General features: G+C 43.0%; 1 protein-coding gene across 1 annotated transcript; it reads right to left on the reverse strand.

The window, feature by feature from the left end:
• Window positions 1-2,977: 2,977 nt before the first annotated feature.
• LOC529992 (phosphatidylinositol-binding clathrin assembly protein) lies at window positions 2,978-50,174 on the reverse strand. The gene is made up of 15 exons (XM_059883857.1): window positions 49,953-50,174; window positions 38,393-38,535; window positions 36,729-36,804; window positions 35,534-35,636; window positions 35,277-35,370; window positions 35,053-35,164; window positions 34,093-34,199; window positions 33,172-33,213; window positions 24,260-24,339; window positions 23,413-23,489; window positions 18,399-18,482; window positions 18,264-18,294; window positions 12,235-12,361; window positions 4,627-4,734; window positions 2,978-3,443 (listed from the first exon to the last, which is right to left on the reverse strand). Exons 1-15 carry the CDS (start codon window positions 50,029-50,031, stop codon window positions 3,363-3,365), a joined length of 1,344 nt encoding a protein of 447 aa, XP_059739840.1. The 5' UTR covers window positions 50,032-50,174; the 3' UTR covers window positions 2,978-3,362.
• Between the last annotated feature and the right edge of the window lie 453 nt (window positions 50,175-50,627).

The raw sequence follows: 50,627 nt of genomic DNA on the forward strand, positions 1-50,627 counted from the left end.
ATTCCGGGGGTTTTGTGGGTGGGGCGGCGGGCTGGAGGATGCTGACAATCACGGAAGAAGCCGGAACGGACTACCAGCCTGGAACAGGCCTCTCCAGAACCTTCGAAGCTACCCGATCCCTTCTCGAACTCAAGCAGACACGAGACCTAGACGCCACCACGGGACTTGGGCCTCGGTGACATTCTGGGCCCACGATCCTCGCGAGCTTTTTGGCCCCTGAAGGGTGCTTGTTTTGAGCCTGCTTCCGAGGGGACCTAGTGGCTTGATTCCAATAAATACCCCGCCCGTTGCATCACAATTTACTGAAAGCCACCTTTGGTCAGACTCTCACCACCAGCTCAAACGTTTTCCAAACTTCACGCTGTACATATTAATACAAAATCCTAAGAACTTTCCCGATGTTTCTAGACCCAAGGAATCCCCAAGCTCATCCACCACTACACCCGTTTTCTGACATCGAAGCACCGTGTTGGTTCCTGCCTCGGGCTTCCCTGGTGGCTAAGTGGGTAAAGAATCCACCTGCCAATGCAGGAGATGCAGGAGACATAGGTTCGATCCCTGGGTCAGGAAGATCCCCTGGAGAAGGAAAGGGCAACCCACTCCAGTATGCTTGCCTGGGAAATCCCATGGACAGAGGAGCCTGGTGGGCTACAGCCCATGGGGTCACAGAGTCAGACGTGACTTAGTGACCAAACCACAACCAAGAAACACGGACGTCTCTATCTTGCCTGCACGGGGTAGGAAAGGAGCACAGGTGAAGACACTATCTGAGTTATTTAAAAATTAAAATGACAATGGGTACCAACAAGGCTGTTGTAAAGATTAAATGAGATTATGTATATAGACTACCTGGGTTTTCGTGCTGGTTCAGATCGTCAAGAGTCTGCCTGCAATGCATAGATTGGATCCCTCCGTCAGGAACATCCCCTGGAGAAGGAAATGGCAACCCCCTCCAGCATTCTTGGCTGGAAAATCCCATGGACGGAGGAGCCCAGCGGGCTACGGGCTACAGTCCATGGGGTTGCAAAGAGGCAGGCACGACTGAGCAACTAACACTTTCACTTTTCGCGCAAAATACCTAATAAGTAGTTGGCATACAGTAGGACTACAGTAGTGAGGGAACTTGGCCTGGATGAAGAAGTGGAAAGAGGGAGGCAATTGTTGTTGTTGTTCAGCCGCTAAGTGGGCAGGGCTTTGAGCTGGACTGAGTGGTGAAGGACAGAGTTTGCTGGAAAGTTTGGAGGATGGGAAAGAGGGCGCTACTAGAGGTGGGGTAAGGGCTAGAGGACTGGGAAGAAGGGAGGGGTTGGAGGGGTGGGGGGATGGCTGGTATCCCAGGAATGGAGAAAGTGGGCAGGGCAGTAAGACTCAACTGTGAAGGGGCTGAGGACTCGAGACAGTGGCAAGGCTTGAGGCCTTGGAACACGGGTGGTGGTGGATGAGAGTGAGAGCCTTTATATAGTAGTGACAAAACTTAGAAAATGAAATTAAAGAATACCATTATGGTAGAATTAAAAAACATAAAATACTTGGTAGTAGTCTTTATTTATGTACTGAAAAGTGCTAGTAACTGTTCAAAACCTCAAATCAGAAGACAGAAGTTAAAGAATGCCTGAGAGCTCCAGCATGTTCATGATTGGGAGGGACAGATATAGTTAGGATGTCTATATGTCTGTTTTCTCCAAATTGAACTAGAGAGTCAATGTAGTCCTAAGCAGCATGTTCTCTGAGGCCTTTTCTTTTTCATAGAAATTGATCAGTTGACTGGAATGTTTTATGTAATTCAAAGAACACCTGAATACCTGAACCAATCTTGAAAAATATGCATAAACCTAGAAGACTAATACTGCCTGATTTTGAGACCTACAGGAAACTGTGATAATCAAGACAGGGTGTTATTGGACTAAGGACAGATCTTTGGATCAATGGAACAAAACAAAAGGTAACACAAACCCATAAATATGTCGTCAGTTGGCTTTTGAGAAATGTTCCAAGACAATGCAAGGTGAAACGAATTTGTTTTCCCCAAATGTTTCAAGAACAACTGGATAATTATATAGAAAAAAGTTAACCTCTACCCCTGTCACCAAGCTCAAAAATGTAGTTTAGATGGATCATAGATCTAAACATAAAAGCTAAAAATTCCCTTGCTGTCCAGTGATTAGGACTCTCCACTTCCACTGCAGGGAGCACAGGTTCGATCCCTGGTTGGGAAACTAGGATACTGCAAACCATGTGGTGCAACCAAAGGAGAGGGGGAAACTCAAAGGAAAACATTAAAATGGGAAAAACAGTTGGATGCTTCACACAGTAAAAGAGATGGTGGAATGGCCAGTAAGTATATGAAACGTTGCTTAGTCATCGGGGAAGGGTAAATTAAACCACTGTGAAATATTACTTACAAACCCACCAGCATGGCCAAAATTTAAAATACTAACAGCAGTCATTTTTGGCCAGAATTCAAAGCAATAGAATTCTCATAGACTGCTGGTGGGATAAAGTGGTACAGTAATTTTGAACAACTTTTGGCAGTTTTAATTTAATTTTTTGGCCATGCAGGGTCTTCATTGTGGTGTGCAGGCTTCTCTAGTTGTGGCATGTGGGCATCTGTAGTTATGGTGAATGGGATTAGTTGCCTTGTGTCTTGTGGGATTTGAGCTCCCTGACCAGGGATTGAACCCACGTCCCCTGTTATTGGCAGGCAGATTCTTAACCACTGGACCACCAGGGAAGTCCTGGCAGTTTTAATTTTAGATAAACACCTACCTGATGACCCTGTCATTCTACTCCTAGGTATTTACCCAAGAGATAGATCCACATTTGTCCACAAAAAGATTCAAACAAGAATGATTTTGTATGTATGTATCAATTTAAAATTTAGTTTAAAATAATGAGTACGAAGCACTACATTTTCCAATAACAACTGAGTTTATCATCAGTATAACTACACTAAATAAACTTCTAAAACATGTACTTCAAGAAGAGGGAAATGGTTCCAATGCAAGAAGGGATGGTGAAAAAAGAATTTGTGAACACATTTCCAAGTGTAAACAAAAACGTTTCTCTAACACCTTAAATTTGGGACAGGGCTAATATATTGGGCCACCATCATCCATAAGTTGGGAGGGAATGCCCTTGTAGTTTAAAAGTATTCTAAGGTCTTTGTGTTATTTAATAGAAGAGATTAAGATATTAACTTTAGGGTTTTTTTTTTTTTTTTTTATAATTTTACAGGTAAAGTTTCCAGGATAACTATTAAAACAAGAGAGTGCATCACTTCAAAAACACTGAATTGAAGAATCCCAAGGGTATTGAATGTCCAAATGAATGTTTATTGACTTGGAAGCTGTTGGTGATTCAGTTCAGGCTGCAGAAAGATCATCATTTGTTTTGACCTCTGATTCGGAATCATTTTCACTTTGGTACTTCGACATGGATTTTATCTATTAAAGACAGATATATAAATCTTTCATTGTTCCCACATACTTTTCCTTGTGGTTATAAAATAAACTACAAATATTATTACATAAAACTCAGAGGTCAGTCTGCTCACTATCTGATGCTTGAAGCTTTATCAGGCCTCTTAAAACCTTCAGGAACCAGGGGACTCCCAGGGCATGGTCTGAAGACTGAAGGTAGAAACCTTGTAAAGATTTCTAGAGAACAATAATCAGAGGCAATGAACACCTGGATCATGACACTCTCCCTTTTGCTTCTGAGGTTAGCTATACCTCATCCATGTTACCACTGCCTGCTTCCACTTCTGTGCTCAAGCTGTTTTCTCTATGTCTAATGTCAAACTTCTATCATGCATACCTCCACTAGTCGCAGTTCTGCTTAACATTTTATAAGTAATGCCACGCACGCAGGCTCTGAAACCTTTTATCCCTGAATTAATTGTTCCCTCCTGTGATCTCCCATGGTGCTTTGGCTTTCCTATCTGTTTATATGCTTGTCTGGAAGATCCCTTTCCCACTCCCTTGACTGGCTACCCATTCTTAAGTCTGAGCATGCAACTCAGGTGCCTAAAACCTTCATACTGAGCTACCCACCTCTTCAGCACTGCTCTCAGTTGTGTCTGTTGAATGAATGAATAAAAGGTTTGCTGACTACATATCGGAACTTGGTTGAGGTTTCACCACACAACTTTGTAGAGGATTGGGTTTTTACAGTTTTGTCTTTTTAAAATGTTAGAATGCAAAAAATAAAATGTTAGAATGCTGAAACTGTTGTGCTGAAATTGAAGGCTGAAAATGTGACAATTCCTTTTTCTTCTATGAAGAAACAACAGTACACAGAAGACTGCAAAACTCTGTTCTAACACTGGTCTTGCCTCCAGTGACTGCACATGTCTGCATGCATGCTAAGTCGCTTCAGTCGTGTCTGACTCTTTGCGACTTTATTATGGACTGTAGCCTGCCAGGCTCCTCTGTCCATGGAATTCTCCAGGCAAGAATACTGGAGTGGGTAGCCATTCCCTCCTTCAAGGGATCTTCCCAACCCAGGGATCAAACCCATGTCTCTTATGTCTCCTGCACTGGCAAGCGGATTCTTTACCACTGGCACCACCTGGGAAGCCCCTGCACATGTCTACCAAGGGCCAAAACAACAACAGTTCAAACATACGTTATTTCTTGTGGGTGCAGCACAAGCCTTGCTGGTCCTTAAGCCTGGTTGGGTGTAACTCATGGATTGAGGTGCCATCACAGAAGGGAGTCTCACTGGAGTTGGAACCTATGAATTCAAATGGAAGAGAAAACAAAGGAAAAACTTAATTACTATTTTATTACTCCGTGGTGCTGGAGAAGACTCTTGAGAATCCCTTGGACTATGAGGAGATCCAACCAGCCCATCCTAAAGGAAATAATTCCTGAATGTTCATTGGAAGGACTGATGAAGCTGAAACTCCAATACTTTGGCCACCTGACACGTAGAACTGACTCATTTGAAAAGACCCTGATGCTGGGAAAGATTGAAGGCAGGAGGAGAAGGGGACGACAGAGGATGAGATGGTTGGATGGCATCACCAACTTGATGGACTTAAGTTTGAGTAAACTCCAGGAGTTGGTGATGGACAGGGAGGTCTGGCGTGCTGCAGTTCATGGGGTCGCAAAGAGTCGGACATAACTAATCGATTGAACTAAACTGAAAACAATAGTACCAAGAGGACAAACAACTGCTCTAGAGGAAATATTACATTTAAAGGATGTCCACTGAAAATGCTAAATGTCAGATATGAAAAAAAAGAGAAAATGCCTCCATCCTTAAACATGAGAAGATGCCAGCTGAGTCGTGGCAGACCCTGGAGATAAACATGGAACTAGAATTTCAAGTATTTTGCTCAGATGCTGACAGCGTTTTGTGCATTCAAGGACAATAAAATATCACTAGTTTACAAATCAAGTGCTCTGATGTTTCTAAAGAAGCAACAGATACTGGCACTGGAGAGGCTGTAGAAAAATCTCCAAGGAAAAGATGACGCACAGCCATGAAGTAGAAGGGATGCGGTAATATGGGGGTTACTTGTGACTGAGATAAGGACAATGAGGGGGGCCAGGCAGAATCCTTACTGGAACAGGTTCAAGAGAGGAGGAGAGCAAAAACCCAACAAACTAGTGAATATACCAAAACAGAAGCAGACTCACAGATACAGAGAACAAACCAGTGGCTACCAGTGTGGAGAGGGACCTGGGGAGAGGCAAGATAGGGGTAGAGGATTAAGAGGTACAAACTACTACGTATAATATACATAAGCTACAAGCATATATTGTAAACCACAGTGGATATAGCCAATATTTTATAATAATTGCAGAGCATCACCTTTCAAAATGGTGAATGACCATATGGTACACCTGAAACTTATATAATAGTGTACATCAACTATATTTCAATTTAAAAAAAACTTAAAAAATAAGTTGGACAGAGAAAGACAGATATCATATGTGATCACTTATGTGTGGGATCTAAAAATATGATACAAATGGACTTATTTACAAAACAGAAACAGACTCACAGACTTAGATAAGGAACTTATGGTTGCTGGGGGGTGGGTGGATAGGGGGAAGGATACTTAGGGAGTTTGGGATGGTCGTGTACACACTGCTGTATTTAAAATAGATACCAACAAGGACCTACTGTATAGCATAGGGAACTGTGCTCAGTGTTATGTAACAACCTAACTGGGAAAACAGTCTAAAAAGGAATGGATATATGTATATGTGTAACAGATTCCCTTTGCTATAGAGCAGAAACTATCACAACATTGTAAATCAACTATATTCCAATAAAAATTTTGATTTAAATTTCAAAAAAAGAATGAAAAGAAAAGAAGTAATTACATAGCATATTTAAGAACCCTTTTAAGGAATTTTTCAGTAAAGGTATAAAATATACCACTAAATCGTAGTATATTCCTATGTGAAATATCATTGAGCCTTTATATATGTAGTTAATATATACCAATCTATAAAACATAATATCTCAAAACATAAATACATATCTCAAAAACATAAATACAAAATAATACCAATTATAATCAATTTTCTAAAATCACATAGAAGAGTACTACATATTTTTCCTTAGTAAAAGAATGAAAATGTTCTGAAAGGCTATACAGAAAATTCACCATAGTCATTGTCTCTGGAGTGGCAGAGGGTGATTGGGAAAAGGGATGAGCCAAGGAGAGTTTGGTCTTATTTGTAAAATTTCATTAAAAAATGATCTGGAAAAATTATGACAAAATGTTAATATTTAGTAATTTAGAATGTTGAAGCATAGATGCTTGTTATCCTCTATACTTTCCTACATTTTAAACGTTTTTCCAAACTGACACCAACAGTAAAAGCATGAGTGAACTGGTTGTGAGGTTGTGTGGGCTAAGGGACTTCAGAATTTCCATTACTTGTATTCAGTTCAGTTCAGTCGCTCAGTCGTGTCTGACGACCCCATGGACTGCAGCACGCCATGCTTCCCTAACCATCACCAACTCCCAGAGTTTACTCAAACTCATGTCCATTGAGTTGGTGATGCCATCCAACCATCTCATTCTCTGTCGTCCCCTTCTCCTCCTGCCTTCAATCTTTCCCAGCATCAGTGTCTTTTCAAATGAGTCAGTTCTTCGCATCAGTATTGGAGTTTCAGCTTCAGCATCAGTCCTTCCAGTGAATATTCAGGACTAATTTCCTTTAGGATGGACTAAGGGACTCTCAAGAGTCTTCTCCAACACCACAGTTCAAAAGCATCAATTCTTTGGCACTCAGCTTTCTTTATAGTCCAACTCTCACATCCATACATGACCACTGGAAAAACCATAGCTTTGACTAGATGGACCTTTGTAGGCAAAGTAATGTCTCTGCTTTTTAATATGCAATCTAGGTTGGTCATAGCTTTTCTTCCAAGGAGCAAGTGTCTTTTAATTTCAAGGCTGCAGTCACCATCTGCATTGATTTTGGATCCCAAGAAAATAAAAACTGTCACTCGTTCCATTGTCTCCCCATCTATTTAACATGAAGTGATGGCATCAGATGCCATGATCTTAGTTTTTTGAACACTGAGTTTTAAACCAACTTTTTCACTCTGCTCTTTCACTTTCATCAAGAGGCTCTTTAGTTCCTCTTCACTTTCTGCTATAAAGGTGGTGTCTTCTGCATATCTGAGGTTATTGATATTTCTCCCCGCAATCTTGATTCCAGCCTGTGCTTCATCAAGCCTGGCATTTTGCACGATGTACTCTGCATATATGTTAAATAAGCAGGGTGACAATATACAGCCTTGATGTTCTTCCATGTCTGGTTTTAACTGGTGCTTCTTGAGCTGCATACAGATTTCTCAGGAGGCAGGTAAGGTGGTCTGGTATTCCCATCTCTTTAACAATTTTCCACAGTTTGTTGTGATCTACACAAAGGCTTTGGCATAATCAATAAAGCAGAAGTAGATGTTTTTTTTCTGGTATTCTCCTCCTTTTTATATGATCCAACAGATGTTGGCAATTTGGCCTCTTGTTCCTCTGTCTTTTCTAAATCCAGTTTGAACATCTGGAAGTTCACGGTTCACATACTGTTGAAGACTGGCTTGGAGAATTTTGAGCATTACTTTGCTAGCATGTGAGATGAGTGCAATTGTGTGGTAGTTTGAACATTCCTTGGCATTGCCCTTCTTCTGGACGGGAATGAAAACTGACCTTTTCCATTCCTGTGGCCACTGCTAAGTTTTCCAACTTTGGTCCCATCACTTCATGGCAAATAGATGGTGAAAGAATGGAAACAGTGACAGATTTTATTTTCTTAGGATCCAAAATCACTGCAGATGATGACTACAGCCATGAAATTAAAAGACACTAGCTCCTTGGAAGAAAAGCTATGACCAACCTAGACAGCGTATTAAAAAGCAGAGACATTACTTTGCCGACAAAGGTACATACAGTCAAAGCTATGGTTTTTCCAGTAGTCATTCATGTATGGATGTGAGAGTTGGACTATAAAGAAAGCTGGGTACTGAAGAACTGACACTTTTGAACTGTGGTGTTGGAGAAGACTCTTCAGAGTCCCTTGGACTGCAAGGAGATGAAATCAGTTCATCCTAAAGGAAATCAGTCCTGAATATTCATTGGAAGCACTGATGCTGAAGCAGAAACTCCAATACTTTGGCCACCTGATGCGAAGAACTGACATACTGGAAAAGACTCTGATGCTGGGAAAGATTGAAGGCAGGAGGAGAAGGGGACAACAGAGGATAAGATGGTTGGATGGCATCACCAACTTAATGGACATGAATTTGAGTAAACTCTGGGAGTTGGTGATGGACAGGGAAGCCTAGCTGCTGCAGTCCATGGGGTTGCAAAGAGTTGGACACAACTGAGTGACTGTGAATTGAGCATAATAATTACTGATTGAAAGAAGGAGGTCACAAAAGAATATGTACAGTATGATTCCATTTATATAAAGTTCAAAATTGGAAAAACCAACAACACAAAAGAGAACTAAGGTGACAATATGAAAGTGAAAGTGTTGCTCAGTCGTGTCCCACTTTTTGGGACCCCAGGGACTGTAGCCCGCCAGGCTCCTCTGTCTATGGGATTCTCTAGGCAAGAATATTGGAGTGGGTAGCCCTTCCCTTCCCCAAGGGATCTTCCTGACCCCGGGATCAAACCCGTGTGTGGTCTGAGCCACTAGGAAAGCCCAAACTTAAAAAATAAAATTAAATTAAAAAAAAGAGCCGAATATATGAGTGAGAGGAACTTTCTTCTTCATTAGGTGGAGCTGTGGCTTCGTGAACCAGCTGACAGAAAATATTTTTCAATTCTCTCTCTGTCCTACCACTACTTGGAAACTTGTTTCAATCACAAAGATAGAGAAGCTTGGGGAAGCTAGTTATGACCTCCTGGGTTCATCAGCCCCCTTCCCACTCTTGTACGTGAGTGAATGGGCTCTTAATGAACACACCAAAGACTTTGATTACTAAGCCCCTGGAGAGACCAAAGCCCAGGTCCCAGGTTGACTGCTTAATGGAGTATATGCAGGACAGACAGGAACAGCAGAGCAAAGGCTATAGAAACTGAGCTGCCACTGGGACCACAGGTCAAAGAAGTGGGCTGGAAGGTGTAGCTTAAACTGAACCAGGTCAAGTGTCTGCTAAAGCACAGATATCAACATTCTCCATAATTTGGCCAGACTGAAGCGACTTAGAAGAAGAAGAAGAAGGGTCTTTTAAATTAACAGTCAAAACATCCAGGATACATGTACATCCATGGCTGATTCATGTCAATGTATGGCAAAAACCACTACAATATTGTAAATTAATTAGCCTCCAATTAAAATAAATTAAAAACATAATTTAAAAAAATCCAGGATAAAATCCAAAATTAGTTGGCACATGAAGAACCATGAGACTCTCAACTCCCGTGGGAAAAAACCATTAACAGTCATGACATAGATGATGGAATTATCTGATAAAGACTTTTAAAGTGGCTAGTACACAAATGCTTGCATGAGTAATCATGAACACTTGAAACAAAAGTTAAAATAGAAAGCATCAGCCAAGAAATAGAAGATACAGAGAAAAGCCAAATAGAACCTTCAGAACTGAAAAATATAATTAACTGGAATAAAAATACCCAATAGAATGAGTAATTATCAGAAGGGAGATGAAAAAGGAAAGATTCAGTGAAACTTTAGATAGATGAACACAAATCACTCATTCTGCAAAACAGAAAGAGAGAGATTTAAAGAACCAAACAGAGCCTCACGGACCAGCTGGGACAACATCTAAAGCTCTAATATTTGTGTTATTAGAGTCATGGAAAGGGGAAAGAATCAGTGCAGTAATAATGGCAGGAAATGTTCCAAGTTTGAGAAAAGACAAAACCAAAGACTCAAGTTGTATGAACCTGAAAATAATACCCCACCCTGCAAATCCATGCCAAAGCAAATTCATAATCAAACTTCCTAAAATGAAACAGCAAAAATTTTGAAAAAATGATGCAACATCTATGATTATGATGACTATGTATTTTTCATCAGAATCACAGGAGCTATTAATAGCTTAGTGAACATAAATTTGGCCCACATTATGTTGCTTCTTCATTTTGTGATTTTTTTTTCCCTTGAAACCCCAAACTTTCTTGCTAAACTCTTCCTAGGTGCATAGCCACATATTTGCTCACTACATTTCAAAATTACTTCTTCCAAAATCCTATCAAAATTCTCATTCCTAAATGCAGCTCTGTTGCATATTAGAACAAAGTTACTATGTACTCAGAGTGAATGTGCAGTTGGTTATATCATTGGAGCAATTAAGTTTTAAAGCAAAATTGTGCAAAAATAGCAGGTGCACATCATTTAAGTCCTTGGGGCCAGATGTGTTTTGGAATTCAGAATGTTTTACACATAGAGCATGCTAGTAATACCCCACAGGGACTGAAATAGCACCCTGTAATGAAACACACTAGTATTTATTTTTGTACCAAAATGCAAATGCCAAATTTACGTATGAATATTTACACTTAGTAAGATAAACAATGACTGTAGCCTCATTATAGTTCAAGTACAGTTCTGTGACCAAAAGCATTTGCTGCAAACTTAACAAATCTTGTTTCCTGGAGTTTTTTGAATTTTATATTTGCAGACAATTTATTGGGGACCCATATTTCAACCTTCAACTTATCAGCAACTCCTATCAATCATTTCTGCAGATCGAGCTTCTTGAAATTCTTTATTTAGATCTACTGCCAACATTCTAGCATTCTAGACCAGATCATTCTAAATCTCTGGCCTGGATGACTTGAAAAGACTTCTAATTGACTTCCCTGATCTGTCTTATTTCCCTACTAATCATCTTCCACTCTCCTCCCAGACTAATCTTTCAAAACTGTAAAAAGGACTGTGTGGTAGCTTTGACTCCCCACTGCTTATATAATAAAGCCTAAATTTCTATACAAGTTCCTACAAGATCCAGTAACTCTTTAAGCTTGAGCTTTATCTCTTGTTGCACCCATCATCCATGACAGTATGCCCATGCTAAACTACTCCAAGTTCCCAGAATAACCCACCAAGCTTCCATTTGCCAACCAGTTACTGTCAATCCACCTCATCTCCTTTTCCCTCACATTCAGCTTCTTTATCAAAGTAGCCCACACACTCTGTGAAGTCTTCATTCCACTTGGAATAGTCAGTGCCTCTAACTGATGACATGTCTATCTACCCTTGTAGCCCCTATATCTTGACCTGCCAGCCCGCTGCCTAAATGCCTAATAGATGCTCAAGAAATGTGGAGCAAAGCTGGGTAACTCTGTAGCTCTCTCCCCATCATGGAATCCACTCTTCCACAAAGAGAGGAAGAGTGAGCTCAAACTGTCTACAGCAAATATTAGCAGAATACATAGATGGGACGGGGAGGGAGGTGGGAGGAGGGTTCAGGATGGGGAACACATGTACACTCATGGCTGATTCATGTCAATGTATGTCATTTAATAAAGTCTTTAAAAAAAACTGATGAAAAAGAAAACATTTCTAGGAGTGCCTGGCAGTCCAGTGGTTAGGATTCAGTGCTTTAACTGCTGAGGGCCCAGGTTCGGTCCCTGGGTAGGGAAATAAGATCCCAAAAGCCATGCAGAATGGGCAAATAAAAAAGAGAGAGAGAGAAGACATTTCTTGCTTGACCTACTTCACTAATACAAATGTATATGCTACATGTATATATCAAAAAAGAAAGAAGGTAATAATACATCAGACACATTACCATGTAGGAGATGGAAGAAACAGAAACTGGGTCCCAGATGGTTGATATGCAGGTGCAGTTACTCAACTGCCAGTTCATGTCACTGGTCATTTCCATCTCTGAGGGGTGACGCCACTTCACATCAGATCTAAAGGGCAATTGATAAATCAGCTCACTTTGGGAGATGACAAGTCTACCGTGTAAACATCTAGTCAGGACATAGCCTTTGAGACAATGCTTATGCTCATCAATAGGTAAAAGATTAATAGGAAGGAACCAGTAAAAAAGGTAAAAAAAATAAAAGACCGTGGCTATTTTCTACATGAAATTAAGGTATCATTACAAAGCTACATATTTCAGTTTAGTTTTTATTTTATTTCTTAGTTTTTACTTTATTTTATTTATTTTTTAAAATTTTATTTCAGCTAAGTCATGTCCAACTCTTTGCAACCCCATGGGCTGCCGTATCCCAGGTTTCCCTGTCCTTCACTATTTCCTGGAATTTGCTCAAACTCATGTCCATTGAGTCAGCGATACCATCCAGCCATCTCATCCTCTGTCATCCCCTTCTCCTCCTGCCCTCAATCTTTCCCAGCATCAGGGTCTTTTCCAATGAAAAGACCAGGTGCCGAAGTATTGGAGCTGTGTAACCCACTCCAGTGTTCTTGCCTGGAGAATCCCGGGGACGGGGGAGCCTGGTGGGCTGCCGTCTATGGGGTCACACAGAGTCGGACATGACTGAAGTGACTTAGAAGCAGCAGAAACCTTGACTAAACAACTTAAACTCTTTCTTTATTTGTAAAATTAAGATAAACTATGATTCATAGAATTAGAGTTATTAAGAGAATAAATAATGTAACACGTGTACTATTTTGTATAAATAAGAGAATAAATACAGCAAAAAGGAAACAAACTCTTATGAACTCTTACTAGGCTCTGTGATAAGTGTTTTCACAATATTAAATATTTAGTTTTCATAATAACTGTGTGAAGTAGGTATCATAAAGTCTCGTTTTATGGATGAGGAGACAAGACTCTCAGACAGGGCAAATAACTTGCTCAAAGTCTTATAGTCAATTAGTGGCAGGCCTAGAAGCCCATATTCTATATCACTGGTAAAGGTTATTATCCCTGTTTTCTTCATCTATTTCAACTCCTCTACCAAATTATATAATAATCTATTCTGCATACACTTTAGTTTTAATTCTAAGACATGTTTCTTGTCTCTACAAGCTCATCTTTATTTTGTATTCATCATTTGATTTATTAAAATTTAGTCTTTATCCAAGTAATCCAGAGTTTAAAAAGTCAAATAGTGCTAAAAGACCTAAAACCAAAACACCAGTCATCACAAAAGCAGCCACTCTTTTCCTTATGGTATTTAATTCCATAATCATAAAGAAGATGTTTATGCTACTATGTCTTCCCCTCTCACTCCGCTATATCTTGACAATACAGGCCCCAACTCTAGAGCAAGACTGCCTGGGTTCAAATTCCATTTCAGTCATTTCATATATATATGTTGGAGAAGTTACAGAATCTGTGTATCTCAGTTTCTGCATATGTTAAATGTGAATTAATTGCATTCATTCTACAAATACCCATTCAATATCTAGTAGGTGCGAGGCAGCATCCTTAGTGTCTGAAATATATAAAACAGATGGAAATACTTGCTTTCATGGAGCTTATAATCGAGTGGAAATAATAACTTTCCCAAGTAGAAAGACTGAGTCGTCATGTGTAAAATACTTAGGATGAACAGTATCTGGCTCAGAGGAAACAAATCTTAGCACCAAATAATATGTCATTTTGATTTTTGTCCTGGAGACCTGTCTACATCCTTCTGTTCCATTCCAAATTGGCTTCTGTACAAGTAAATACAACCCATGGACTTCCATTGTTATACTGGGAATTCCCGCCACCTCTTTAAGTAGGGCTCTCTGTTTCCCTGAAACCCATGTGTTCCTCTTTCTTAATTTAAGAAAACCACTGTTTTGTTGGAACACAAACTGTGGGATCTTTCTCAGCAAAGGTTCTTGGTAGGCATTTTTTTTTAAACTTTTGGGTGTCTGAATCTATCCCTTATATTTCCTTGAGAGCTTGATCCCTCTTATTTCCTCACCTCTGATAGCAATTATTATCAATGCTACCTCCAAAATATGTCCCAGGGGTGTCCACTTTCCATTATACCCCCTGTACGACCACCATTCCAGACAGAGTATTTCATGTGCACACTCAAAGCAGTCTGTACAGGTAGTGGAATTTTTAAATATATTCCTGGATTTTATTTGTGAATATTTTATGTACAATTCTGATATCTGTAATTAATAAGTGAGCTTAGTCAGTAGTTTCCATTCTTTGCTCTATCTTTTTGGGCTTTCATATTAAAGTTACAGGCTTCCTTTGTGGCTCAGATGGTAAAGAATCCACCTGCAATGCAGGTAGGCCTGAGTTCAATCCCTGGGTCAGGACAATCCCCTGGCAAAGGAAATGGCAACCCACTCCAACATCCTGGCCTGGATAATCCTATGGACAAAGGAGCCTGGCAGGCTACAGTCCATGGGGTTGCAAAGAGTTGGACATGACTGAGCAACTAATATATTAAATTTATGTCATTTTCTAGACTGTACTGTAGATCGTCCCTCTTCTCAATAGCCTGGAATTGAAATCGCTTACTCTTCTCCAAGCCAGGCTTCAGCAATACGTGAACTTGAACTTCCAGATGTTCAAGGTGGTTTTAGAAAAGGCAGAGGAATCAGAGATCAAATTGCCAACATCTGCTGGATCATGGAAAAAGCAAGAGAGTTCCAGAAAAACATCTATTTCTATTGACTATGCCAAAGCCTTTGACTGTGTGGATCACAATAAACTGTGGAAAATTCTTCAAGAGATGGGAATACCAGACCACCTGACCTGCCTCTTGAGAAACCTATATCCAAGTCAGGAAGCAATAGTTAGAACTGGACATGGAACAACAGACTGGTTCCAAATAGGAAAAGGAGTACGTCAAGGCTGTATATTGTCACCCTGCTTATTTAACTTATATGCAGAGTACATCATGAGAAATGCTGGGCTGGAAGAAGCACAAGGTGGAATCAAGATTTCTGGGAGAAATATCAATAACCTCAGATATGCAGATGACACCACCCTTATGGCAGAAAGTGAAGAGGAACTAAAGAGCCTCTTGATGAAAGTGAAAGAGGAGACTGAAAAAGTTGGCTTAAAACTCAACATTCAGAAAACGAAGATCATGGCATCTGGTCCCATCACTTCATGGGAAATAGATGGGGAAAGAGTGGAAACAGTGTCAGACTTTATTTTGGGGTCTCCAAAATCACTGCAGATGGTGATTGCAGCCATGAAATTAAAAGATGCTTACTCCTTGGAAGGAAAGTTATGACCAACCTAGATAGCATATTAAAAAGCAGAGACATTACTTTGCCAACAAAGGTCCATCTAGTCAAGGCTATGGTTTTTCTGGTGGTCATGTATGGATGTGAGAGTTGGACTGTGAAGAATGCTGAGCACCGAAGAATTGATGCTTTTGAACTGTGGTGTTGGAGAAGACTCTTAAGAGTCCTTAGGACTGCAAGGAGACCAAACCAGTCCATCCTAAAGGAGGTCAGTCCTGGGTGTTCATTGGAAGGACTGATGCTAAAGCTGAAACTCCAATACTTTGACCACCTCATGTGAAGGGTTGACTCATTGGAAAAGACCCTGATGCTGGGAGGGATTGGGGGCAGGAGGAGAAGGGGACAACAGAAGATGAGATGGCTGGATGGCATCACTGACTCGATGGACATGAGTCTGAGTGAACTCTGAGAGTTGGTGATGGACAGGGAGGCCTGGCGTGCTGAAATTTATGGGGTCACAAAGAGTCGGACACAACTGAGTGACTGAACTGAACTCTTTAAGGATAGATAAAGCTCAACTTCATGCGACAATGGGCCTATGCATGTTTCTGCTTCTTCTTGGATGAATTCTGTCATTATATTTAATTTGGAAAACCATCAATTTCCTTTAGATTTTCAAATATGTTGTTACCAAACATTTGAACAAACTATTGATGTATAATTGTTTTAATCTCTCCTACATCTGTGGTTATGTCAGCCCTCTTATTCCTCACCTTGCATACATTCTCCTTTCGGTTTAATCAGAGGAGCTTATTTTATTGGACTTTAAATTTTTGTTTTGGATTTATTGTTCCTGCAATTTTATTAATTTAAGATTTTATCTTTATAAATTTTATCTTCATAATATATTTTTATTAGTTTAGATGTTTTTTCTTAAGATAAAATTAAGTTCTTATTAATTTATCTTTCTTAACAATGATGATTTTTTTTCTATTCAGCTTTCACATTGCCCCATTAACTCTGATATTAAGTTCTCTTTTTCATCACCTCCAGAACTAGACAGCATATTAAAAGGCAGAGACATCACTTTGCCAACAAAGGTCCATATAGTCAAAGCAATGGTTTTTCCAGGAGTCATGTATGGATGTGAGAGCTGGACCATAAAATAGGCTGAGCACTGAAAAATTGATGGTTTTGAACTATGGTGCTGGAGAAGACTCTTGAGAGTCCCTTGGACTGGAAACACATCAAACCAGTCCATCCTAAAGGAAAGGAACCCTGAATACTCACTGGAAGGACTGATGCTGAAGCTGAAGCTCCAATACTTTGGCCACCTGATGTGAAGAGCCGACTCAGAAAAGATTCTGATGCTCAGAAAGAATGAAGGCGGGAGGAGAATGGGGCCGAGAGGATGAGATGGTTGGATGGCATCACCGACTCAATAACATGAGTTTGAACAAACTCCAGGAGATAGTGAAGGACAGGGAAGTCTGGTGTGCTGCAGTCCATGGGGTTGCAAAGAGTTGGACACAACTTAGCGACTGAATGACAAAGATAATTGATAACTTCCCTTTTGATTTCCTGTTTGGCAAAAGGATTGTGTTCTATGCTTAGTCGCTCAGTCGTGTCTGACTCTTTTCAACCTGTGGACTGTAGCCCACCAGGCTCCTCTGTCCATTGGGATTCTTCAGGCCAGAATACTGGAGTGGATTGTTATGCCCTCCTCCAGGGGATCTTCCCAACCCAGGGATCGAACCCAGGTCTCCCACACTGCAGGCGGATTCTTTACCATCTGAGCCACCAGGGAAGCCCAACATGTCCTGCAATTCGCATTAATTCTTGCCAAAGGATTACTGATTCATTCAGATTTTCATGGTCAACTTTTCATTAATTAGATATAATTTTATTGGATTATGATAAAATGTAGCCCATAAAATTCTTTGTTTTTTTTTTTTTTTTTGATTCCTTGGAAGAAAATGAACATTGTGTGTGTGTGTGTGTGTGTGTGTGTGTATGTGTGTGTATATGCACTTAGGTTTCTTATTTATTTATTAGGTATAATTTAAATTCAGATATATTCTTCCTTATGTTTTGTCTACGAGATTTGTCCAACAATGAAAGAAGTCATTGAAACTACCCATTGTAACTGTACTTTTCACAAGCTCCCCATGCATTTCTAATAGCTTTTGCTTTAAGTATTAAGCTTTGTGTATACACTATTAAGACTGTTATATCTCCCGAAATAGTGTCTTATTCTGTTGAGTGCTTTTAACCTGACATTCTACACCATTTCTTGTTAATATTATCAGTTCGGCCTTCCTCTGATTTCCATTTGCCCTTTTTTTTTGTGGCAATTTTTTGGCAAAAATGTAGGGAATCACTCACTGAAGTAATGCTGATTACCTTACAATGCTGAGGAGCTCCAACTGGTAATTTTATTGTCTTTGTTTAATAAAGTAATAAAATAAGTATCACTCATTTACTGCACTTTCTACCATAAAGTAAGAAAATAACCAAGAATACAAAGAACAACAAAGAATGCCAATATATAAGACATGCTTAGCCAAAGAAGAGCCTTCAGACAAACCATGAAGGGTTAAATCAAAGTAAAAAATGACCTTTTTTTCTAGGTGCTATGCTCATCAGTCCCTTCCTCTAACATGTATTTATTGGCTGTCTTTTTTTAAAATAACTCACCTGTTAACTGCGCTTTCTCCAAAGTTAAGATCTGTTTTATAAAACAAACACAAATTTCATATTATTTTTATGTAAATACTATTAAAATGCATATAAATATATATGTAAAATATTAGTTTAAAAATAGATGCTTACTTTCTACAAGGCTAACAACTGAACCGTCCAGGTCATTTGCTATGACTTTTTCATTTTGCTGTCTGGCTTCAACATGTTTGCGGGCTTGTGAAGGCAATGTTGGTTGTCATATAGCACAGAGAAAAGAATCTGAAAATAAGAACCAGATGAAAACCTAAACCAAATTTACATCAATACAGTAATGAGATATCTATGTCTATACCTTCCCATTACAAAGTAACAGGACTTTAAATTACTAGGCTAATTAGTATAAATAAGGTCATTTAAAATTATTTGTTAAATTTAAATTGAGCACTTGTTATGTGCTAGACACTGTACTAGGTGCTAAAGATACAGCTGTGAATAAAGAAGATAAAAATCTCTGCCTTCATTTAGCGTACATTCCGTTGGAGACCAACAATAACCAATATGAAGTATGTAACATGTTAAAGTGCAAGTCGCTCAGTCGTGTCTGACTCTTAGCGACCTGATGGACTGACTATACAGTTCATGGAATTATCCAGGCTAGAATACTGGAGTGGGTAGCTGTTCCCTTCTCTAGGGGATCTTCCCAATCCAGGGAATGAACCCAGGTCTCCTGGATTGCAGGCAGGTTCATTACCAGCTAAGCCACCAGGGAAGCCCAAGAATACTGGAGTGTGTAGCCTATCCCTTCTCCAGCAGATCTTCCCAACCCAGGAATTGAACTGGGGTCTCCTGCATTACAGGTAGTTTCTTTACCAGCTGAGCTACCAGGGAAGCCCACATAAAACTGTTAGATGGTAATAAGTGCTAAGGAAAAAATAGCAGGGAAAGGAATATGATATGTTCGTGGGAGAGTGGGCATTTAAATTTTAGACAAGAAAGGCTCACTGAGAAGGGGACTTTTACATAAAGACCTGAAGTTTGTAAAGAGTGACCCATGCAAATCCACCAGAAGGAACAGCATAAACAGCCCTGAAGAAACACTGTGCTTGGTGTATTTGAGGAACAGTGACTCCAGTGTATCTGGAGTCAAAGTGGTCAGAGTCAGAAGGTGATGAACGGGTTTGTAAGGAATTGGTTTTCACTCTCAGGCTGCCATCTCAGCCCAAGGTCTCTGAGATGGGAAAGTCACTGGAAGGATCTGAACAGACAGAATCTCTCTGACTACAAGGAGATCCAACCAGTCCATCCTAAAGGAGATCAGTCCTGGGTGTTCATTGGAATGACTAATGTTGATGCTGAAATTCCAATACTTTGGCCACCTGATGCGAAGAGCTGACTCATTGGAAAAGACCCTGATGCTGGGAAAGATTGAGGGCAGGAGGAGAAGGGGACAACAGAGGATGAGATGGTTGGATGGCATCACTGACTCAATGGACAAGGGTATGAGTGGACTCCAGGATTTGGTGATGGGCAGGGAGGCCTGGCATGCTGTGGTTCATGGGGTCACAAAAAGTCAGACATGACTGAGCAACTGAACTGAACTGAATCTCTCTGATTTGTATTTTAATGGGATCATTCTGATTGGTATGTAAAGAATGGACCGCAGAGGGCAAGGGTAGAAGCAGAAAGCCCTTGCGGTAGTGTAGGTGATGGTAACTCTGACTACAGTGGTCAGCTTTTACATACGTTTTGAAGGTAAAGTAAAAACATTCCCTCATGTATTGGATGTGGGTGTGTTACAGAAATAAAGGAATCAAGATGACTCCAAGCCTGAGTTGCACTGGTCCTAGTCACATTCTTCCTAGAAGAAATGAGTCGCTATTTGCCATTAACTGACATGGGGGAAAACCATGGATAAAGGAGGCTTGGGGTCAAGGGTCAAAAGCTTAATTTTGGACACATGGAGTTTGGGAACCCTACTAGATGTTCAAGTGCTACCACAGAATGGACACTTGGATATACAAACCTGGAGTTCAGGAGCAGTGGCTGCAGCTGGGAGTTCTTATCATTTAATGGTATTTAAGGCCATTGACTTGGATGAGGTCATCTAGGGAATGAGTGTATATGGATAAAGAAGAGAGATGAGCAGGAATCAGTGGAAAACAGTCTAAGGGAGGCAAGAGTTAGACAAGAAGAAAACCAACAGGGAAACTGAAGAAAATGTATCAAAGAAGAGGGAGTCATGAGTCATGTCTAGTAAGATGAAGGCTGAGAAATTACCACTTTATTTGCAACCTAGAGGCCACTGGTGACTTTGACTAGAGCCATTTTAGTGGTGTGGTGGGAACAAAACCCTCATTAGTACTACACAACTATTAAAGTATCAATACTTAAAGTAGTTTAAGAGAAAACAGGGAAAATGTGAACACACCTTTCTTTTTTTTTTTTTTTTTGTCTTTTTTTAAAATTTAAATTTGTTTATTTTAATTGCAGGCTAATTACTTTACAATATTGTATTGGTTTTGCCATACATCAACATGAATCCACCTTTCTTAACTACAAGAACAAGCAGACAAAATAATCAGTGAAAATACAGAGGATTGAACAACAGAATTAAAAACCTCAGCAGGACACAGTTTTCAAGTGCACATTAAATATCTACCAAAAATCATGGTTATATACTGGTCCATGAGGCAAGTATCAACAAATTTCCAGAGTACTAAAATATAGAGAAGGTGCTCTGACATAGTGCAAGTAAGCTATACTTCAATAACTACAAAAAAGGTAATTAGAAGGGTCTCATATACACGAACTTTTAAATATATACTTCTAAGTAACACATGGGCCAGGTCCTGTTCTAAGCATTCTACATTTATATTGACTCTTTTATCTTGACAGGAACCTTCCGAGGATAAGGACGCTGAGTCACAGAGCAGTTAAGTCACATAGTCCATGAATGACAGAGTGAAAATTAAAGTCAAGTACTCTGGTTCCATGGCCAGTATTTTTATTTCACAGTGACTGAAGAGAAAAAGTAGTTTCGGCTGGCCACAGTTTTCGATACAACTGGCTCAAGAAACGAGCATTAGGCAACCAAGACTAAGTGCTCACGGAGAAGGTGATGGCACCCCACTCCAGTACTCTTGCCTGGAAAATCCCATGGATGGAGGAGCCTGGTGGGCTGCAGTCCATGAGGTCGCGAAGAGTCAGAAATGACTGAGCGACTTCCCTTTCACTTTTCACTTTCATGCATTGGAGAAAGAAATGGAAATCTACTCCAGTGTTCTTGCCTGGAGAATCCCAGGGACGGAGGAGCCTGGTGGGCTGCCGTCTATGGGGTCACACAGAGTTGGACACGACTGAAGTGACTTAGCAGCAGCAGCAGCAGCAGCAGCAGCTAAGTGCTCAAGACAGCATGGGCAGAGATCACCAGAAGCCAGTTTTGGGCTGTTGGGACTCAGGCAGAGACATTACTTTGCGGACAAAGGTCCATCTAGTCAAAGCTATGGTTTTTCCAGTGGTCATGTATGGATGTGAGAGTTGGACTATAAAGAAAGCTGAGTGCCAAAGAATTGATGCTTTTTGAAATGTGGTGTTGGAGAAGACTCTTGAGAGTCCCTTGGACTGCAAGGAGACCAAACCAGTCCATCCTGAAGGAAATCAGTCCTGAATATTCATTGGAAGCACTGATGCTGAAGCTGAAGCTCGCTCCAATACTCTGGCCACCTGATGCGAAGAACTGACACATTTGAAAAGACCCTGATGCTGGGAAAGATTGAAGATGGGAGGAGAAGGGGATAACAGAGGATGAGATAGCTGGATGGCATCACCAACTCAATAGACATGAGTTTGCGCAAGCTCTGGGAGTTGATGGACAGGGAGGCCTGGCATGCTGCAGTCCATGGGGTCGCAAAGGGTCAGCCATGACTGAGTGACTAACAGTTTTATGTTTAACCTTCTTAAAAGCACTAATGATTCCGAAACCATAGGGCCTCAGAAAAAGTCCTTCTTTTGGAAATGAAGCAAATGTTTACTATACATTTAGTGTTACTCAAAGGACTTACGTTCATCATAGTTTTGGTCAAAGTCACCCATTGGAAATGCAGAAAGTGTGTCCATTGAGAAAATATATACAAAAGAAAAATTAAAAAAAACATCATTTAAAACAGACAGTTTAAGTCTTCAAGTTAAATTAAGAGCAAGCAAATTTTAATACATATAAACCCCATGAGAGTATACCTCATTACTACAGGAATTTTTGTCTAGCATAGAGGGCCAAGTAATATCACTGAAATATAATCAGCCATTAAAAAAAACAGGATATGGCCGATTATGTGCAGTCATGTACCAGTAAATGTACAATAACCAGCTATCTAGGAAAAGGCCTGTTTTGTAGCATCTGTCCATTTATTTCTGTGGTATAAATGCTTACATCACAGCCAATTTCAAGTTACCACTGTGTCATCAACTAGCTTCCAGATTTCCTGAGACAATAGCAGTTGGGCTCCTGCAAGCTGGTCTGAGTTGTATCTTGTATACTCACTGAGTATAAGGCTAACTAACCTTTGGACTTCCCTGGTAAGCAAGACTTGCTCCACGTACAGACATCACACTTGATTTATGTATGTATTATGTGTTTACTTTCTAACACTTATCTTTTAAGTAATATTTGAAGGTACAAAATTCAGAAATTATAAAAATGGATACAGTGAACACTCGCTCACCCATCCCTTTCCATTTTATTCATTTCTCATATATCCTTCCAGAAATATTCTTTAAGAAATTAAAGAAATACATATGCTTTCTTTTTTGTTTTTAAAAAGAATAAGCAATAGCGTACTATACACTGTTTCCCACCTTGCTCATTTTCTATTCAACAATAGAAAATACATGTATTTTACAATACATGTTGGAGGTCATTCCATTCCAGTGCCCCTTATAGAGGGTCATTTTGTTATTACAATGTTGTAAGGTACATCCTTGTTCATATGACATTTCACAACTATGAATATATATGGGATAACTTCCTAGAAATGAAGTTGCTAGGTCAAAGATTGCTTTAGGAAGAGGCGGCACATATAGTGAGTGGTTAGGAAATTAAAGAATTAAAGATTCTAATCCTGCCCTCAATTATCACTGTCATAATCATAGAACAGAGTCATATCACCTGAAAACCTGACTTTGCTTGCTGAGGTTCTCACAACTGGACTGTTTGGTATGGACGGAATCAATGCACGCTGCATGCTAAAGAGATCACAGGAAAGATGAGTCATGCTAGGCAATCAAGAGAGATACAAATATCCTACCTGGCTGAGCCTGCATTTCTTTCGTTTATTTATCTATCCATCCTATTATATACTAACTACATACCTACCTATGATAAAGAGATAATTAATAGTCAACAGACTTGTCTAGTAGAGGTTGATAGTATAAATCAAATATAATTAACATAACCTTAAAAAGTGGACTGAATGAATAATACATGACCCTGATAGAAATCTTTGAACAATACTGAAAAGGACAAAACAGGAAGCTGAAATCAACCATGATTATTCTACTCAGAAATAGCTAATGTGAATATTTTGAAGTGATGCACCTCAAAGTTTATATTATTCAATTTGTATGTATGTAGAAGAGTACATGTATGTTTGTGGATAAACAGTTTGCCATACCATTAAATAATCATCCACAATAGTTAATTCTCCCTAGCAGAGTCCCTAAGGGAAGAAATCAAATTCTTCAAAGAGAGGTTCTTCTAGGGCCAACTTATGACTTTGAGAATCATTCAGTATAACAAAAGATGTTCCTCTGGGAGGCCGACAACTCTGTGAAGAGTATGGAATCCCACAAAAGATTGAAAACCTCTATTCCATATTATCATTAAAAAATGGCTATATACTATTTCACCATATTTAAAGCCCAAAATTTCTTTAGTCAATCAGATGTTGCTAAACTGAGACAAATTATTTAGATGAAAACAAAATTAATCTATACTACGAGATTTATCAACTTACCCATAAGGAGGTAGAATGTCATGTTTGTCCTCCAGAGAAGCCAAATGCTGTTTTAGTGCTTCAAGTAAACTGTAGGGTGCCTAAACATAATTAGGAAAAAGTTGTTTTTTGATAGTTATTAGCAAATTCAGACTCTCTGATATCATGAAAAGGTTCTGAAAAACAATTAGGACACCTGTCCAGCAAATGATTAAAGTGAAATCATTGCTACAAGTAAATTCATTCTTAAAAGTAGCATCTTGGTATGAAATCAGATTTTCAGACTATGCTTTTACATACCTTTTTAAAGAAACAACAAAAGTCTCTTAAGATGATCAAACAGCTGCTAAAATATCTGTCTCCTTTGGAAACGACACTGGGCTTGAAATTATTCATTACTTATGGCTCTTTCATGAGTCACTAGATTATTAGATAAATTTCAGTAAAACATTAAGCCTACTGGGGAAGAGGGAGAGGAGGCAAGAAGAAAACAGAGAGACAGAGAAAGAAACACAGCAGGGAACAGAGAAGCTCATTCATGGTCTCTGGTCTCCCCTGGAATGTCACCTCCTCAACCAGGATTTCCTTGGGTGTCCTAGAGAAAACAGTACCTACCAACAATCTCTTTACCATCACCACCTTTTTTTTTTCTTCATGGCAATGATCATCCTTGAAATTATAGGTTGAATTCTGTGTATGTTTATTGCCTGTCTCCTTGCAGTAAAATATAAAACTCTAAGGGACTGATGTTGAAGCTGAAACTCCAATACTTTGGCCACCTGATGCGAAGAGATGACTCATTGGAAAAGACCCTGATGCTGGGAAAGATTGAAGGTGGGAGGAAAAGGGGGCAACAGAGGATGAGATGGTTGGATGGCATCACCGACTCAACGGACATGAGTTTGGGTAAACTCTGGGAGATGGTGATGGACAGGGATGGACTGGCATGCTGCAGTCCACGGAGTCGCAAAGAGTCGGACATGACTGAGTGACTGAACTGAACTGAAAAAGACAGCAATTTTGTCTGTTCATTGATGAATCTTGGTGTTTGGCATATAATAATTGCTTAATTGGTATTTGCCAAATGAATGTGGATGTACCCTTTCATTTTCCACTCCAATTAAAGGTGGGAGAAGTGTGCTTCTTACATAAGGTCAATTCCCAACCAGGGTTCTGTGTGTCCCAGCGTGTCTCCCCTGATCCAATCACTCACTCCTCAGGAGGAGTTTGTTAATAAACTACTATAAACCACCAGGCACAAAGAATACAGCAGGCCTCACAACCTGGGTGTGGGAGAGGAGAAATAAAAAATAACCAAACGAATAAATGTCAAATGAAAGCTGTGAAAAGTACTATGAAGGAGAGGTACATGATACTCGGTGTTTAGGTGAATCTGATCAAGTGAGGGATGAGAGACAAGCAAGCTGAACAACATAACAGCTGATATGAGAGCTGAGGGAGAAAAGTAGGATGGTATGAAATGAATGAGGATGACAGGGGGGCACATGGCACAGACCACAAGTAAAGGTGAACTATGTTGCTGGGGCAGGGAGAGCCAAGGGGAGCGTGGAGGAGATGAAACTGGGGGGGTTTTCGATGGTGCAAGACCTTAAACTCATGTCAACGTTGTGGCATTTGTACATTAACTTGAAAATTGTTGTTTTTTAGTCGCCAAGTCAGGTCCAACTCTTGGAGACCCCATGGACTGCAGCATGCCAGTCTTCCTTGTCACTCACCATCTCCTGGAGTTTTCCCAAGTTCATGTCCATTGCATCAGTGATGCCATCCAGCCATCTCATCCTCTGTCGCCCTCTTCTCTGCCTGTTCTCAATCTTTCCCAGCATCTGGGTCTTTTCCAATGATCCAGCTATTTGCATCAGGCAGCCAAAGTATTGGAGCTTCAGCTTCAGTATCAGTCCTTCCAATGAGTATTCAGGGTTGATTTCCTTTAAGATCGACTGGTTTGATCTCCCTGCAGTCCAAGAGACTCTCAAGAGTCTTCTCTAGCATCACAGTTCAAAAGCATCAATTATTCAGTGCTCTGCCTTCTTTAAGGTCCAGTTCTCACAACTGTACATGATTACTGGAAAGACCATGGCCTTGACTATTTGGACCTTTGTCAGCAAAGTGATGTCCTTGGTTTTTAACACACTGTCTAGGTTTAAAACTAAATATTAAAATAATTAAGATCATGGCACCCAGCCCCATCACTTCCTGGCAAATAGAAGGGGAAAAGGCAGAAGCAGTGACAGACTTCCTATGCCTGGGCTCTAAAATCACTGCCCAAATTCCAGATGTTCAAGCTGGAGTTTGAAAAGACAGAGGAACCAGAGATCAAATTGCTAACATCTGCTGGATCATCGAAAAAGCAACAAAGTTCCAGAGAAACATCTACATCTGCTTTATTGACTACGCCAAAGCCTCTGACTGTGTGGATCTCAACAAACTGTGAAAAATTCTTCAAGAGATGAGAATACCAGACCATCTGACCTGCCTCCTGAGAAACCTGCATGCAGGTCAAGAAGTAACAGTTAGAACCAGACATGGAACAATGGACTGGTTCCAAAGTGGGAAAGGAGTACATCAAGGCTGTATATTGTCACCCTGCTTATTTAATACATTCAGAGTACATCATGCGAAAGGCTGGGCTGGATGAAGCACAAGCTGGAATCAAGATTGCCGGGAGAAATATCAGTAACCTCAGATATGCAGATGATACCACCCTTACGGCAGAAAGTGAAGAGAACTAAAGAGCCTCTTGGTGAAAGTTAAAGAGGAGAGTGAAAAAGCTGTCTTAACACTCAACATTCAGAAAACAAAGATCATGGCACCTGGTCCCATCACTTCATGGCAAATAGATGGGGAAACAGTGGAAACAGTGAGAGACTTTATTTTTCTGGGCTCCAAAATCACTGCAGATGGTGACTGTAGCCATGAAATTCAAACACACTTGTTCCTTGGAAGAAAAGCTATGACTAACCTAGACAGCATATTCAAAAGCAGAAACATTATTTTGCCAACAAAGGTCCATCTAGTCAAGGCTATGGTTTTTCCAGTAGTCATGTATGGATGTGAGAGTTGGACTATAAAGAAAGCTGAGCACCAAAGATCTGATGCTTTTGAACTGTGGTGTTGGAGAAGACAGTTGAGAGTCCCTTGGACTGCAAGGAGATCCAACCAGTCAATCCTAAAGGAAATCAGTCCTGAATATACATTGGCAGGACTGATGCTAAAGCTGAAGCTCTAATACTTTGGCCACCTGATGCAAAGAACTGACTCATTTGAAAAGACCGACTCTGGGAAAGATTGAAGGTGGGAGGAGAAGGGGACAACAGAGGATGAGATGGTTGGATGGCATCACTGACTCGATGAACATGAGTTTCAGTAAACTCTGGGAGTTGGTGATAGATGGGGAAGCCTGGCATGCTGCAGTCCATGGGGTTGCAAAGAGTCAGACACGCCTCTTTGAACAACTGAACTGAACTGAAAATCACTGCAGATGGCGACTGCAGTCATGAAATTAGAAGATGATTGTTCTGGCAGGAAAGCTATGACAAACCTAGACACCTTGAGAATACTGGATGACTACTGGATGGCTTTGAAGTGAGGAATGAAATGATCAGATCTGTATTGTGAAAGTTCTCAGACCAGCATCCTGGTTGCATTGCATAAAGCAATCAGCAGGGGGCAAAGTACATGGACGTGGAGCAGCGGAGAAGTGAGCTGAAGCTACGTTCTTGAGCTTACAGTGGCAGAGACCAACCCCAATGTGGCTGAACTAGCAGCTGGAAAAGGGTTTAATGAAGTAAGTGTTCACAGAGGTGTGGCAGGGCTAAGGGACCATTCAGAGAGCAACAGGGATAATGGCACAAAAGTTATCAAGAAGGGCAACACTTATCCTCCAATTAAATTAAAAAAAAATTTAAAAAGAAAAGCAAAGCAGCAAACACATGAGTCTGAGAAGACTCAGAGGAGGCTGGGTATCACTCATGGGCTACTGGGATGATGCAGCAAAGCAGAAATCTGTTCAGAGGAATTTCCCATCACACCAAATATGGGGACAAGGAGAAGACTTCCCCACAGATGCCTCTTAAACACGTGGGCACTCTCAGCACAAAGGAATTGGAAAGTATGTCCCTAGCCAGAGGCCACAGGCCCCTGAGCAGCAGGGAGACTAGGAGGTCTGGAGTCCAGGGTGAGCTTCAAATGTTCAAACATACAAGATGGGAAAAAAAAGAGGGAGAGGGACCCAAAATGATGAGGGGACTGCCAACATCAGCAGGGCAAACACACATGTACGGCAAAGGCACAAAGCATTTCTGGATCAGTCAGTCAGTCATTCAACAAACACATGACAAAATTATAAACAGAGAGAAGTTGCCTTTCCCTGCACAATGTGGGTTGGAAACATTCTTTTTTCATCCAATTTGCTTTCCAACGATTCCAGCAAAAGGGTAGGCAGGAGGCTCTCCGAGCTCTTCTGGAAGCACCCAGTAGCCCTCTGCCCACCAAAACCATGGCCATGCCATCCAGTAGGTCCCCCTGAGTTTGGGCTCCTGGAACTCTGCTGAGGGGTGCAGCCCAGGTTCGAAGTGCTTGGGTGAAAAATGAATCGCAAGCAGTGCAGCCAATGCGTGAGTTTTAGGGGAGTTGAACCCAACACAAATGAAAGAGCGGGGAAGGGTGGCAAGAAAAGGGGTAGACCCAGACAGACACAACGGACAGCCACTCATGGAAGGATGCTCCATGAGCCAGAGACAGGGTTGAGACCGAGGAGGAAGGATCAGCCAAGGAAGTGAGGTAGATGCCTCTTGAGAAAACGGAAGGGTTTAGCTGAGTCTGAACATGGGGAGAATGCACTTAACATTTCCCTTCCTCCACGTAAAGTCAAGATTGTCTGAAGCATGAGAGAAACTGGCCAAGTGATGCAGAGGTGCAGAGGAAGACCTCCGCAGCCTTGCAGGGGTCGAACATCAAGATTGACGGCAAACGCTCCTCCCAAGGACACATGGACCTTTCTCAAGGGGGCTGACCGAGGGGGCAAAGAGGAGGAAGGAAGGAAGACCTCATCTTGAACTTTGAATCAATATGTCATCAGAGGAGCCAGGGGACCATTCTTCTGGCTCTTTTCAAATGTGATCCACTGAATTAAAAGATCAAGTGACTCCCTGCCTCCCTCCCATCCCAGAGAGCCTTTGTCTCAGTCCATCCTGGGCTTTCCGGAATGCCCCAGAAAGCACATGCCCAGTGAGCATCTCAGCCAGCCCAAGGCTGGGACAGATGATTCTCTGCGCTGGCTGAGGGCCCGAAGCCAGTGTGCTGATAAGGAAGCCCTTGCAGTAAAAGCAGCTGATTCACGGAGCAAGGAGTAGAGACCTGCGTGATGCCTGAACAACAAAGAGCCTCGCCTGACTTCTGCGGTCTCTACCCCAGCCATCAATTTTGGTTTTTGATTCAGGGGTCCTGGGGATCCTAGGAACCAGGAAGACCAGAGGTAAGAAGGACAGAGGAGGGTCTCATGGGAAGGAAGGATCTCTAACCGGGGTCTGTCTTGTCCAGATGGGCCCCTCCTCCAAAGCTCCAGCCTCAGGCACTGAGCACTGAAGGGGCCAAGACCAAGACGCCAAAGCCCAGTTCAACTGAAGCTTGTCTGCTGCCATGATGGGCCGGTTCAACTGAAGCTGGTCTGTGTCACCATGCTGGGCTTCGCAATTCTCAGCATGGGGAACCATTCCCACCTTTGCCACCACCCTCAAGGAAGGGAGGTCAAGGCGGAGAAAGTCAGAGGATGATATCTGGGGAGATATCACTAATTATAGTGACTCTGGGCAATGAAATCCCATCTTCTCCTCTACTAAGGCAGACATTCTCATTGTCTCTCTGTCTGGTTAGTGGAATTCTCATTCCAGAAGCTGTGCCTTATAGCATCCAACAGTGGTTCCCATTGTGGACCATTTGATGGGGTTCAATGTCTGAGCAGAAAATAGGTCACTTTGGTACCTCTCCACACACGAAGGAATGCTTGTGAAGACACGTATGTTTCCCTCAAAGGTTTTTGAGAAGTCATCAGATAGACACTCCCTCCTTCTCCTGACACCAAACTCAACATTTCTTTGCAGCTGCAATGATCCTGTCCTCCCAAGGTCCACTGGGTTTTTTCTTCACAAGCTTCCCCCCATACATGCCTGACCACCTCCCATTCCTTCAGTCTCAACCAAGGCAGCTCTGCAACACCAGAGTCAGGCAGCAGGTTGTGCTAGAGTTAAGGACCTGACTTATGGGATGGGGAGACCTGGGGGATAGCCATGGAAGTTCTGAGTCCCCAGATTCCCCAGAAGGCTCTGAACTTGAAGAAGCTTCCTCCTTCTCCCTTACTGGAGATGATATGGAGAGCTCTACCCGCCCCCAAGTTGCATGCCTCATCAGGATATGTCCTCACCCCCTTCCTGGCCTCTAGGCCTCTAACTACAGTTAAGTCACAGCATTGCCAGCTGGGGACATGCTCCTCCACCTACAGTCCAGTCAAAACAGTAAAAATAAACAAGATCACCTCCTAGGAGGATTGCAGAAATCCACGCCAATCTTAAAAGTAAAAAGGATGCAGGGGTGATGGTCCCTACTGTATCTCCATATAATTCACCAGTATGGCCCCCAAACCAGTCAGGCCCTGAAGAATGACAAACTGCAGCATAATCAATCAAGTAGTAACCCAGTTGCAGCCACTATAGTTTCTTTGGTTTTTGTTGCTGTTGTTCAATCGCTCAGTCGTGTCTGACTCTTTGTGACCCTGTGAACTGCAGCACGCCAGGCCTCCCTGTCCATCACCAACTCCCAGAGTTTACCCAAACTCAGGTCCATTGAGTCGGTGATGCCATCCAACCATCTCATCCTCTGTCATCCCCTTCTCCTCCTGCCTTCAAACTTTCCCAGCATCAGGGTCTTTGCTAATGAGTCAGCTCTTCACATCAGGTGGCCAAAGTATTGGAGTTTCACCTTCAACATCAGTTCCCCTAATGAACACCCAGGACTGATCTCCTTTAGGATTGACTGGTTGGATCTCCTTGCAGTCCAAGGGACTCTCAAGAGTCTTCTCCAACACCACAGTTCAAAAGTATCACTTCTTCAGTGCTTAGCCTTCTTTATAGTCCAGCTCTAACATTCATATATGGCTACTGGAAAAAGCAAACCTTTGACTCTAAAGACCTTTGCCGGAAAAGTGATGTCTCTGCTTTTTAATACATTATCTAGGTTTGTCATAGCTCTTCAGTAGATGTAGGTTAATGTAGTCTCAGGAACATGGTATGTGACTAACAGTCTGGTGAGTGCTGTGCTTTCCATTGCCATCTAAAGTATGAATCAGTAAGAGTTTGTGGGCAGATGAAATGGACAATGCTATACATTTATGATCCTGTTCAGGCTGTGTTAACTCTCTCAACCCATATGTTGGTCAGAATACGGTCAGAAGAAGTTTAGACCCTTTGGTTACCCCTCAGAATATTGCGCTGATCTACTTCCATTCATGATGTCATGCTAAATGGACCAGATGAGCAGAAAGGGGACCTTGGAAAGTGATATGCACTCTAGGGGATGGGAGGTCAACCTTACAAAGATTCAGGAGGCTTTCACAGCAGTAAAATTTTTAGAGCATCAGTGGCCAGGGGTCTACCAGGAAATCCCATTCAAAATAGAAGATAAAGTGTATCTCACACATCTCACCATGAAAAAGGAAACATGAGTACTGGGAGGTCTCTTGGAGATCTGGAGACCAGGAAAGACTGCTTTGGCTCATATTCCAAATGACCTAAAGTAGCTTGCTGTGTTAGTCTGGGTCCCAGAGCGGGTCAGCAGGCTGGGCCTGCAACCCCTGCTGCTCGAGCCCTACAATACACGTGGGATGGAGAGCAGACAGGTCCACAGGGCACCCACGGGCTATATGAGCAGACTGCCAGACCTGCATTTCATCCTCACCTGCACCGCCTGCCATCTGAGGGATTCCTGATGAGAGACTTTAGGGGAAGGAAAAAGCCTGAGCTCATCTGATGCTCACAACTCTGCTGTAAGGCAGACAACAGCATCACCCTCATTCTGCATTTGCATAAAGGAGGCATAGAGAATGCAAATGAGTTGCTTGAGGTGACACACTTGAAAGGCAGATAACGCAGCCTCAAGTTTAAACTCACTGTTTGCAATACCTTGATATTTTCTTTTTTTATTATTTTTTAATTTTAATTGGAGGCTAATTACTTTACCATATTGTGGTGGTTTTTGCCCTACATTCACATGAATCAGCCATGGGTGTACATAGGTTCCCCATCCTGACCCTCCCTCCCACCTCCCTCCCCATCTCATCCCTCAGGGTCATCCCAGTGCAACAGCCCTGAGCACCCTGCCTCATGCATCGAACTTGGACTGGCTATCTATTTCATATATGATAATATACATGTTTCAGTGCTATTCTCTCAAATCATCCCACCCTCGCCTTCTCCCACAGAGTCGAACAGTCTGTTCTTTACATTATACAGAGCAAAGTAAGTCAGAAAGAAAAACACCAATACAGTATATTAACGCATATATATGGAATTTAGATAGATGGTAACAATGACCCTATATGTGAGACAGCAAAAGAGACACAGATGTAAAGAATACCTTGCTATTTTCACCAATCAGTTCTGTCCACTGAAAAAGCATGTTGGAGTTGTTACACTATAAGTCACCATTTAGCACTCAGCGGGGAACGACCTCTTTTGTAAGACCTACAGCTCACAGACCTGTTCCAAAGACACAAGTCTATGTATATATACTTAGAAATATAAATGTTACTCTCAGGGAAATGAAAATACACATGTAACCATACAGAAAATGATGGCATCTCAGGTGATAAACACAGCACAAAGACAAAAAGCCACTTAAAGACAGACAAGAGATGTACTGACCTGAGAAACATATGGAATGTCATTCGGGTCAATTCCAGCTTGCTGAAATTAGGAAAAAAAAGGGAGGGAAAGAAAACATTACAGCAAGGAGTGTTAACAAAGAAAAGTAAGTGTGAGACCAATTTGTACACTAAAGAGAAAGGACTCCAAGAGCAAGAGTGCCTTGCTGGACTGGTACACACCCAGATCAAGAAAAATGGCAGGCTAAAGTATGTCTTGTGGGGCTTCCCAGGTGGCTTAGCAGTAAAGAATCCACCTGCCAATGCAGGAGATGCAGGTTTGATACTTGGGTCAGGAAGATCCCCTGGAGGAGGAAATGGCGACCCACTCCAGTTTTCTTGCCTGGGAAATTCTCTGGACAGAGGAGCCTGGTGGGCTACAGTCCACAGGGTCGCAAACAATTGGACACAACTTAGCGACTGAGCAACAACCACAAAAGAATGCCTTGCACACTTAAGCATAAACTTATATTTGCTCTTAGGGTAAAATTTAAAAAGACCTGCCAGATTTTGAGTCTTTGTTGTTTTGTGAAGAGCTTGGCTTCATTTTGGATATCATACAAATGTGTTCTAACTTTTCAAATACTCAGAATTAGCTACTAGGGCAAACCTGTGGCCCACCTCATATGTTTCCTTATCTCACTGGTTTTAGAGCTGTTTCTGGTAGGAAGGTAAGCTTGGTATAAATTATCCTCAAGTCACAAACAGAAATCATTGTAAGATTGTTTTTGATCACAAGTGCACTGGAGGGTACATTTGAAGTACCTATTCCTAGTTTTTAGTTGTACTGTTTACAAAATAGTTAAAACTACCCATTTCTGTTTATGTGGCAGTGATTGTGGGGTGGAGGTATAGTTGTACAGGATACTAAACTAATACAGAAAATAGCACAAAAGCTGTGGCTAGAAATAGATTTCTGTACCTCTGCAACTTTAAGGAACTGTGCCAATTTAGTCATTCTGTCGAGGAACTTGATGTAAATATCCAAACTTTCCCTGCATTGCTTCTTCCCCATGTCAAAATATTTATCTAAAAATAGAAAAAAATGACAAAGTAGCCAGTATTTTAGCAATCCCCAGTTTAATTCCTTTCTGATGATTCTATGTTAATTCTGGATATTATTTTAACTTCTTGAAAACAATTATAGTTTTAATCCAATAATGTTTTGCTTTAACAAACAACACTGCAAATCTAAGTATAAACAACAGATTTTTTATACAGGAACTACTGCATGCTGAACACTGGTGCTGGTAATATATATGGCATTTAATAGCATACACATATAATTTAGATAGTTTTGTTTAATTTCTACAAATTCTAGTCTGGAATCTTTTTGATTAACATCAAGTTCTGATGGTCTCTGACAGAGAGGCTGTTATTTCCTACCCTTTATAACTCAACAAATGTACCAGGCACTTCCTAAATGCAAGAAATATCTCAAATTGTCAACAATGAAACTGGTTAGGGCTAAATGATGACTGAAGTTTCCTAAAAAGCCTAAGAAACATTTGCTTGTATATGATCAAAACAATAATTTGTAGGCTATATCTTAGGAAAGTTAGAATTGTACTATTTGACATTAGTTGAGTGAGACTTACTGTGTAATGAATAAATATGGCAATCCATGTTAATTTCCCAATAAATTTCCCAGAAGTATCAGTTAGCACTTATATACAAATTGAAAAGCTCTGTGGCTGATTAATTATTTTTAACAAAAAAAGCAATATGATGTCTAATTATGTAAATATATATGACCTTGTAAGGATCTTCTATTTTCAACCTAAAACACAGATGAATCTAAATGTAGATATAAAAGTTTTTTACAAATAAAGAATTTTTGCCAGTTTAGCTTTTAAAAAGTCATGTCTATTTTTTAGCTTACCTAGCAGATTAAGGATCCCCTCATTATAGGCTACAAAGAGGCGAAGAGAATCCTTAAAGAGGAGCATGAAAGCAGCATGTATTATACCATTAGTTAGTTCATCAGCATTTGCCTGGAAATTAAAGAGGAATTAATTACCACCATGGTTTTTCCCCTCTCCCACCTACAGTCAAACAATGCTGCTTAACAATATTTTCTTAAAAAAGGATTTATAAAGCTCTTACATTAAAATTCAGAAGAGCGTCAAACTGAATTTGAATAACTGGAAGAGTGTTCAGCAGTTCCTTAGTGTTCATAGTTCTCATCACACCATCTGCCCTATAAAAGATAAAAAAAGTTCATAACATCAATGCTAATTAAGAGTTTGAGAAGCACTGTGACATCGGCATCTTGAAAAACAGCTGCATTTTTGCCAAACTACATATCAGAACAGATATGTACTGCAGTACTTCTTGCTTAAAAACTAACAATATTTACCTACCCTCTCTTGATTTTGGTGATGTCTGACTCCATCAGTCTATATGCGAGTGACTTTTCATTCAAGTACTTGCTATATCGTCTGATGAAAGCTGACATAGCATAGCCTAAAAATGAAATACCTTTTATTATTTCCAGTTTAACCAATGTTAACTATTTACAACATACGTCACCAAATGCAAAGATTTATCATTCCACATTCACACATATCCCTCAACAGTATCTTTGAAGCATAAAACACTAGAATGGCTTTTATTACTCATCAAGTACAGTATTCCTAAAACTTTCTGTTAAAGATTATTTTTTAAATGAATTTATGTTTGTTTATTTATTTTTAATTGAAGGCTAATTACTTCACAATATTGTGGTGGTTTTTGTCATACATTCACATGAATCAGCCATGGGTGTACATATGTCCCCCATCCTGACCCTCCCTCCCACCTCACTCCCCATGCCATCCCTCAGGGTCATCCCAGTGCACCAGCCCTTCCTCAAAGTGTTGATATCACCTTTGGATGTGGTATTGATGGTGACATTCCTGAACCAGAGAAATAACTGAACTTTGTTAGTTCCTTTCACATTTTCATAGACACTATTATAAATCCTTAGCATTTTCCTGACACCCCCCTATCCCCTTGTTACCATTGCTCCGGTCTTCCTTTCATTCAACAAACGACCTTGCCCCTACTTCATAGACAAAATGTAAAGAGAAAGGCCATGACAGAAACTCAGCTGCTCACTATGGGCCTTGATTCATTTATTCAAATTACTTATTCATTCAACAATTATTCAGTGTTCACTATGATGCTGTAGGTTCAGTAGTGAACAACAGAGACCTCCCCCCCCAAAAAAAAAAAAAACCTGCCTACATGGATCTTATACTCCAATGGTGATTGATAGACAAGCAAAAGAAAAGAAAAATACAGAGATGTTTAGTTGCTGAGAAGTGGAAAGAATAAAACTCAAGCAGAGAAGGGATAAAGGGACCATGATTTTTGGGAGGCTGAGGCAGGAAAGCCTCACTGAGTAAATACCTGCATATGTGTTGTGTCAATGAATTTAGAAATTACTTTCCATCATAAAACGTACACCACATCACACCCTTCATCATTCAGAACCATTTTTATAAACTAGGCATGGTTTCCAGAACATTTCCCTCCTTGCCACAAAGAAATATTTCCATCAAAGAATCATCTTACCTTCTACGACACTTTTATCCAGAAAGTTGTGTAAAGTGAACAAAGAACTTCTCGATGCAAGATGTTGGATAAAACGCTGTCAAACAAGTGTGCCAAATTCTCAAAATCAGTTTCAGTTCACAAATAGAGTTCATTTGTGATTTTGTCTTTGTGAATACATACTTAACATAATTCTATCGTACATATCTTCTATCTATTTCAGGGGCATTGATTAAGGTGAGCACCATCACACCCTGGGATAGCCAACATAAGGATCTGCAGTGCTGCCAAGTCTGTTGACATACCCCCCAAATAAACAAGGGGTTAAACATTAAAGCTAATGTGAATACACACTTTTCACCCACGCCTTTCTATCAGTAACATCTCAGAAATTAGGGACACTGACCCACCATGCAGTCGAAAATTCCCATATAATTCATAGTATATAAAGTGAGAGTCACCCAGTCATGTCCAACTCTTTGCAACCCCATCGACTATATATACAGTGCATGGAATTCTCCAGGCCAGAATACTGGAGTGGGTAGCCTTTCCCTTCTCCAGGGGATCTTCCCAATCTAGGGATCAAACCCAGGTCTCCCACATTGCAGGTGGATTCTTTACCATCTGAGCCATCAGGGAATAAAACCCACATATAATTTACAGTCAGCTATCTGTAGATGCCATACCACTGTAACTGTGATTCCATCCATGCCTGTGGAGTCAACCAAGAATGAATATCGTAGTGCTGTAGTATTTACGATGGAAAAAAGCCACATACAAGAGGACCTGTGCAGCTCAAACCTGGGGTATTCAAGGGTCAGTGGCAATTATAGGATTAATTATTTTAATCATTCATGTTAAATTATTTAACAATTCAATTAATGGAAAAATAAAAAGAATACTGTGGTACATCTCTGGACCCCAATGCCCAGAAATGACAACTGCTAACTTTTGCACATGTCTCCTTCAGTTCTATTTTTCGGCAGGAATTTATCATTTATTTATTTGGCTGAGTTAGGTTTTAGTTGCAGCACAATGGATCTTCATTTTGTTACACGGGATCTTTTGTTGTGGTGCACTGAATCTCTAGCTGTGGCACAGGCTCAGTTGGCCCGTGGCATGTGGGATCTTAGTTTCCCAGCTGGGGATCGAACTCTCATCCCCTACATTGCAAGGCAGATTCTTAACGACTGGACCACCAGGGAATTCCCTTCAACTCTATTTTTAAAATAAGAGGCATAAAGCCTTACAGATCAAGTTGATAGTGGTCTTTGTCCCATCCTCAAGTTCAATTTACTTCTCCTACCTAGAAGGAAACATTATCAAAATTTTCATGTGTTGTCTTTGCATCCTATTTTATTTATAGTTTCATATATATACCTGTTACATGGACAAATATTGTTTGAATTTTAAACATTCATAGAAATGATATTGGACTCTAAATATCATTCCGTGGCATACTTCCTCTACTAGCAAAATGGTATACTTTATTAAATACTGATTGCAAAGAGAAATTCATAAGTAAAAATGGAAAAATTGGTGTTTTAATATCTACTTCTATGTACTTTCCCCACTTGTCATGAATGGAAGCAAAATGTAGTAAGCCCCTAACACATTGAGCATATTCAGCAGTTGTGTCCTGACAGTCCTTTGTACTAAAAGGAAGGAATATACGCCATGCTCACCTCATTTCCATACACCATGAGGTGATGGACAGTAACCAGGGCTTTGAACACCACCACCCAGCTGCTGCTACCAGTTTTCTCAGAAAGAACGTCAGCCAGATGAACAACACTCATATTTGTTCCATTTATATACTGGATCAGATCTAAATTAGAGACAGTGACAAGCATTAAAACACAGACTGAGAAAAAAAAAATTTCAAAACCAAAATCGGTAACTTTACCTGAAATACAGATGCAATCAAATCTCAGAGACATGACAAAGAGAATCATCTGAAACATTTTCTTCATTTCCAATAGTAAAATTTGTGCATGCCCATGCTCAGTTGTTCAGCCGTGTCTGACTCTTTGCAACCCCACAGACTCTAGCCCACCAGGCTCCTCTGTCCATGGGATTCTCCAGGCAAGAATCCTGGAGTGGGTTGCCATTTCCTCTTCCAGGGGGTCTTCCCAACCCAGGGGTCAAACCCACTTCTCCTGTATTGCAGGCAGATTCTTTACCACTGAGTCACCTGGTACTAACATGGTAGGTGACACTGAATGACTGTTTATCCTATTTGTTCCATAGAGTTAATGAGAATTGTGATTGCATTGACTCTGCTCACCAGTGTCTCCTCAAGACCCAGCACAGTAGCTGGCACATACCAAGTTGGAACAAGTAAGGAAAATACTTGTTAAATAAATGGATAAGACTCAAGAAGGTAAGTAACATGCTCGAGGTCATACAGGTAGTTCAGTGGAAGGGCTGGAATTTGAAATAAGGTTTGTTTGACTTTGAAGATCAAGGTATTAAACATTATGTCATTGTGCCTCGCTCAAGAAAAGTGTCATTCCATGAAGGTTCAGTAAGGAGCTTTGTCTCCCTAAGACTTACTTTTTGGTTTACATCTTTTAATTTCTTACTGCTTCTTCTTTAGTCCACTTCCCCACAGCCTCATACCTGGTTTATTGCAACAGCTTTCTGCTTTCCTGCCTCAAGGTTATAACCATTAATTAATTGACTTTTACAGCCCCTCAAAAGGTAAGTTTCATTGCTTCGTTTTCCTACTGAAGAACATGGCAATGATTCCTTGCTGTTTATCACTTCAAAAATTCTCCTTGCTTTCCAAACCATCTATAAACTATCACTCTAAAACAACTTCATCCATAGCACTTATCCATTATGCAGCATCTTGATATGCACAGCAGTAGGACAGGTACTGAGGAGGGGGCTTAACAAATATGCTAGTGGATTAAAGTGACAGACTGACCCTGTAAAGTAAGATTTACTTATTCAACAAACATATATACTCAGCGTCAATGCCTAATATGCGCCAGTTGCTGTGCCATGTTTGGCAGGCTTCCCTGGTGGCTCAGGCAGTAAATAATCTCCCTGCAATACAGGAGTCATGGGTTTGATTATTGGTGGGGAAGATCCCCTGGAAAAGGGCATAGGAACCCACTCCAGTATTCTTGTTTGGAGAATCTCATGGACAGAGGAGCTTGGCAGGTACAGTCCACAGAGTTGCACAGACTTGGACATGACTGAAACAACTTAGCACACATGTTCATGCCATGTTTAAGGTTATGAAGAATGAGATTCTCTGCTATATTTTTTATCTTTAGGTCTGCTTCATTCCTCTTTCTGTGCAGTTTCCTCTGCAATCTTTTCATTTCTGCTTCAGCATGATTTCAGTCTTTGGACTGAATCTTTCAGTTATGCTGGTACTGATTCAAGTGCTCCTGTTTGGTTCCATGCACCCTTCACATTGGTAATTATTGCTTAACCTTCAGGTTTTGAAAAGTTAATCCTGGTACATGTTACATCCTAGCACAGGGCTGGATTATATATACTGTCCCAGAATCTAATATGGGACCTGTTGAGAATAATTTTCAGGAAACTTTAAAAATATATATAGCAAGAGGAAATTAATCTGCTTAACTGTGGTGAACTGGTAGTTGCTGCAATAAATACCCATTATCATGATAATAAGAAAAAACTTCAGGAGACCAATGCAGGAGGTCAATGAATAGTTTTGAAGCCAAAGAGCAAAATCAAGAGTTGATCAAAAGGCTGAATCATCTACAAAGGTTGCAATAGCAATGGGATTTACATCTATTGCCAACAGCACAGACTGTTTATGAAGCCACTGCTCCTGTGCAAAGAGTCGGACACAACTGAGGACACACACACACACACCCATACACCACTGCTCTGGCACAAAGTCAGACACGACTGAGCACACACACACACACACCCATGTGCCACTGCTCTGGTGCAAAGAGTCGGACATGACTGAGCACACACACACACATACTCCACTGCTCCAGCACATAGAGTCAGACACGACTGAGCATGCACACAGGCACAAACCCATACGCCACTGCTCTGGAGCAGAGTTGGACATGACTGAGCATGCACACACACAAACACACACATCCATCCACCAGTGCTCCAGTGCAGAATCAAACATGACTGAGCACACACACACATACACACACACACACACACCCATATGCAACTGCTCTGGCACAGAGTCAGATATGACTGAGCATGCACACACATACACACACACACACATATGCCACTGTTCCAATGCAAATAGTTGGACATGACTGAGCACACACACACACACACAGACACACCATAGGCCACTGCTCCAGCACAAAGAGTCGAACACAACTGAGCATGCACACACACACACACACGCACCCATATGCCTCTGCTCCAGGACAAAAAGTTGGACAGGACTGAGCACGCACACACACAAATGCACAAACACACACCCATATGCCACTGCTCTGGTACAAAATGTAGGACATGACTGAGTGCACACACACAACACACACACACAGCCATCTGCCACTACTCTGCTGCAGAGTTGGACAGCACTGAGCACACACACACACACCCATCCGCCACTGTTCCTGCACAGAGTCAGACATGACTGAGCGTGCACACACACACACCCACACACACACACATGCCACTGCTCCAGCACAAAGAGTTGGACATAACTGAGCATGCACGCGTGCGCACACACGCACGCGCGCGCACACACGCACACACACACATACACTTCCACATGCCACTGCTCTGGGACGAAGAGTCAGACATGACTGAGCATGCACACAAACACACACACATACACACACACACCCATCTACCACTACTCCAGTGCACAGAGTAATGGAGGACTGAGCGCACGCACACACACACACACACCCATACCTCACTATTCCACCACAAAGAGTCAGACACTACTGAGTGTATGGACGCACACACACACCCATATGCCACTGCTCCAGTGCAAAGAGTCGGACATGAGAAAGTGCACACACACACGCGTGCGTGCACACCCGTATGCCACTGCTCAGGCGCAAAAAGTGGGACAGGACTGAGCATGAACACACACACCCATACGCCACTGCTCTGGCAAAGAGTCAGACACGATTGAGCACAAACACACACACATACAGCCATCTGCCACTGCTCCGGCACCAAGAGTCACACACGACTGAGCATGAATACAACACCCACACAACCACATGTCACTGCTCTGGTTCAGAGTCATACATGACAGAGCAAACAAACACACACACGCACACAGCCATATGCCACTGCTCCCGTGCAACGAGTCAGACACAACTGAGCATGCAGACACACACACACACCCATATGCAACTGCTCTGGTGCAGAGTTGGACACGACCGAGCACACACACATAGCCATACGCCACCGCTCCACCACAAAAATTCAGACACTACTGAGGACACACACACACACATGCACATATCCATATGCCACTGCGCTGCTGCAGTCGGACATGACTGAGCACTCACATGCACACACCCATATGTCACTGTTCTACCACAAAGAGTCGGACACTACAGAGCATGCACACACGCACACACACACACACACACCCTCATATGCCACTGCTCCGACGCAAACAGTTGGACACAATTGAGCATGCACACACACACACACACAAACCCATATGCCACTGCTTCAGTGCAAAGAGTTGGGCACGACTGAGCATGCACACATACACACACACACACACCCATATGCCACTGCTCCAGTGCAAAGAGTTGGACATGACTAAGCACATACACACACAAACACACAAACGCACACCCATATGCCACTGCTCCAGCTCAAAGAGTCAGACAGGACTGAGCATGAACACACACAGCCATACGCCACTGCACCACCACAAAGTGTCAGACACTACTGAGCATGCACACACACACACACACATCCATATGCCACTGCTCCAGTGCAGAGTTGGACACAACTGAGCACACACACACATACGCACACACCCATATGCCACTGCTCCAGTGCAAAGAGTTGGAGACGACTGAGCACACACACATACAGACACACAAATGTGCATATCCACATGCCACTGCTCTGGTACAGAGTCAGATATGACTTAGCATGCATGTGCATACACACACAGCCCCCCATATGCCACTGCTCCAATGCAAAGAGTTGGACTCGACCGAGCACACACACACACACACACAGCCATATGCTACTGCTCCACCACAAAGAGTCAGACACTACTGAGCACACACACACACACAAACATATGCCACTGCTCCAGTGCCAAGAGTTGGACGTGACTGAGCGCACACACACACGCATGCACACCTCCATATGCCACTGCTCCAGTGCAAAAAGTTGGACAAGACTGAGCACACACACATATGAACACACAAATGCGCACACCCATATGCCACTGCTCTGGTACAGAGTCAGATATGACTTAGCATGCACATGCATACACACACACACACACACACCCATATGCCACTGCTCCAATGCAAAGAGTCGGACACGATTGAGCACGCGCACACACACACACACAGCCATCCACCACTGCTCTGGTGCAGAATCAGACATGACTGAGCACACACACACTCATACACCCATACACCACTGCTCAGGTGCAAACAGTCAGAAATGACTGAGTTCGCATGCTGCCGCTGCTGCTGCTAAGTTGCTTCAGTCGTGTCCGACTCTGTGCGACCCCATAGACGGCAGCCCGACAGGCTCCTCTGTCCCTGGGATTCTCCAGGCAAGAACACTGGAGTGGGTTGCCATTTCCTTCTCCAATGCATGAAAGTCAAAAGTGAAAGTGAAGTCATTCAGTCACGTCCGACTCTTCGCGACCGCATGGACTGTAGCCTACCAGGCTCCTCCATCCATGGGATTTTCCAGGCAAGAGTACTGGAGTGGGTTGCCATTGCCTTCTCCGTGAGTTCACAAAGAGACACACAAACACACACACAGACATATGCAACTACTCCGGCACAAAGAATTGGATACGACTCTGCACATGCACACACACCCATACGCCACTGCTCCAGTGCAAAGAGTAGGACAAGACTGAGTTCACACAGAGACACAGAAACACACACACATCCATATGCCACTGCTCCGGCACAAAAAGTCTGACATGACTCTGCACGTTCACACACACCCACACCCCCATATGCCACTGCTCAGTGCAAAGAGTTGGAAATGACGGAGCACACACACACGCACACACACATACACAGCCATCTGCCACTGCTCCAGTGCAGAGAGTCGGACATGAATGAACACACACACACACACACACACACATATGCCACTGCTCCAGTGCAAAGAGTTGGACACGACTGAGCACACACACAAACACACAAATGCACACACCCATATGCCACTGCTCCAGCTCAAAGTGTCAGACAGGACTGATCATGAACACATACACAACCATATGCCACTGCTCTGGTTCAGAGTCAGACATGACTGATCACACACACACACACACACACACATGCATAGACCCATATGCCACTGCTCCGGCAAAATGATTCAGACACAACTGAACACGCACACACACACACCCTTATGCCACTGCGCTGGTGCAGTCGAACATGACCGAGCACACACACGCACACACCCATACACCACTGTTCCATCACAAAGAGTTGGACACTACAGAGCATGCACGTGTGCGCGCACACACACACTCATATGCCACTGCTTCAGTGCAAAGAGTCAGACATGACTGAGCATGCACACATGCACACACACACAACCAAATGCCACTGCTCCAGTACAGAGTCAGATATGACTTAGCATGCATGCACACACACACACAAACCCCCATATGCCACTGCTCCAACGCAAATAGTTGGACAAGATTGAGCACACAGACACATACACCATAGGCCACTGCTCCAGCACAAAGATTCAGACACAACTGAGCACACACACACACACACACACACAGCCATCTGCCACTGCTCTGGTGGAAAAAGTCTGACACGACTGAGCACGTAGACACACACACACACACCCATCCACCACAGCTCCAGTGCAAAGAGTCAGACATGACTGAGCATACACACACGCACACACCCATATGCCACTGCTCCAGTGCAAAGAGTAGGACAAGACTGAGTTCTCACAGAGACACAGAAACACACACACAGCCATATGCCACTGCTCCGGCACAAAAAGTCTGACATGACTCTGCACGTTCATACACACCCACACCCCCGTATGCCACAGCTCCAGTGCAAAGAGTTGGACATGACTGAGCACACACACACACACATACACACACCCATAAGCCACTGCTCCAGTGCAAAGAGTTGGACACGACTGAGCACACACACACACAAACACACAAATGCACACACCCATATGCCACTGCTCCAGCTCAAATTGTCAGACATGACTGATCACATACACACACACACACACATGCACAGACCCATCTGCCACTGCTCTTGCACAAAGAGTCAGACATAACTGAGCACGCATGCGTGTGCACACACACACACACACAGACACCCATATGCCACTGCTCTGGCACCAAGTGTCAGACATGACTGAGCACACACACCCACCCACCCACCCACACACACACACACCCATACGCCACTGCCTGGTGCAGAGTCAGACATGACTGAGCACACACATGCACACACCAATATGCCACTGTTCCACCACAAAGAGTCAGACACTACAGAGTGTATATGGGTGTGTGCACACACACACAAACCTATATGCCCCTGCTCTGGTGCAAAAAGTTGGACACAACTGAACATTCACACATATGGACATGACTGAGCATTCACACATACACACACACACACACACACACACACACACATGCCACTGCTCCAGTGCAAAGAGTTGGACATGACTGAGCACATACACACGCACACACACACATAGCCATCCACCACTGCTCCGGTGCAGAGTTAGACATGACTGAGCACACACACACTCATACACCCATACATCACTGCTCAGGTGCAAATAGTCAGAAACAATTGAGTTCTCATAGAGACACACAAACACACACACAGCCATATGTGACTGCTCCGGCACAAAGAATTGGACACGACTCTGCATGTGCACACACACCCACACACCCATACGCCACTGCTCCAGTGCAGAGTCAGACATGACTAAGAACACACACACAGCCATCCGCCACTGCTCCAGCGCAAAGAGTAGGACAAGACTGAGTTCGCACAGACACACAGAAACACACACACAGCCATATGCCACTGCTCTGGAACAAAGAGTCCGACATGACTTTGCACGTTCACACACACCCACACCCCCATATGCCACTGCTCGGTGCAAAGAGTCGGACATGACAGAGCACGCACACACACACTCACACACACCCATATGCCACTGCTCTGGTACAGAGTCAGATATGACTTAGCATACACACGCATACACACACACACCCCCATATGCCACTGCTCCAATGCAAAGAGCTGGACACGACTGAGCACACACACACACACACACACACACCCATATGCAACTGCTCTTGCACAAAGAGTCAGACATAACTGAGCACACACGTGTGCGTGCGCACACACACACACACACCCCCATATGCCACTGCTCTGGCACCAAGTGTCAGACATGACTGCGCACGCACACCCACCCATCCACACACACACACACACACACATACGCCACTGCCTGGTGCAGTCGGACATGACCAAGCACACGTACACACACAGCCATATGCCACTGCTCCAGCGCAAAGAGTCAGACAGGACTGAGCATGAACACACACACACAACCATACATCACTGCTCTGGTGCAGAGTCAGACATGACTGATCACACACACATACACACACACACACATGCACAGACCCATATGCCACTGCTCCAGCGAAAAGAGTCAGACATGAATGAACACACACACACCCACATACACACCCATATGCCACTGCGCTGGCGCAGTCGGACTTGACCAAGCACACACACACACACACCATACGCACCTGTTCCACCACAAACAGTCAGACAGTATAGTGTGCACATGCATGCGCACACACACACACACCCATATGTCACTGCTCTAGTACAGAGAAAGTGCTCCAGTGCAAAAAGTTGGACACAACTGAGTGCACACGCACACACACATGGACACACACACACCCATATGCCACTGCTCCAATGCAAAGAGTTGGACTCGACCGAGCACACACACACACACACCCCCATATGCCACTGCTCCAGTGCAAAGAGTCAGACACGACTGAGCATGCACACATACACACACACACAACATATGCCACTGCTCTGGTACAGAGTCGGACACAATTGATTGAGCACACACACACACACACAGCCATCCACCACTGCTCTGGTGCGGAGTCAGACATGACTGAACACACACACACACACACCCATACACCACTGTTCAGGTGCAAATAGTCAGGAACAACTGAGTTCGCACACAGACACACAAACACACACACAGCCATATGCCACTGCTCTGGCACAAAGAGTTGGAGACGACTCTGCACATACACACACACCCACAGCCCCATATGCCAATGCTCAGTGCAAAGAGTTGGACATGACTGAGCACGTACACACACACACACCCACCTATCCACCACTGCTCCAGCGCAAAGAGTCGAACATGACTGAGCACATGCACACACACACACACACACAGCCATCCGCTACTGCTCTGGCACACAATGTCTGACACAACTGAGCACGTATACACACACACACACACACACACACACCCATCACTGCTCCAGTGCAAAGAGTCGGACATGAATGAGTATACACACACACATGCACAAACCCATATGCCACTTCTCCAGTGCAAAGAGTTGGACATGACTGAGCCCCCCCCCCACACACCCATAAGCCACTGCTCCAGTGCAAAGAGTTGGACACGACTGAGCACACATACACACAAACACACAAATGCACACACCCATATGCCACTGCTCCAGCTCAAAGAGTCAGACAGGACTGAGCATGAACACACACACACAACCATACACCACTGCTCTGGTGCAGAGTCAGACATGACTGATCACACACACACACACACACACACACACACGCACAAACCTGTATGCCACTGCTCTGGCAAAAAGAGTCAGATACGACTGAATACTCACACACACACACCCACCCACCCATATGTCACCGCGCTGGTGCAGTCAGACATGACTGAGCACACACACACACACACACCCATACACCACTGTTCCAACACAAAGGGTTAGACACAACTGAGCACACACACACACACACACACCCCAATACGCCACTGCTTCAGTGCAAAGAATCAGACACAACTGAGCATGCACACATACACACACACACACACCCATATGCCACTGCTCTGGTTCAGAGTCAGATATGACTTAGCATGCATGTGCATACATACACACACACCCATATGCCACTGCTCCAATGCAAAGAGTTGGACACGAGCACGCACACACACACACACCTATATGCCACTGCTTCAGTGCAAAGAGTTGGACACGACTGAGCATGCACACATACATACACACACACACACCCATATGCCACTGCTCTGGTTCGGAGTCAGAAATGACTTAGCATGCATGTGCATACACACACACACCCCCATATGCCACTACTCCAATGAAAATAGTTGGACATGATTGAGCACACACACCCATATGCCACTGCTTTGGTGCAGAGTCAGACACGACTGAGCACATACACACACACACAGCCATCTACCACTGCTCCAGTGGAAAGAGTCGGACATGACTGAGCTCACACACAGACACACATACACACCCATACGCCACTGCTCTGGTGCAAAGAGTCGGACAGGACTGAGTGTGCACACACACACACATACACATGCACACACCCATACGCCACTGTTCCACCACAAAGAGTCGGACACAACTGAGCACGCACACACACACACACACACGCACACACACCCATATGCCACTGCTCTGGCACCAAGTGTCAGACATGACTGAGCACACATACACACACACACACACACCCAATGCCACTGCTCTGGTGCAGAGTCAGATATGACAGCACACACACATACACACGCACCCACCCATATGCCACTGCTCCAGCGCAGAGTTGGACAGTACTGAGCATGAACACACATACACACATGCACGCACACACACATACACCACTGCTCTGGCGAAAAGAGTCAGTCACGATTGAACATGCACACACATACATACACATACACACCCATATGCCACTGTTCCACCACAAAGAGGCAGACACTACGGAGCGCACACACACACACACCCTTATACGCCACTGCTCTGGTGCAAAGAGTTGGACACCACTGAGCACACACACACACACACCCATACTCCACTGCTCTGGTGCAGAGTCGGACACAACTGAGCACACACACACACACACAGCCATCCACCACTGCTCTGGTGCAAAGAGTCAGACACAACTGAGCACGCATACACACACACATACCCAACACCACTGCTCAGGCGCATAGAGTCGGACACGACTGAGCTCACACACAGACACACATGCACACCCATATGCCACTGCTCTGGCACAAAGAGTCAGACATGACTGAGCTCGCGCACACACACGCCACTGCTCTGGTGCAAAGAGTCGGACAGGAATGAGCACAGACACACACACACACACACAGCCATACGCCTCTGCTCTGGCACAAAGAATTGGACATGACTGAGTATGCATGCACATGTGCGCACATGCGCACACACACCCATATCCCACTGCTCCAGTGAAAAGAGTCGGACACGAGTGAGCGTGTGCGTGCACACACACACCTATAAACCACTGCTCTGGCGTAGAGTCGCACACAACTGAGCATACACATACATACGCACACACACAGACACACACCCCATCCGCCACTGTTCTGGCACAAAGAGTCGGACATGATTGAGCATGCACACACACACAGACCCCCATACTTTCTCCACAGGGAGTCTCTGGGCAACAGATAACTTTAAGAATGAGACCCCTCTCAGAAAACCGAGTTGTTACTCCGCTGCCTATTATGTCCCAAGCTTCAGGCGGAAAGTGTGAAGAGTTCGACGTTTGGAGACCATAGATAGGTTGGGTTCCAGGCTCAATCAAAGGCACTGCAGTGCGAACACACCCTCCCCCACGCCCGTGGCCTCCCGGCGCGGAGTGGGGGGGCTGGGGTGGGGGTGGGGCGGTGGGAGGGGGCTGGGGTTGCGGCAGGGCCTGCGAGGCCATGGAGCCTACTCACCCGCCAGGTGTTTCTGCTCGGGTTCGGTGGGCTCGTTGGTGGTCGCCCCGAGGGCAGCCTTGGACGCGGATGACCCCATAACTGCGTCGCCAGCTGCCAGCCACGAGGGTAGGCAGCGGAAACTGGTCCCTCCTCTTCCGGCCAGCAGACTGAGCCAGGACCCGGGCGATGGGAGGGGCGCCTGAGATGACGGAAGAAAGACCTTGCACAGTAGCAGGCCTGCACCGCCACTCCGTCCTGCGCCCCCTGACGCAGGCCTGCAGAATTATGAGGTGAGGCGTGAAGTCGCGAGGTGCTGTGTCCGGGTATAGCGGGTTCAGCGGGGGCAGGACCCCACGTGAGGCGGAGCATCTCAGGCGACCCAGGCAGACTCATGGTGTGATAGACCCTCAGTAAGAGAATAAACAACCACCATTGAGTGAATATCATGAGAAAGAGGGACATGTTGGAGACCACAGATGAAAGATCTGGAGATCTTTTGGTCTTAGGAAGTTAAGCGGTCATGTGACAGTGCTTTGGAAATCCTTGACCTGACCTTCTTAGGGAGGCTTGGGTCACGGGTAATGGGATCTGTATCCTGCCCAAATCCCTGGCCTTCAGCCCTTCACCCAGCATCATATATGGAAGTTCATAGACTTCTTAATACTATTTCCTTTACCCCTGCAGTCCGTAGTG

The sequence above is a fragment of the Bos taurus genome, chromosome X (assembly GCF_002263795.3).
Source record: "Bos taurus isolate L1 Dominette 01449 registration number 42190680 breed Hereford chromosome X, ARS-UCD2.0, whole genome shotgun sequence".
Lineage (NCBI taxonomy): Eukaryota > Metazoa > Chordata > Mammalia > Artiodactyla > Bovidae > Bos > Bos taurus.

What these genes read in the sequence shown, in the direction of transcription:
- LOC529992 (XM_059883857.1), bottom strand. Translation starts at nt 50,031, where the DNA reads ATGGGGTCATCCGCGTCCAAGGCTGCCCTCGGGGCGACCACCAACGAG. An exon ending in ATCACCAAAATCAAGAGAGG is followed by an intron (nt 35,371 to 35,533) that starts GTAGGTAAATAT and finishes TATCTTTTATAG; the next exon opens with GGCAGATGGTGTGATGAGAA. An exon ending in ACATTCCATATGTTTCTCAG is followed by an intron (nt 24,340 to 33,171) that starts GTCAGTACATCT and finishes AATTATGTTTAG; the next exon opens with GCACCCTACAGTTTACTTGA.